Raw genomic sequence first — 72,089 nt, forward strand, 5'->3', positions numbered from 1 at the left:
ACGCAGCTCGGATCCCACGTAGCTGAAGCTGTGGTATAGACCAGCAGCTGCAGCTCCAATTCGACCACTAGCCTGGGAACCTCCATATGCCACAGGTGCAGCCCTAAAAAAGCCAAAAAGGCAAAAAAAAAAAAAAAAAAAAAAAAAAAAGGCAGATTTCTTTAAGAAAACTCCAGCCCAGTTCTTCCTCTTCCCTATTCACCCAATACAAAGAAGAGGTAGACAATTTTGTTGCCTCACTCTCTGCTGAGCTCTGTACCTTAGCTAGAGTGTTTCTCCACATGGTATTCTAGGCACCTACCATCATTGGATCAGAGCAAGTACTTAGGTTAGCATATATTTACATGGTATTCTAGGCACCTACCATCATTGGATCAGAGCAAGTACTTAGGTTAGCATATATTTACATGGTATTCTAGGCACCTACCATCATTGGATCAGAGCAAGTACTTAGGTTAGCATATATTCTTGACTTAATATGGTGTGTCTATTAAAAAAAATTCTTGGACCATTTAGAAAAAAGGTAAAGAAACACTAAGTAGCAGTAGCAACAGGAGAAATCAACCTGTAGCTTGCAAAGCAGGAGACCACTGCAAAGATACCTCATACTTTCTTCTCTTTGGAGAAACCTGACAAATGAAAAAAGACAGGAGAGGGCAAAAGTCAATAGTCCAATGCACTGCAGACTCTAAAATGATATATACTAGCAACACAAAAGGAATTTTCTCCTTTTTTGGTGAGAGGGTATTGAAGCTAAAGCTATGCTTATATGCTGCTTGCCCATTGGCCCATATGTCCTATGCCTATGGCCACAAGAACTGGCAGTCCTGGGTGTAATTCTCACTGCCCCAGTCCTTCCTCAAGGGACCCAACAGTTGAAAGGGTACTCCAGTCCCTCTCATCTGCTGTAAATATGTATTTTATGCCAATATAATTTTTGGTTTGGGGCATTTATATTTGCTATTTCCTTTGCCTGAAATCTTTCTCCCTATGATCTTTACAGGTTTCAGATTGAATGCCACAGAAAAGGGAATCATGAGCTCCATGTAACACAAGAGGTCTTAACTTGCTGTGCTTACTGATAAATTGCTCGTGGGCTAGCCCAATGCCTGATACATTCTAAACCCTCAAATATTAAAAAAATATGACACATGGATGGTACTTTTCTTTTTAGGCCTCACCCATGGCATATGGAAGTCCCCAGGCTAGGACTGCTAATTGGAGCTCTAGCAGCCTACATCACAGCTCATGGCAATGCCAGATCCCTAACCCCTGAGCTAGGCCAGGGATTGAAGTGCATTCTCATGGATACTGGTCAGATTCATTTCCGCTGTGACACAACAGGAACTCCTGGCCGGTATTTTTAGATTTCAAAGTCTTTTTAACATGTGCAAAATTATCCAAAAGCCTTAGGAGACTAATACTTTATTGTTCCTATTTTTCAATTCAGGAAATGAAAGCTTGGATTAGAAGACAACTTGTTCAAAGTCAGCAGGCAGGGGCAAAAGATTTCTGATTCCATGCCTTTTACTCTTCCTACATTAAAGAAGTAGATATTAGGGGTTTTGTTTAGGTATACTCTATGGATATAGATTGATAAGAATTTGGAAATTGTACTACCCATACCCATGTTTTGGTCCTTGCTCTCAAATTTGATAGTCTCATTCCTCCATGAGTCCCAAGAACCTGAAATATTAAACACTTGTAGTTTCCAAAATGTATTTTATATCTCCAATGCTTTCATACTTTTACATATATTATTACACCTTCCTTCCAAAATGTCCTTCCTTCCTTTGCCTGCCATTTAAAGTTCTATCTCATGATACCATTCTCTAAATAGATTTTACTGAGCCCAATTACTACCTGTCTCTCATTTATCCCTGTCTTCTGTGTCCAGTACCCACTCCTACTATTGGATTTTCATGTTTTATTTTTTTTCTCATGTATTTGACTGATCTTCTCACTAGACAGAATGCATGCTTTAGATATCTGTGAACACACAGTACCTAGATTGATTTTTGGGAGCATGGCAAAAGCCAAAAATGTGATTATGTTGTATGGAAGAATTTTTTTTTTAAGTATATAGAGAACCAGGATCATTCTCAACAATTGAGGAAAGAAATCTAACACATCCCCACTGAGTAACAGAGAAAAGACCTGGATGCTGTAAAATAGAAAAATACGTAAGATATAAAGTAGTAATTAACCTCTTCATATGTGTGCCCAATAGCAATCTTCCACAAGGGTCAGGCAATTTACAGTGAAGATGGAGTTTAGGACATAAAAGGAAAAGAGATTGATCTCATGAAAACTCGGTTTCACAAACACCTTTGGGTATTTCCAATCAACACAGATTGTTAACATATGCATTTTTAATTTTTAAATTCCTTTTCTTCTAAAAATGGAAGTGCCTTTTAAAAGTACCTGAAGAAAGTAGACGAAAATGCTCCCACCTCATAAGCAAATTTATAATCAGTCTTATTTATTATAATTATGGCTTGAATATATGTGTGTGTGTGTGTGTGTGTGTGTGTGTGTTTGTGTGTGTGTATACTGGAACTATATATCAAAACTAGAGAGAGATGTGCAAAACTCAATGGCAGAGAAAATATTCTGAGTTCATCTGAATTTGTATCACAGAGAAAAGGGAAAAGAGACAGACATAAAATCATATTTGGTTGAGTGATATATCAAGCAACCCTGGGTCAAAACACTAAACAATACTTACAACTCATACAAACAACCTGATTCTGTAAATTTCTTTCTAAATTGAAGAGCAGATTCCTGCAGGCTTTGAAAAGGAATTCTTTTCTAAATTACCGGGTAATTTTCTCCACTCCAATTGAGCTATATAATCAGACATGGTCAAAACATTGTACTCGGAAGCATAATAGAAAATGAATTCAACAAAACCATGGCTTCATGGATCCACAGCTGCAGAAAGGGGTCAGAAATGAAATGGCAAATGTATGAGCTGGACTTTAACTGGGTTTAGTTGAGAAAAATTCATTGTGGTTCTGTATTCACAGAGCTTTCAAATTATTGTCAGTAATTGAAAATACATTGTAAACTGTATATTTTTACCATATTAGATCCTTAGAAATCTTAACCCAGAGTGAAATGTGCTTCATATGCTCCTATTTCTTACCTCTAATAATAATTAGAGCAAAGTGACACCCATCAAACCGAGCAAATTAGTACAACCAAAGTGTCCTTCATAGTAAAAAAAAAAAAACATTTTGCTTTTTACTCATGTTTAGAACAGAACTAACAGTTCCCTCTGGATATATTTTGCTTGATCTTAGCTGTCTTAAAATTTTAAGTACATAACCCATTTCCCCACCCTTCAAAAATTTACAACTGATTTTTAGAAAAAAAATGTATGTTTCAATGCAAATCAAGTGTATAAACAATTTTTGTTGTTGTTAAAAATGTGCGTTTGTTCCCAACCCTGCTGGCTATGAGACTGGGTAGCTCTTCTTTTTTTAGCCTCCAGAAATGGGAGAGAACTCCAAATTAAGCCCCTGTACAGTCTCTTGGCCTGATATCCATATATTCTTGGCCTTGGATAAGGACAGAAAAGCCAAATTCTTGACTAAGTAAAAAAAAACCTGACTTACTAAAAGAAAGGCCTCTACTCCAACCCCTTTCTAATAGAGTAATGAGTCTAGTATTACAGGGATCCAGCTGTTAGCAAGGCCTCAGGTTGCTGGAATACAACTGGTAAGTGACATTACATTGGCAACTTTTATTCATTAATTCATTTGGTATATATATTTTGAGCAACACCTATGTGCCAGGCAGTATTGTAAGCACTGGCAATACAAAGATGAACAAAACAGAAGTCCTCTGCATTCAGGACACTTGTATTTATTATCTGGAAAGCAAAGAATAAAGAAATAAGTAAGAGTTCCTGTTGGAAGACTGTCCATTTTTAAATTTTTTTCTCTAGAAAATTTATTAGAGTTCGGCATCCTAGGATGAAATAGAGAAGAATTTCCTGGGAAGGTAAATACTGAGCTAACAATTGAATGATAAAACAGAACTGTCTGTATAAAGAGCAAGGAATGGAGGTGGGAAGGGTTGGTGAGGACTCTTTCAGATAGATCAGTATATAAACCAGATGTTTTTCCAACCAGGAAATTCTTATACATCAAATGCCAGAACATGTATGTATTTCACAGCTATTTGTACATTGGATTTCCTTCAATTTCTTGATTATGTGTGTTGTCTTACCTCTAGAACCATGCATAGAGCATTTTGTTGGCTTTTTCTTGCTATTACATTTTCCCACTGACTCAACTCTTATGTGTGTGTGTGTGTGTGTGTGTGTGTGTGTGTGTGTGTGTGTGGTGAGGGTGAATCTCTATTGTTCTCTTTAGGTTTAAGTTCAAACGTCATGGACTCTGGAAGATTTCTATGACCCTTGATTATAAGCATAGATGAACTTCTTTTCTTATGTTAACCTCATTTATATATTTAGACTGTAGATAAATATGTATCATTATTCCAAGTAAGTAAGAAGCATTAGTACTCTCACATTCATTGAAGCACTATTCACAATTGTCAAGATATAGAAACAACTTAAGTATACAACAACAGACAAACTTGTAAAGAAAATATGGTATAAATATGCATATGGAATATTACCCAGCCTTAAAAAAGAAGATAATGAAATAAGGGCATCTGCATCAACATGGATGGACATAGAAATTATCATATTTAGTGAAGTTAGACAGACCGTGATACACAATGTCATAAGCTGTCACTTATATGTGGAATCCAAAAAGAGGATACAATGAACATCTTTGCAGAACAGAAACAGACTCACAGACTTTGAAAAACTTACGGTTACCTAAGGAGACAGGTTGGTGAGGGGGAGGGATGGGTTGGAGGTTTGGGATGGAATGTAAGATTGGGTTGTGATGATTGTTGTACAATTAAAATATAATAAAATTCATTGAAAAATTTAAAAAAGGAGATAGCTCTGCACTATGCAGCAATATGAATGAACCTTGAGGACATTAAGCTAAGTGACATAAACCAGTCACAGCAAGACAGATACTGCATGATTCCACTTACATGAAGTATCCAAAATAATCAAATTCATAGAATCAAAGAGTGGAATAGTGGTTGTGAGCGTCTACAAGTAATGGGGAATGGGGAGTTATTATTCAATGAACATAAAGTTTCAGTGAAGCAAGATGAATACATTCTAGAGATCTACTATATAGAATTGTACCTATAATCAATGATACTGTATTGTATCATTTAAAAATTTGTTTAGAGGGTAGACTGCATGTCAATTGTTCTTACCACAATGAAATACCATTTAAAAACACAAGATGTAAGGAGAAGATGATTAGTTCCAGTAAAAGCAGAAGATCAACCAGGAGCAGAGTTAAACAAGCACCTGTACTCACACAAAATAACCCTATGGACAATGGTTCACAATGTGTTACTGAGGAGCTTTAGGAAAATACATGACAGATCTCTGTTCTCTATTTCCTGGAATTTGACAACTCTGGACAACCCTATTAGTGATTAGAAAGGGTGAACACTGCCAGAAAATGGAGCTACAATTTGACCTCTGGCCCAGGAACTTCTATATTCCAAAGGTCCAGCCATTTAAAAAAATGAAGAAAAGAGAAAAAAAGAAACAAACAAAAAAAAGAGGGAGGAAGAAAGGAAGGAAGGAAGAAAGTGGTGATCATTATAATGAGAAAATGAGTGATTGTGTCCAGGCAACATAGTGATGGTTTGCTCAGGGAAGAAGTTCTATTAAAGGGGATGTACACAGGGAAAGCGATTACCAGTATCCTGTGTGAAATGGGGTTACTTTACTGGACTGGCTCCCTGTTCTCTGACATGGGTCATCAGGCAAGTATGTTTAAAAAAAAAGTGGTTTGATGGAAAACTTTCTGTCTTTCCACCCTGATCACCATAGGTACAAATTCTGAATTATGTTGTTTCTAAGATCTTTACACAGAAATTTTACTTGGTCTTTTTAACAAACCTATGAACTATGAACTATGTATTATCATGCCCAAATCCAGACAAGGGACCTAAAGCAGAGAGGGTTGAGAACTTGCCCAAAGTCATAAAGCTGATTAATGGTAAAGGTGGGATAGAACTCAGGTAGACTGGCACTAAAACTGCTGCCGAGCAATCTTGTTCTGGATCTCATATAAATCATCTCAACTTTTCTGAACCTCAGAGTTCCTATTTGTTAAGAGGGGAGAGCCATATCTTCATATGAGTTATGACAATTAAAAAAAAAAGATTATCAAAACTATAATAGTGCCTGACACGTAGTTAAGAGATGTAACATTTTGGATTTAAGCAGGCAAAGTATGTGCTTGTTTTGTCTTAAATATTGTCTTAGAAAGATCAATGTTAGAATAGATGGATAGGCAAATTTCACAGGTGGAAAGCAATTGGAAGATGATATAGTAACCTAAGCAAGAAATAATGCACATCTGAACCTGGGGCGCAAGAGGGATCTCAAAATTTAACTAGCACTATTGACTTATCACATTGATTAGAATATGAGGGGTTTTTTTGGTTTGTTTGCTTGTTCATTTTTATTGTTCTCTCTGTTTTTTACTTTTGCTACTTCATTCCTTATTATGAACTTGAGGATAACGTGAATTTAATATTTCTTTGCATAAAAACAATGTTTCATTTCTTATTTCTTAAAACATTTTAATCTAAGAAATGAAGTACATGTTCACAAATCAGACTCATCTTCAGGTGAATGGTGCATATATGCACACACACACACATACACTCATACACACAAATCCAATTTGGACTTGTGAATTATTACTTGAAAGGTGTAGGTTTCACATGAGAAATTTCATCATCTGAAATTGCTTTGTCGTTGAGGATAATAAGAATTAAATTCAGCTACTGAAAGGAACAAAGACAAATATTGAAAGATGGGAGACTTTTCTAATCCACTGCAGAACTGTAGAGTCTTCTGTGAGATTAGACTGAGGCACCATTTGCAGAAATCACTAACTGTTTCAGTTTATTAAAAGATTAAGAGTAAATCTATTTGGGTAATATGTGGTTTGCAAGACAAGAAATTTCTTAAAAATCAATGCTTTTGCTTTTCCATTTCCTCTCAACTCACCAAGAGGTAATCAACATGGGAGTAACTCTGATCACACTAAGAGAACATTCTGATCTTCATTAGTGCAGGGTCGATGCAGGAAACTTTATTTCACATCAAAATCTAGAGACATTCCCCTAGAATTAAAACCCTCTTCTCTTTTAACACATGGAGCCTCAGGGTTTCATAATCCCCATAATTAATACACTACTGTGCACACAACTTTCAAAATAGGGCTCTGGAAATTGCAAATAGTGGCTGCAAGTTTGAAAATCGATAAATAGTTCTCTTCATTTTATTTTTCATTTTTTTTCCTCTTCCTTTTGTGGGACTAAGGAGGGGTATAAGTGTGGGTTGATGGTAGGAAATGTGAAAAAATATTACATTTATTTAATCTTTAATTTTTAATATTATCTTCTTTGCATGCAACATTGTATGAATGAAATGAAATGTATATTGTTTCCCAGTGATTGTATTCATTTGGTTATTAATGCACTGACAAATTCACTCTTTTGTTTGCTCAGTCAGTCAACAAAACGTGTCTTGAGCTTATGAGCTGGTTATCGTGCTGGACACAAAATGCCAAACCAATACAGGGTCTCTTTCCTCCAGGAACTCAAATTCTTAAAGAAAAGCAGGCATAGAAACACAAAAATGTAATAATAACTGAATGAGAAGTGTCATGATTAAAGTAAATACACAGAACTGTGATAGCAATGAGGAGGGACTCTTGGTCTGTCTTGGGCTAAGTTTCGTTGAACAAGGCTTAGGACAGTAATGACCTGTTTTGAATTGGTTATGGTCAAAATATAAAGCGGCAATCCAGTGATTGGCTAACTTTCATCTTTTATATAAGAGGTAGGAAGAACTAGAACTAGAACTAGAACTTTCATTATGTTCCTAGAGTTTATAGACTTTCATTTCAAGAAATACCAAGTCAGATAATTAAAAAAACAGGGATTTTTTTTTTTTTTTTTTTTGTGATTGCAGGGTATCCTTGTTCAGTCTCATTTTGATGTGATTTCATAGTGAGCTTATCTCTCTCTTGTTCCATCATGGTTACATAGTAGACTGCTTGAGTATTGTTCATATTCTATGGAAGTTCTTTATGTTCAGTCGGGAATACTGCTGACCTGTCAACTCCTAGCTGTCAGCAACCAGCAGCCAGCTATCAGGACCATTCTTCAAAATTCATTTTCTCAATATATTACATGTCATTGAATTATTCCTCTATACAAAGACATTTACATTGTTCTCATCTTTCTGGTTCTTTATTATATGCAATGCTACAGTGAAATCCACGTACGGAATTTCTCATTTATATATATATATATTAGAACTATTAGATCCTAACAAATTCCTATTCAACATGTCAGACCCAATATTCAATATTTAAACTCCCTCTATCTAGGTCTGCGAGAAAGTCTATTTAATTTTATATTTCTCTAAAAAGATCAATATTTGTAGTCTTTTTGCTTTCGAATAAAACACTATATATACATATATTTATGCAATTACATTTATATATTAACATGTTCATATAAATACACATATATAATACAAATATACATATATAATATGCATGTGTTTGTGTATATATGTAAATGTCTATGATCATTGCTTTCATTACTATTCTGTTGAGTACACACATTTATTTGTTAAATTTCTTTCTTTTTCTTTTTTTTTTTTTTGCTTTTTTAGGGCTGCAGTTGCGGCATATGGAAGTTCCCAGGCTACGGGTCTAATTGGAGCTACAGCTGCTGGCCTACGCCACAGCCATAGCAATGCCAGATCCGAGCCACATCTGCAACCTACACCACAGCTCACGACCACATGGATCCTTAACCCACTGAGCAAGCCCAGGGATCAAACCTGCAAACTCATGGTGCCTAGTCGGATTTGTTTCCAATGTGCCATGACGGGAGCTCCTATATGTTAAATTTTTCAGTGGAGGTTTTTTTTTTTTTTTTTGTGAATTATTACTTATTCTTTCATCTAAATTTCCTCTGATCATTTTTTCCATTCTAATTTTTAAACAGTAATTCTTATATGTTATGGAACCAAATCAATTGCTGGCAGTTAATAACTCCATTTAGTGTTTTATTTATCTATAAAGCTAATTTATATTATTTTTCAGATATTTTTTGATGAAGGCACTTGGATTAAAACAAAGTCACAAGATCTAGAAAAAAAGTGTAAATTTTTTAAAAAAAAGAGTGCTAAGGAAAAGCATGACATAATTTAGATAGATAACAGACCGACAAATATTCTATTCAGTCCTGAGGTTTAATTTCAATTTCTGTTTTGTACTTCTATGAAGCTTACCAGATAAAATTTACTCTGTGACTTTATAATGAACTTTGTCCATGATTCTATGCATATTCTGTAATGTTTCCCACTGGTTTATCTACCATAATGGAAATCATCTCTAGATTTAAAAATACTGTATTTCACATCTTCAGAAAAGAAGGAAAAATACAGTTTTTATTTTTCAGTGATTTGGATGTGGAGTAGATGCTGAAGAAACATTTATCGAATACATGATAATTGTTGAAATGTTAATGTCCCTTATTTGAAATTCTTTTGACTACTATCTCCTTTTGAAATCACAGCACATTGGACAGAAGGAATTTTCCTATACATATCTGTTTCATTTAAAGGCAGCTGACCTTAGACTTCAGAGTCAGACCATTCTGGTCTTAAAATCTAACTCTAACACAATCAGCTGTATAACCTTGAAAAGCAAAAAAGGCTTTTTAATATTTAATTTCCTCATCTATAAAAATAGGAAGCTATTATGGGAAACTTTTAGTAAACACTCTTTACATGGCAGTGCAAAAAGGCCTTAAGTAGAGTAAATAGCTTATCTTAGGAAATAGGTGCAACAGTTATCAGTGACTATTGTGATTGAGCAAGGCTGACTTTATGTATTTTGCTTCAAAGTATTTTTCCTGGTCTTTACTACAAGAGGCTGTAAATCAGGAAAACTGGATGGAGGGAGAAACTTATACGATGGTTTATAAACATTACCTTTGGAAACTACTGTTTAAATAGTTTAAAAAAATAATCTGCTTTGAGAAATTATATTTTAAGAAATACTAATCTGCTTTCTGATTAATGCATTTTTCAGTGTGGTAGATGCCCCTTTCCCCTTTATTCCTTATTAACAAAATTCTAGTATTATTCAGACATCCTGTGCCTTCCTCTTATCCCAGATAAGGTGAACTAACCTCATCTTTAATTCAGAATTTATCTAATCCTTCTAAACTGATCATGGAAAAGTCCCTTCTCTGTGATAAGTAGGGCTGATAAAATGGCCCAGTGTTGACCAATGAGATTAAGACGAGGCCTAGATTTGGGCTTTTGGTAAAGGATTTCATTTCTCTTAAAAACAGACATAGGACAGAGGAGATTGCTCTTCCATTCTGGTCACTGAAATGCTGGATTTGATTTCAGAAACCAAGTGGTTACTATAAACAGAGCTAACCAGAGAAGAAAGTCCCAGTATCAAGGACAGAAAATCATGGGTTCCTAAAAACATATAAGGTAATGCACCTTTCAGCCAGGCTCCCTTTCTTTAAAGTCATTACAATGTGAGCTAACAACTTTGCATTGTTGATGTCTATTGCATTGGTGTTTTCTGATAATTGCAATCAAAGTCACCTTAACTGCTTAAAAAACAGATATTCTATAACAATACATGCTTTCATTTACTCATTCAGCCAATGGTTAATCATTGAAAGTCAACTGTCTCAGGAACTAGGGATTCAAATAGAGATAAGACATACAAGGTCATTGTTCTCATGCATGATGTAAGACTGAGTCTAATTATTTTTTAATGGCTGCACTTGCAGCATATGGAAATTCCTGGGACTAGGGGTTCAATCTGAGCTGCAGCTGCTGGCCTATACCACAGCCACAGGATCCAAGTAGCATCTGTGACCTGTGCCTCAGCTTGAGGCAATGCCGGATGCTTATCCTACTGAGCAAAGCCGGAAATCAAACCTAAATCCTCATGGATACTAGTTGGATTCTTAACCCACTGAGCCACAACAGGAATTCCAGTCTAATGTTTCTAAGAGTTGCTCCTATTAAACTTAAGAAAAGATTTACTCATGAGCTGAGATGATGATGTGTTAGAAGGAGGATGCATTTTATTCCACCTATCAGAAGAACATGGTTCTACCAATAATCACAATAACTATTTCTTCTGAGAATAGAGAATCACAGAAATTCTAGCAGAACAAGATCGGGTCCCAAATATGACACGGAATTGTGGACATTACAAAGTGGGCATTCTGGAAGCTCCCATCATGGCTCAGCAGTTAATGAAACCGACTAACATCCATGAGGATGCAGGTTCAATACCTGGTCTCACTCAGTGGGTTAAGGATCTGGCATTGCCATGAGTTGTGGTATAGGTCTCAGATGTGGCTCGGATCCCACATTGCTGTGGCTGTAGCATAGACTAGCAGCTACAGCTCCAATTCGACCCCTAGCCTGGGAACCTCCATATGCTGCAGGTGCGGCCCTGGAAAAAAAAAAAAAAAAAAAAAAAAAAAAAAAAAAAAAAAGTGGGCATTCTGCACTCACTCTACAGTTTATTTTTTTCTTTCTTCTTTTTAGTTGCTGCACCCACGGATATGGAAGTTCCAACGCCAGGGATTGAATCCAAGCCTCAGCTGTGACCTTATGCCACAGCTGTGGCAATGCTGAATCCTTTAATCCACTGCACCAGGCTGGGGAGCAAGCCCACGCCTCTGCAATAACCCAAGATGAGCTGCTTCAGTCAGGTTGTTAACCCACTGTGCCACAGCAGAAACTCCTCACTCTACAATTTTTAGGCCAATTTTTAAAGCCATGTAAATGCACATTATTGTCAGTTCATAGGAAGCTAGCAGTAATTAGATTTGATATTTTTATTTTAGTAATATGAGTTACTTTAGTAATAGGGGTTCTATTTATTAGAACCTCATAGGACTAAACAATTTTTCTCATAAATGAGACATAGAAATGTTGGTGAGAAGGAATATATCTGAAAAGGAGGAAATTTGAAAGCATTGGTGTAACATGGAGGGAAGGAAAATAAATATTTCCTATCTTTTAAGTGCTTATTATATGCCAGGCAATTACCTTAGTCTCAAAATAATTATGCACTTTTTATCCCCATTTTGGTTATGAGAAAACTGAGATACAAGAAAAAGAAATGACAGCCTGTCCAGCTGGGAACTTAAATTCAAATATGTCAAGCTCCAACCCCTCTATTTTGAGGCTGACTCAAAATTCCCTTTGTTTGGACTGTGCAATAATATTGTTTCATGGGCTGAATTGGAGCTTTGGTTTTCACTGGCTGTGGGGGAAAAATAAGAAAAATGATTGCGTATATAAGCGAAGTCTCAATGGGAAGGATCAGGTCCAAATCACAAACTAAAATATCTACAAAGGGCAGGAAGGCATGTGGAATGCATATTTGTGAAGCACACAAAACAGTGAAGTGGGGACCTAGGCTAACTGGAGAACACATGTGCCAGACAATTACTGCCATGGAAAAATCAAAGTTCACTGTTACCAGCTGTCAACTTTTTCAAGGGAAGCCAGAAGTATAGGTTTTTATATGCGATCAGTGGGTAAGTAATTCATGTTTACAAGACTATACAGGCAAAAATGTTTCTATTGATCTGTGATAGACCCATTTAAGAATATGCATACATAGACAATAATTTTTGACAAGTATAATTACTACCTACAGAAAATTCTTAGTGAAGCAATTTATAAAACATTTAAACAATATTTCCAAAAACTTAACTGACTGCCATATTGCAGTGTGAAAATTATTTTTGACCTAATTACTGTCACTACTTATAATTAAATTGAATATCATGTATCTTGTTAAAGTGAGTCAAGGCTTAAACTCTTTCCAAATTCAGAATTTTCCATGAGGAGTTCCTGTCGTGGCTCAGTGGTTAACGAATCCGACTAGGAACCATGAGGTTGCGGGTTCGATCCCTGGCCTTGCTCAGTGGGTTAAGGACCTGGTGTTGCTGTGAGCTGTGGTGAAGGTTGCAGATGTGGCTCAGATCTGGCATTGCTGTGGCTCTGGTGTAGGCCAGCGGCTATAGCTCCGATTGGACCCCTAGCCTGGGAACCTCCATATGCCACAGGTGTGTCCCTAAAAAAGACAAAAAAAAAAAAAAAGAATTTTCCATTATCCCCACTCAGAGAAGTTTATGAAGTAATACTGCATATTTATTAGAAATATAAAAAAGAATTCCTAGCTTTGCTCATGATTGATAGCAGAAGTTAATATTGTGGTTTTTGATGAGCATAATTACTTAAAATTTTCACATTTTATTTGGAAATATTTTAAGATAATTTCACACTTACAGAAATGTTGCAAAAATGATTATTGAGATCTGTATCCTTTTTTCCAGTTTCTCTTTGCCTTCCTCCATCACCTTCTCTCACCTTCTCCCTCTCACTACACACATATTTTTTTTCTGAATTACTTGAAAATACATTACATATACAATGACCTTTTATCTCTAAGGAATTCAGAGGTATTTTCTAAAAGTAAGGACAATCTCTTACATAATAATACAATTATCAAAGTCAGGAATACTGATATAGCGTTATTGTCCAATCCACAAGCTTTATTCAGACTATGGCAACTGTCCAGCTATTGCCTTTATTGCAAAAGGAAAAGAATTGCCCTTGGTATAAGATTGAAGGTCACAAGATACATTCGTCATATCATTTATGTTCTCAACCTGAAACATCCGCTGCTCTGCCTTTGTTTTTGATGGTCTTGATTTTCTTTTAAAGTACAAATATTTATTTTAAGAATTTCTCTCACTCTGATTTCCTTTCATATATTCAAATTTCTCAATTTAGTTGAATGCATTAATATTTCACTCTCTGATTAAAGCTGTTGGGTCCTATTTAAGTAAACCTTTCTTACCTGAATATCATAAGGTGTTGTCCTGTTTTGTTTGCCAATTGTATTTATTTATTTACTTATTTGTTTTTTAATCTTTCAAATTTACATGAACAATTTATATGAAATTGTGTTTTGTGTTTGGTATATTGTAACAGTCATGATTCAACTATTCTCATATATGTATATGCATATCTGAATATGTATGTACAGATACACGTCATATAGAAGTGTGTACACATATTTAACATACATATATACATGAATTTTTATATAGACAATAAGTACACATGAAATTGACTTAACACTATTTATTAAAAAGAACATAGTCAAAAACTTAATGAAATATGAATTCCCTATATGGAATATGCCCATTTCATCTACATTTTCAAATTTAACAACACAAAATTGTTATTACATTATAAATTATTCATTAACTACAGATCTGTAGCAATGATTTCTATTCATGGCCTCCTTCCATTTTTAGATCCTTTGGTAAGTTTTACTACAGATTTGTCAATATTATTAGTCTGCCAAAAACTAACCAACAACAAATTCACTTTGGATCTTGTAAATCCTCTATACATTTTGCTTTCTGTTCCATATAATTTTGCTCTCACCTTACAAATACTCTGGTGTATTTTGTTTTGTTTTTTGCTTTTGGGGGCCACACCTGTAGCATAAGAAGGTTCCCAGGTTAGTGGTCAAATCAGAGCTACAGCTGCTGGTCTACACCAGAGCTCACAGCAATGCCAGATCCTTAACCCACTGAGCAAGGCCAGGGATCAAACCTGTGTCCTCATGGATACTAGTCAGGTTCGTTACAGCCGAGCCACAACAGGAACTCTCATACTTTGGAATTACTGTGCCATATCTTGTGCAATTTTTTTTTTTCTGATGCTTAGTTCATTAGTTTTGTTTTTTCTTTCCTTTTTATAACACACAGGGAAGGTTTTAATTTTTGCTACAGGTACTGCTTTCAATGAAACTTAATTTCTGATGTGTTGTTCTCTTTATTATTTAAGTCAAATATATACTATATTTATTTGCTGTTTTTACTCTAGATTATTAAACAGTAAATTTCTAATTTATCAACACAAAGCAAAAGTCAGTACTGTGAACTGTTTGGGAATTACTTTATGACAAAATACATGGTCAGTTTTTGGTAAATGATCTCTGAATGCTTCAGTGTAATGTTTTATATTATTTATAATATTTTGTCAAGTTTTTGTATTGATTTTTCAAGTGTTCTATTAAAATTATGTCCATTGGAATTTCCATTTATTGGCACTGCTACCCATTTCTGTTCAGATATTTTGAGGCCATAACTAAATGGAAAAAAGTAACTAAAATTGTGATGTTTAATTTATAGTTTATCATTTTCAAACAGTAGCTACCTTCATCTTGCTAACAGATTTTGCCTTGACTTCCATTTTTCTGATAATGATATAGATACACAAACTTTAATTTGATTAGTCTTGGTATATATTGTTCCCTTTTTTATGGTCATAAGCCTTATAATTGTTGCCTGCTTACCATTACCCAATAACATTAATTTTAGGATTTCCTAGAAACTTAGATTAATATGTCTTCCTCAAGTGAGGTTTTCTGTTTGTTTCCACTGGGTACCTAGAGGCATCTAAGGTCCCCTCAGCTTGGTATTGGTTCCAACCCTGTTCAAAGATTGTGGGTCTCAGGAACATCAAGAATATTAATTCTCAGGATGCATAAAAACATTATGCCCAAACAATAGGAAGAGTCTTATTGATCTGGCTTCCTCTCACTCTGAGAATACAGCCTTAAGACTCCAGATCCCAATGAGATCATTCTCCCATAAGCCTTACTCCTACTCAAGCCTTGAATCCCAGCCTCTGACTCTGGCTCTCATAGAACCAAGAAACAAGTGTTTGTGATGAATACTTTAGGTTATGCGGCACTCTGGTGCTTCAGTACTCTGTATGCCTTTCCGATTATAGGCTTTCTTCCCAAAACTGGACTAGAAATTCTGCAATATTTTTTCAGATGCTCAGGTTTTTGGTTTTTATTTTGTTTTCATTCAGTATTTGATAACCATTTTTTCTAGAGATAGTATTATTTTGACTTAGCCTTGCCTGACACTACCACCACCATACACTGGAGTCCTTCCAATATAGATTTTCTATTCCATGTCTTCTTGACTAACTCCTGTGGAAATAAATTATAATTTCACATAATTCTAGCTCATTAACTTCAATATCCTCTTACATTTACAGCCAAAAGAGTTTCCCTAGAGGAGATGTGAATGACACAAAGACTAGAACTATTGAATTACTATAGAAAAAACTCACAGACAAATTATAACTGAATGAGGGTTTGTTATTTCAATTTGGAAGAGGTTATTTACTCTTATTTCCTGACATCTAGACATATTCATACTATCACTAGGTTGGTGTCAATCAAATCCCATTTTATGAGATACAGGGCAATACTGTGACTTTCTATCCCCGATCACTAAACCTGGAAAATAACTCCAGAGTATCTGCTTTAATTTTTTTTTAAATGAATCAATATACAGCATGATGCCTGGCACATATGAGACTTTTAATATATGTTTATTAAATGAATCAAAATGTTAAATTGTACATGGCAAACATCAGGTAAAAATTAAATGGTCAGCTCGTTAAATTGTAGTTTGAAATTTATAATCCATTTAAGAAAATGGATACCTAAAAATATCATAAAAGAAAGATAACTGAGGAGTTGCTATCATGGCTCAGTGGTAACGAACCTGACTAGTATACATGAGGATGTGGATTCAACCCCTGGCCTTACTCAGTGGGTTAAGGATCTGTCGTTGCTGAGTTGTGGTGTAGGTTGCAGACATGGCTCAGATCTGGTGTTGCTGTGGCTGTGGCTGTTGCCGACAGCTACAGCTCTGATTTGACTTCTATCCTGGGAACTTCCATTTGCTGCAGGTGCAACCCTAAAAAGACCAAAAAAAAGAAAAAAGAAATTTAGCACAAATATATGTCCATATGTATGTTTATATATAATATATATGTGTGTATATATATTTCTCTCTTTAAATTTTTGGCAATGTTTTGTTTTGCTTTTACATGAGTTCTTAAACACATGAATTAACACTGAATGTGATTTCTGTAAAAGTGAAAATTGAATTCTCTCTAGGGAATATGTTTATCCCTCATATCAATCCCCAGCTTTTAAAGTGGAATGTTAACATTATTTTGGGGTGAACCAAGGTGTGTGTGTCTATGTGTAATACATTCCAAAATAATAGAAAGACAAATTGAGCAACACATCAATGCTTTAGGCATGGTTTTTAACAAAGAAGTGGTTGCTCTGCTGGATACTATCCATTGATCTTCCATTTCTGCTTTCTCTTCTCTCCACCACTCTGCCCTGGGAAGCAGAATAAAAGGACTACACCTGCAGAATCCCTGATACATTGCTCTAGTTTGTATTTGGATGAATGAAGCACTGGTGGGCATGAAAGGAAAGAGGACAGTGAACACGTATTTTGACCAGGCTGTGTCATTCACCCAGAGGTCACTGTTCTTCTCCAAGCAGTGTGCTATTCAAATCTCTGGTTCTAGAATCTTGGTACATACTCCTCCCAGTTATTCAGGCCTCACAGTAGTCACATCTCTGTTTTTCACTAAACTAGGGTTTCTGTCCTATTTTGGGGGGCGTTCCCCTGCTCTCCACCCATAAATTTATGAGTGGTTTTTTTTTAAACTTTCCTTCACTTACACTAGTTTGAGTGGTTCATTTGTTTTATGTGGCCACCCTAAATGATGCAGGGCAGTTAGTTATCAATTACCCAGAGCCCACTGTAATTGGCCAAAGTCATTTAGTTAGTCCTTAGAGAGTAGGCAAAAACAAGTATTTACTTTATACAAAAAAATTCATTCTCAACACAAGTATCTGTGGGCCACTGATTCCACACATGTAATATTAAAATAAAAACATTATCCCATCATGACACCATGAAAGGTGTCAGCAAACAAAGCTTCCACTCTTGGCTCTGCTCACTTGATAGCACCTTGGGTAAGTTTCTTAACCCTTCTGAGTCTCAGTGTAACATCCTCAAAGGGAGAATATTAATACGTATCTTTTCAGATTGATTTAATGTAACATAATAATATAAATCATAATACTTAGCACATGATACATCCTCATTTAATACTTTAGAAAATTCAAACTAATCCACAGTAACAGAAAACAGATAAGTAGTTTCCTGGGGAAGTGGGGGGAGAAGGATTTCCAAGGGCATTGAAGAAACTCTTGGAGGTGATAGATATATGCATAATTTTGATTGTGGTGATAGTTTCACAGATGTATATACATGCCAAAACTTATCAGATTGCATGTTTTAAATATGTGTAATTTATCATATGTCAATTACACTTCGCTAATACTTCTAAGATAGCAACTAAAAAGGGAAACAGAGAGGACCCTGTTGATAGAGGAGCAAGAACAATGTTCAGTAAGTAATAATAGAGACTGATGTAAGGGCTTTGCCTATACACAGGGAAAACAATGGTCAAGGAATGGAGGAAAAACATATATATCACAATTCTTTATCCATTCATCTATCGATAGTCACTTACACTATTTCTGTATCTTGGTTATTGAAAATAATGCTGCAATGAACAATGGGGGGATATATCTTTTCAAGCTAGTGTCTTCACTCTGTCATTTTAGGAAAGTTTTGGATGGCAAAGGTATTACAGTGCTCACCAATAAAAAGCCCATTCAGTCCAGACTGTGTCCAGGCTTGTTTGTTTTTAACTATTTCAAAGGCATTTAGTAAAGCAAAATTAATTTTAGAGGGTCGTCTTCAATTTCTAAAAACTGGTATAAATTGATATTATATATTAGTCACAAAAACCTAAATCAAATTTACTTATATACTAGAGAGACTTCATGGATTTATATATCTAAAATTTCTATGAGCTTCAGAAAGGCCAGCTCCTGCTCATTCAGTTATTAGGATTTGTCTTGTTCCATCTGTCAGTTCTGCTTTTCTCCACCATTGCTTGACTCAGAAGATATTCCTCTGAAGAACCAAGAATGTTTCCCACCTCCTAGGCATAGGCCTTTATCTTCCTACCTACTAAGTAGAAGAAAGCATCCCTTTCTGAACAGCATGCTTGGTAGTTCTAAGGTAGACTATCTTTGGCCAGGCTTAGGCAATCTTTTCTTTACTGAGCTACACCAGGATTACCTTTGGGCTATGATTAGGAAAATAAGAGAAAACTTAGTTTGCCTACATGTAAGAATAACCCCATAACCAAAGAAATGAAAGGGATGCTAAGCTGGCAATATAAACAAAAACAACAACAACAACAATGAACACACCAACAAAAGCATGCCTACCACAAAATATTTCTAGTAAAGAAACTATTGCCTTTGGAATGGATAAGCAATGATATCCTGCTGTATGGCATTGGGAACTATATCTAGTCACTTATGATGGAGCATGATAATGTGAGAAAAAAAAGAATGTATATATGTATGTGTGACTGGGTCACCTTGCTATACAGTAGAAAATTGACAGAAGAGTGTAAATCAGCTATAATGGGAAAAAAAAAAAAAACATGAAAATAAAAAAATAAAGGGAGTTCCTGATGTGGCTCAGTGGTTAACGAATCCGACTAGGAATCATGAAGTTATGGGTTTGATCCCTGGCCTTGCTCAGTGGGTTAAGGATCTGGTGTTGCTGTGAGCTGTGGTGTTGGTCACAGACGCAGCTTGGATCCCACGTTGCTGTGGCTCTGGTATAGGCCGGTGACTACAGCTCTGATTGGACCCCAAGCCTGGGAACCTCCATGTGCCATGGGAGAGGCCCTAGAAAAGGCAAAAAGACAAAAAGAAAGGTAAAAATAAAAATAAAGAATGCACTCACATAAATAAATATTTATCATTAAAAAAATAAATTTCTACAAAATGTTGGTCTATGAAGTAGTTTAATTCTACTCCTTTAATTTCATTTTGAGTAGTTTAATTACCACTATAAAGTATTGGGGTCAGATTCCTTGTTCATTCTTTTGAGCAAGGTATCAATTAAATTTGCAAATAATGTATGAAAATGATTAAGATATTCCTGAGCCATAAGATAGAGCAAACACAATTTATTCTCTTTACTGTCAAATCCAAGTTCTGTTCATGTTATTAAACCTGAGGTAGACCAATAGCACCATTATTTTAAAAGTCAGCAGCCTTGATACTTACAGTTTCAGCTCCAACATGCGGAGAGCTTAGCAGTCACAATGCCTATCCTTAAAATAAGAAAAAAGCTGAACAAACTGGAAATGATTGACTTTTCTTAGACTAACCACAGAAATAAAAATGCAGGGTAACTAGCACTCTGAATTCTGGAGAGACAAATGAATTCAGGAAATGGCAGTAGTTATCAGCTTACTTGGAACAAATGCCACTGGAGCCAGAAACTAATAGGACCACTTATCTGGTCAATTTGACTAATTTAGAGGCAGAGAGTGGACTTGGGTGAGACTGAGAAACTATTGGGGAAGGCAGGCTTAGGGAGCCCCAAATATTCCTGATATTTACCTCCGGGAACCATACCAGGTTCTCACAGTGAGGAATCAAGAAAGATCTCTTGTGATTCTGGCAAGAAGAAAGGAAGGGTAAAAACTGTAAAAATTCCTTGAGCATTCTCTATAACATGGGGATGCTCTACAGACAAAAGACTCTCACAGCCTTATCCCAACTGGGCAAAGGGTATTTCTACCATTACTGCCTACACTGGCCTTCCTGCTCAACAATGGTGGATAATATACAGAACTACTTGTGAAATTCACAACATAAAGTCACAAATCCATTAAAGGCTAAATTTTAATCATAAGATTATTGTAAATCTTTATAAAAATAATTGTAACACTTATAAGGAAAGTCAAAAGACATAGAATAACCTATAAAACACTGAATAAAAATAAAAAAGGAAGAGGAGGAGGAGAAGGAGAGAGAGGTGGAGGAATCACACAACCCTTTTTCAAGATTTACTATAAAACTACTGTAACATAGACAAAGTAGTTTTGATGAAATGCTATCAATGAAATAGAATAGAAACCTCAGAAACAGACCCTAATGCTATCAGAGAGTGATGAGACTGAGATACCTTCACCTGAAAACCTGAATTTAAAGAGCCGGTAACAAACAAAAATGAAATTTATTTCCAATTGATATGCTTACGATAGTAAATTCCCATTAACCTATGTACATTTAGGCATTACTTTCTTTTTTTTTTTTGTCTTTTTTTTTTTTTTTGCTTTTTAGGACTGCCCCCACAGCATATGGAGGTTCCCAGACTAGGGGTCCAACTGGAGCTACAGATGCCAGCCACAGTAACACAGGATTCAAGCTGTGTCTGTGACCTACACCATAGTTCACAACAATGCAAGATCCTTAACCCACCAAGCAAGGCCAGGGATCGAACCCACAACCTTATGGTTCCTAGTCAGATTTGTTTCCAACTGGGATATAGTTTCCAGTGCAGTACAGCAGGATCTCAATGCTTATCCACTCCAAAAGCAATAGTTTGCATCTATTAACCCCAGACTCCCAGTCTTTCCCACTCTCTCCCCCTCCCCCTTGGCAACCATAAGTCTGTTCTCCAAGTCCATGAGTTTCTTTTCTGTGGAAAGGTTCATTTGTGCTGTATATTAGATTCCAGATATAAGTGAAATCATTTGGTATTTGCCTTTCTCTTTCTGACTTACTTCACTCAGGATGAGAGTCTCTAGTTCCATTCGTGTTGCTGCATTTGTTCTTATTTATGGCTAAGTAGTATCCTATCATGTATATATACCACATCTTCTTAATCCATTTATCTGTTGATAGACATTTAGCTTGTTTCCATGTCTTGGCTATTGTGAACAGTGTTGCAATGAACATAAAGGTGGATGTGTCTTTTTCAAGGAAAGTTTTGTCCAGATATATATACCCAAGAGTGGGATTGCTGGGTCATATGGTAGTTCTGTATTTAATTTTCTGAGGTATTTCCATACTGTTTTCCATAGTTGTACCAATTGACATTCCCACCAACAGTATAGGAGGGTACCCTTTTCTCTAAGCCCTCTCCGCCATGATGATGGCTATTCCACAGGTGTGAGGTGGTACTTCATAGTAATTTTGATTTGCATTTCTCTAATAATCAGTGATGTTGAGCATTTTTTCATGTGCCTGTTGTCCATCTGTATATTTTCTTTGAAGAAATGTCTATTTAGGTCTTCTGCCCATTTTCAACTGGGTTGTTTGTTTTTTTGTTGTTGAGTTGTGTAAGTTGTCTGTATATTTTGGAGATTAAACTTTTCTCAGTTGAGTTATTTGCAAAAATTTTCTCCCATTCTGTGGGTTGTCTTTTCCTTTTTTAATTTTTTTTTCTTTTCTGTACAGAAGCCTTTGAGTTTAATTAGGTCCCATTGGTTTATCTGAGTCTTTATTGTCTTTATTCTAGGAGGTGGATCAAACAAGATGTTGCTGTGATTTATGTCAAAGAGTGTTCTGCCTATGTTCTTTCCTCTAGGAGTTTTATAGTATGTGGCCTTGTGCTTTTTACTGATCACTCTTCTCTCTCTAAAAGTCTTTGCCCAGCATTAAAAAGAGATGAGAAACCCTACCTTCAAGGCATTTCTAAGGATTACATGCAATATAAGAAGTAGCTATTTTCAGGATCTGGAACATATCAGGGATTCAATAAACATTTATTGAGAACAATAAATGTTCCGAGGGACATATCATTGATGTGTTTACTACATATGTATTAACTGACCGTACCAGGTTGGAAACCCCATGAGGACAGGAATACTTAACAATTTCCAACATTCTTTCAAATCGAATGGCATAGAAGTCAATACTTAAAATCTAAATGGCAGAGGCAGTAGTTACACAGAACAATCGTTCTACAAATATTAACCAAGCACTATGTGCCAGGAAATCTTTTAGATCCTGGAGGAATAAAAAATTATCTGCATCTTAAAAAGAGAAAGACAATTTCAAGGTTCAAAAACAATGTTGTAAGGGCTAAAAAGGTGGAAGATAGATGGCCTATTGGCTACACCAACTTAGTTTATGTTTTTAATAATAGAACTGCCAAGCTACAATTTAAAACATTATTTTTAAAAATTCTCTTATCACATAACAGTTTTTCAAGCAAACAGTTATGTAAATAATCTTTTTCAAATGGACTTCCATCTATTAGGTAGATAATCTATCTGACTATTACACTTAGTTCTCTCAGGTAAATGGATGGTATTTGTTCTTGCCTCATTTGCTTTCATCAATAGTTATTCAATGAAAATAAATAATTCACCTAAATTGTCACAGACTGAAATTCAGGATCTTGGCTCACTCCACACATGAATTTAAGTAATAACAGTATAATTACTCGCTAATTGTTCTGTGATTACATTTACTTTTAGCTGTCATAACTTTAAAAGATACCCTAATTGCAACTCAAACAATAGTGTTTCTCCATCATGGAATCTTCAGCCTAACTGCAGTGCAGGATAGAGGGATTTAATTCCTTTGAAACATGATCATCTCATTCTGGACATTAAAAAATTTTAAAGAGAAGCAGTTATTAGTGAGGAAAGCTCTGGTTATTTGCGCTTGTCCAAAAGGGATATTTCTCAGAAGACACAAGTTAATGTGTTAATGTAAAAAGACACTCTAAAATTACACATCTAATTGCAAGCTGTTTTGATCTTTTCTTTGTGTAAAGCCCAACTAGTGACTGAAATCTTTTTAGAGTAATGGTAATTGGGACAGCATGGATCACTGACAAGCACAACAAATATTGTTTATAACTGTCAATATGCTGATGCCTTCCTAATGAGACAACTTTTAGCCTGAGGGAGAAGGATTTAGTTAACCAAAAGGAGGAACAGAAACTGCCAAATATTTCCTTAGACTAGTTTACCTGACTCTCTCTATCTTCTTTATTTTAGGTAAGAGTTAGCAGATGCTTTACTCTGGTGGTTAGTGTGTTTATAAGCTATGACTGTGCTTTAGTCCTACACCCTGCCCAGCTAAGGAGAGATGTCTTGCTTGTCCCAGTCACACAGATAATCCTCAACTGGGAAAAGAGTACATTCGAAGATATCCTCGCCCCCTGGGTGGATGGAGCTTTGGGGCCTGAAATGAAATTTAACTCCCTGCAAATCATCATGTCTCACTCCTCCCCTTAGCCCCAGTTTCTTGGGGAGAAAACTGAGTTAACTAGTCTTTTTGGAAGATCTCAGCTTTTTTAAACAGAACATGGGTGGGAAACTGGTCTATTTTGAGACCAGTGTTAAAGTAGTGGTAACACCTTAGGCAAAGAGTCTGAGGTTATAGCTGATATTAGTAATGATGCTTGAGAAATCTGAGTGTAGGACTAAAATTTGGGACCATGTGATTATTTTGTTGCCTCTCTTTTCCAGGAGGTCCATCTTCCTCTAATAACAACTAGTTGTGTGTGAGTATGTGTGTGTGAGAGTGTGTCTGTGTTATGTGTATATATATGCATATATGTATACACAGATACACACACACACATATATATATACATACACATATATATGCCATATATATTGGTATACATTATTTATGCTATAATTTAGGATAGACGGTGACAAGGTAATGAGTTGCTTTAAGGTTATATGCAGGAACTTTGGAGTCAAGCGGCTCTAGGCTCATATAACTGTAGACAATTACCCTTTTGAAACTCAATTTCTGAAAATGTAGCATTTGGAGAACAGAAACACTAATGTATAGTGTTATTGTAAAGACTGAGATAATGCACATAAAATAGTGCATAAAATAGTGTCTGGCACATAGAATACACATTATTATACTACTATAATATAATTATAAAACTTGTGCCATTCTCTGAATGCCTAGTGTCAAGACTATTATTCTCTAAGTTCTGAATCTGATCTTTGATACATCTAAATCTTTGGCTAAAATGGGACTAGATTCACTGTATTGTATGTAAAGTGTGTGCCTGTGAGTGATTTATTTAAAATGGTAAACTTCTCTGACTCCAGGTATTTCCTTTTTCTACAAGTATTCACAGCATTCATAGCCCTGTATTTTTCTTTTCTTCTTTTCTTTTAGGGCCACAGGTGCAGCATATGGAAGTTCTTGGGCTAGGGGTTGAATTGGAGTTATAGCTGTCAGCCCAAACCACAGCCACAGCAATATCGGATCTAAGCCACATCTCATGGATACTAGTTGGGTTCGGTTCTGCAGAACCACATGGATACTAGTTGGGTTCGGTTCTGCAGAGCCACAATGGTAACTCTATGCATTCTTTAAATAATGATTTTTGTTTTTCTGTCTTATTGACAGATGTAGTTGTTTCCAAACTTTATTAACCAATAAGTATTACTATTATTGAACCTGTACCTTTGTAATTTGATTACTTTATGTAAATGAGCAATATATTCTGATGTTCCAGTTCTTATCTTTCCTAATTAACTGCTTGAATTAAGATAAAATGTATATATTTACAATTTACCTGTTATTTGTGGACAAATATATAGCAAATTCACATTCTATAAATTTATACATAGTCACTATCCAGTTCCATTACTCCAAAAAACTATTTCATGTCTCTCTGAATGTCATTCCCCACTCTTACCTCTCTCTTAAGCAACTGCATATGTACTTTCTATCTTTATAATTCTGCCTGTTTGAAAATTTCATATAAATAGAACCATATAGTTAAGTAGTGTTTTGTGTCTGATTTATTTTATTTATCATATTTTTGAAGGTTTATCCATGTTGTGTATACCTATATTTTTCCTTTGAATTTTCAAGTATATTACATTGTATAGATAAATTTTGATTTATTTATCCATTTATGTAAGACAGACATTTGAATTATTTCCAGCTTGAAGTTAATATAAATAATGTCGTATAAATGTTTGTTCCTCTACCTTTTTTCTGTGAAAAGATCTTTTGGAATCTAACAAATTTAGCTCCTGTTTTCAGAGAAATATTAATGTATACCTTGCCAGAAAAACATGGATTCAGTTTCAAGTTTCATAGGCTTCTAGAACCCTAGAAGTCACCTATGGTTCTCTGGATCCCAAATTAAAAGCCTATTCCTAAGAACAAATAGATAGTTATTTTAGGTTACAGAGAAATTTTCTTGTTTCTTTGTAGAAAGTTATAATTATACTGTGTTTTAGAGAAAACAGAGAAAATGGCTTCCAAAGAACTAAAGCAATTTATCAAGCTAACCATGATAAAGCACACATAAGCAGAGTGCCCTGGGGACAAGAAAGAGCTGTGAGCTATTGCGACATCTGGTACGTTGGCAATGTACAAATAGGCAAGCACCAGAAATCTATACCCCAGGATGTGCATAATGTGGTAAACAGTAAGATGTGTTAATATAATGACTTGACCTCAAGTCCTGAATCCTCAAAAGAGAAGGAGGCGACACACATCATTAACAATCAATGATCACTGTTGGAGTGCATGTCTACGAAGTCTGTGAACAGTTGCAAAGGAGATGGAGAAGTGTCAACTACAGTGTCTGCCCACGAGGAACCTGGAGTTCACTGGTGCTCATCAATTATACAGGAAAACTCTTCTTACTGAGCCTTCAAGAAAATAGTGTGTAAGTGCCAGTTTCAACATCACTGGAGTCATTTCAAATTTACTTCCTATAAGATTTACATAGCTGAGTTGCTTCTAAAAATATGACATAATTATATGGATATGGTGCCTAACACAGATCAGGCATTTAATTCATTATGACTGTTAGGACTTGTCCCATTCCATTATAATCCTGATGTAATAGCTGGGGAATCTAATGTATAAATAAATAACTGTAAATAATTGATTAATGTCATAGTGAAGGCATAAACAGCAGGCTTTCCAAGCAAAGGGGAAGCAGTTGTCATAATTCTGGCTGCGTGAAATCCCAAAAGAACAGCGAAGATGAACTCTGTTTTGGAAGATGAGCAGAAGTTGACAGAGTGGGTCAGGAGTAAAGATTAAACAGAGAGGAGTTCCTGTCGTGGCTCAGTGGAAATGAATCTGACAAGTATCAGTGAGGATGCAGCTTTGATCCTTGACCTCACTCAGTGGGTTAAGGATCCCACGTTGCCATGAGCTGTGATGTAGGTCACAGATGCAGCTCCAATCTGGGGTTGCTGTGGATGTAGTGCAGGCCAGCAGCTACAGCTCTGATTTGACCCCTAGGGTAGGAACCTCCATATGTCATGTGTGTGACCCTAAAAGGAAAAAAAAAAAAGATTAAACAGAGAATATTTACACAGAGGAAAAACACATAAAAAGACATGGACCTATGGAAATGTATGGAATATTCAAGGAGTAGGGAGTTTTCAAATGTAGCTAGAATGGAGCCAGCAAAATGAATAGAGTAGAGTTTAGGTATAGCACTCTGGGAAAGCAGACAAAGGGACAGCCCAGTGAGGCTGATCCCTGGTCATACCTAGGTTATTTTTCATCAGGGAGATGTTCCGGTGCCCTACATGTGCATGCTATTTCATGCTACAGAAAACTTTTCATTTAAAATTATCCCATTTGCTTCTCAACACTACCTGGAGTTGGAGGAGGCATAGAAACATCTGGACTCATTTTTAATCAGGAAACCTTTCCAGAGAGGTTAATTGATTTCCTACCTCACTTAGGCAGGTAGTTGTCTGATTTAAAGTTATTAGTACTGAAACCAAGCAGGGCCCAGGGGTGCTCCTGGGCACAAAAGCCTTTCTGTGTTCCCCATTTCTTGTTGTTAGGAAATGGGTTCCATCCAGCCTCCATGACCTTCCCTGAGTTCCTAAGGACAGGTTCAGACAGTTGCAGATCAGGGAAGGGAGGAGATGGGAAGACAAGGGAGGGACAGTCAAGCAACAATAGTACAGACTTAGGCAAGGATCCTGGTTCCCTCTCAAGGGATACACATAATAATACAGGCATCTTATACACCTAAGAGAAAAGTTATATATATTCCTTATGCTTCTTTTAGAAATGAATACTTTAAAACTGAATAGCTTAGAGTCCTTCTTTGTCCTTCTCCCTGACTTAATTGCACCCTAAACACAATCATCCATAAACTAAAGATTAGGTACCTGGAGCATAATTGCCAGTGGTTTAAAGATTATTAGCACATGATGTTTTTCAGGAACTTTCCTAGTTTGTTCTAATCTCTGATCAATATGTCCTTTTCACAAGTACTGTTATTTTGGCAATAACCCAGAAGACCCCCATCATGATCATCCTGAGATCTCCTGACTCCAGCTTTGATGACTAAGATTCCCCCAAAGAAAGAATAATGCATGTTTCTTCCAATCCTGATTCCTATCTGAAAACCTGTTTTTCTCTGTTTTACTATAAAACTCCTTGCAATTCTTTCCAATGGCAGGGGTGGGGGCGCAGTCTTTAGGGCATTAGCCTTCTGTGACCTTCCTTTGCCTGGCAAAGCAATAAAGCTATTTTTTTTTCTCCTTTACCCAAAATTCTGCCTCTGTGTTTCATTTTGGCACCGGCAGACAGAGGTCGAATTCCGGCAACAGTACTACTAACTGTTTTGTAATTGTGCTTTTCAATTGCCCTGAGTTTTTGAAGTCAGACTGAGTATTACTATGGAGAAAATGAAGATTGTGGAGCATCCAAAATTAATCTGATTAGTATCCATGAGGATGTGGGTTTGATCCCTGGCCTTGCTCAGTGGGTGGGGGGATCCGGTATTGCCTCAAGATGCAGCATAGGTTGCAGATGTGACTCAGATCCGGTGTTGCTGTGACTGTGGCACAGGCTGGCAGCTATAGCTCTAATTGTACCCCTAACCTGGGAACTTCCATATGCCACAGGTGCAGCCCTAAAATGAAAAAGAAAAAAAAGGATTTCCAACAATGATGAGGATGATGATTATATTAATTTTCAAGATTGCTTGTTTATTCTCTGGGTTATTTATTCTCAAATATATTAGACTCTATGTTGTATTAATCTCTATTCCAGGTTGAACAAACGACTTTGGTCTAAAATCAGAGTGAACCTCCTTCCAGCCATTTTACTAAACACTAAGAAAAAGAAGATGGGACATCTTGAGCCTTTATTTCAGAAGCTTGCTGGTGGTAGATGGCTCACAATGGCCATACTATTAAACAAGATTATCATGCAAATGAATATGCTTATTATACAACATTTTCCCAAATGTGAATTGTCAACAATCAAGGGAACACAGAAAATCAAAACTACCAGTTAAAATCTCTCTCTCTTTCTCTCTCCTTCACACACTCACACACACCCCACTCTAAAGAGCACTGAAAGATAGTATATACCCTTTTTGCTAGAAACTTGCTCTGCAGCATCTCCAGGTATACATCACAATGTAGTTGAGAAGCAAATACTATGGAAATGTTCAAAGTTGTAGCATTTTAGCTTCCTGTGAAAGCTGCCCCTGTCTCCCTTCACTCTTTCCCTACAACTACACATGTTCTGGTGCATTTGCCACACCCCAAAAGACAAAGCATAGTGACAGAGAACTTATGCTGCTTTCTTTCTTTTTTTTCTTCCATAGGATAGATACTGTTGAAACATTTATGCGGGAATAGGAAAATATAATAAAATGTTCTATAAACTAAAAAGTTTTTGCAAATTTAAGCACCCCCTTTTACTACTACTCTAAGTAATATTATCACTCAGAGAAGGAGGAATTCTAAATCCCTTGAGTGTACTTAGAATATTTTATGTCATCATCTGAAGACAGGTTATATGAAAAGTACATTCTGAGGCATTTGCCAACAATTGCATCTTCTTACAGTCATATAACCCTTCTTTTGGACCCAGCATTGTGCTAATGAAACTGAGCAGGACCCTGAGATCTCCTGACACCAGCTTCAATGACTGAGATTCCCTGAATGAAAAAAGAATGCATGTTTGCCCCAACTCTGATTCTTATACGAAACCCTGTTTTTCTCCTATTAGACTATAAAACTCCCTGCATTCTTCTCCAAGGGAGGGCACATTAGCCTGCTGTGGCCTCCTTTGCCTGGCAAAACAACAAAAGTTACTTTTCCTTCTTCACCCGAAACTCTGTCTCTGTTTTTCTATTCAGTACTGGTGGACATCGGCTGAGTTTTGGCAACACAAAGAGTGTTTAGAATACTAGATAAGAAAGAGCTTCCTATTATCATGGTTTTCATCATGGAAAAAATAAATGGGAAATTTCCTTAACAAGTGTTAGAGTCTACGGTAGGGTTATCATTGGCTATTAAGACCACAGCCCTGCCAGGTATGTAGGATCCCTTCATGTAAATGGAGAAAGTTTGAATGTTTAATAGTCAGTTGAAATTAGAGACCTCGAAATTATGAGCTGAAAAATAAAGTTTCTGGAGTGAATTAACTAACAAATGAAGTATTTTTTTTCCCTGGATTAAGTTAAATAACTGAGCAAAAGGTCCCCACAGATGGGATGTAAGGAGTACTAAAGAGGCTGCAAAGGGAGGTTTTTGTACCTGCTCATGGATTAGGAATTGTAATTCACTCAGTCATTCAACATATTATTCTTAAACTCCTCTACCGGTGGCTGGAGTTGGAGTGAAATTAAAATAGACATAGTCCATGCACAAATAAATACCGAATTAATGCAATTTTACAAGCTTCATGAAGACAATTTTAGAGTGTTAAGCAAGACTTTTAATCTTCAGTTTCTATTAAGTCATCAAAGGACAGGAGAGTGATGGTTGAATGTTCTTCAAGACTAGACTTTTTAACACCACAGATGACAAAGTGAAGTCATCGGAACTGGGCTTTGTTCAAGCCATCTTCACCTTAATTGATCTTTCAATATCAGCAGCAAAGAGATGAAGAGACACAGACAATTTTAGTAGAACTCTCAGAAGGAAATGCAGTTGACTGTAGAGGAGTGACAACTGAGAAGAAGGGATTTACTGTGCTTATACCAATATTGACAGAAGCAAAATGCATCCACACTTTTCTTGCACAAAGCCCAAGAGAAGAGAGTAGAATGTTGAAAGTAGAATTGAACTCAGCTTTCTTCCTCAGACTGGAAAAATACAAAAGTGCATCCTTGGATAACTGATATGTTTACAAGGTTTAGTTCAGTTTTAAATATAGACGAGAAAACTCTCAACAAAGTTAGCATTTTTTCCAATTTAACATTTAATTTAATATTTCTCACTTGGGTGATAAGTGAGTCATTCACAATGCTTCTGAAGACCAATGATCAGAATTCCAGTTGGTTGTGCAGTGGAAATTAATATGACTAATATTCATGAGGAATTGGGTTCTATCCCCGGCCTTGCTCAGTGGGTTGGGGAATCCAGCATTTGCCATGAGCTGTGGTGTAGGTCACAGACATGGCTCAGATCCAGCACTGCTGTGGCTGTGGCTGTGTCTGTGGCTGTGGCCAGCAGCTATAGCTTCTATTTGACCTCTCGCCTGGGAACTTCCATATGCCATGTGTGCAGCCCTTAAAAGCAAGAAAAAAAATCCAATGAGCAACTCCAATACATCAGGCACTTCAGGAGACATTTAGTAACAATAGAGAAAGGGGAGGAATCCCTGTCCTTACCTGGTATATTTAGTCAAGCTGAGAAGTCAAGCACTGACTGCATTGTGACAGTGGTGAGATACGATTTCAAGTACCACAGGATAAGGTAAGATAGAGGGAAAATGCATAGTCAATGAAAGTTTTTATCAGGAAAAAAAGAAAAGCTTGAAGGGTCTACAAAATTAAACATAGGGTAGAAATGTCATGCTGAAGGGCAAGAACAGAATCAAACATTATGATGTATTCCAAATCGAGGAGAAAAAGATCTTCCCTGATGGCCACAGAAAGCAGAACAATGATCATTAGTGGAAAGTTAAAATGTGGAAGATTCACATGAACGTAAAGAATTTTTTAACAATTAAAACCATCTGATAATGGAGCTGTCTGAATCTGGATGTAGATAACTAGCGAATGGAAGCATTCAAGCTCAAGCCAGAAGAAGAATTCTTAAAATAAGTTCTGGGTATGCAGATTCAAATAGTCAGGGGCCAGAGAGTGCACAGATATGAACCCAGACAGGTAGAATAAAAAATGGTGTACCAACTGGGGAGAACACACATTTTATAAAGCATTTACTTTTATATTGTATTCATTTCTGTGCTTATAAAGTGTTTATGCACAAGAAGAACAATTTTAAGGTGTTGGAAGTCTTTCATTTAGTGTACCAGCCCACCAGCAGCAGGTTGGTGACCCTTACTGGGCTTTGTGAAATGTGAAAAGGCAGCTAAAATAGAGGATCTGATTCGTTCAAGTGACCTGTCCATATCATTTTCAGACAGGACTAGATAGGCCTGTGCATGTTCCCATGACCTAGTTAATTATTTTATAAATGTTCACCTGATACAAATTAGGTCAGTCATAATATTCTGACGCCCACTGACCACTTTGCTGTAGAACTGGACATGGGCTCGGCCAATATTTCCCTTCCCTGGGCTAACTGGACATGGAAAAAAGAGACTGAGGTTATACTACTAGGAATTGTTAGGACCTGGGATGGACTGGGAATCTGGCATTAACAGATGAAACTATTGCATTTGGAGTGGATAAGCAATGAGATCCTGCTGTACAGGACAGGGAACTATATCTGGTTGGTTACTTATGATGGAACATGATGGAGGCTAATGTGAGAAAAAGAATGTATATATGTGTGTGACTATGCCACTTTGCTGTACAGTAGAAATTGACAGAACATTGTAAGCCCCAACTATAATGGAAAAAATAAAAATAATTATAAAAATAAACAAAAAAGAAAGAAATACTGTTATGTCCAGAAAGTAAGATATATAAAACTTCCCTGTAGACAAAAGCCAAGGCACAAAACTGAGAACTCTGAAAATGCCAAAATCTCTACCACAGTGCCCCACTGGGTGGCCCATCTCTCCTGACATGAATTGGTGGCTTTAGGAGATTATTCAGTATCTTCTTTGTGAAACTTCCCATTTCATATAAAGCCCCTACTTTTTCTATTTTACAAAGTCCTAATAAACACATCAATATTATTTTCATCAGAATGTACTTTTCCAAAATCAAACAAAACAAATTTTTTAAAATGGGCTTGTTTTCTTTTTCTTCTTCCTTGTTTTAATGAAGAACTCAAACCAAAAAGAAAAATAGAATGTCCACAATAACTAAATGACATACTGCAATTAGCTCATTTTATGAGAGGCATTCTATTAAGTGACATATTTTGCCCATTCTCATTCTAGTCTCTGTGAAGCCACTGGCTGCGCATGAGTCATCCACAAGGATGGCTCCTTAATACTTGGAGGACTAAAGTCTTTGCTTCTCTAAGGTCATCACCTGGATGAGTCAGAGCCTTGGCAGGATACCTAAGAGATATGGAAAATGTAATTAACAAAGAAATCCAGGACCTCTTGTTCTTATAATCCTTGTACCATGTGTTCAGTTGCCACTTAGTAATACCTGGGCAGATGTCGGAACACATGGCAAACTCTGGGGACGTGTGCCGTCGTGAAGAGAGCACACACTTCAAAAATAGAGAGACAAAGGTTCAGATCTTGACTTGACCATTCTCATTTGGGCCAATGATTTAGTTTCTTTGAACTTCAATATATAACTATTAAATGCTGTCATTAACTGAATGATACATAAAGCACCTGGTCCTTTAAATGAGATCATATATGGGAAGTGCCTTGCACACAGTAAAGATGTGATTAAAATGTTTCTTCCTCCTTCACTGGATGTCTCTAAGACTTCCTCTGGGACAGCATAAGAAAATTAGACGAAAAGGGGAAGAAGAAAGAGATGAAAGTGAGGGTTATATAAATTCATTTTATCATTAGTTCCAAGTTACCCAGCTAAAAGACAAAGCAAGGATTATTGCATTTCAGATGCATACATGTTCTCAGGTGTAATTATTACCCTTTAACTTTCTGTTTCCAAGATAATTTTCCATAGAGGTTTTAAGAATATGACAACTTTCCTGAAATACTTACATCACTCAAACTGGAGGTCCATCCTAAAGCCCCTTAAGAGTTGAAGAGGGGACAATCAAGTACCTGATACCAACCATCCACTTTAATAACACATAAGAAAATGGTGCACTAGAGGGAAAAGATTGAGAATAATACTTACAAATCATATTTATTGAGTACTTACTGTATGTCCATCACTTTCTGGCCAACTTCCATCAATATTTTTTTACCGTTTATTACATATATATATATATATATATATATATATATATATTTTTTTTTTTTTTTTACTGTACAGCATGGTGACCCAGTTACACACACATGTATACATTATTTTTTCTCACATTACATGTTCCATCATCAGCGACTAGACAGAGTTCCCGGTGCCACACAGCAGGATCCCATTGCTAATCCATCCTGAAGGCAAATTCTGCATCTATTTACCCCAAGCTCCCAGTCCCTCCCACTCCCTCCCCTTCCCCCTTGGCAACCACAAGTCTATTCTCCAATTCCATCATTTCTTTTCTGTGAAAAGGTTCCTTTGTGCCGTATATTAGATTCCAGATATAAGTGATATCATATGACATTTGTCTTTGTCTTTCTGACTTACTTCACTTGGGATGAGAGTCTCTAGTTCCATCCATGTTGCTGCAAATGGCATTATTTTGTTCTTTTTTATGGCTGAGTAGTATTCCACTGTGTATAAATACTACATCTTCCTAATCCGATCATCTGTTGATGGACATTTGGGTTGATTCCATGTCTTGGCTATTGTGAATAGTGCTGCAATGAACATGAAGGTGCATGTGTCTTTTTTAAGTAGAGTTTTGTCTGGATATATGCCCAAGAGTGGATTGCTGGGTCATATGGTAGTTCTATGCATAGTTTTCTAAGGTACCTCCATACAGTTCTCCACAGTGGTTGTACCAGCTTACATTCCAATCAACAGTGCAGGAGGGTTCCCTTTTCTCCACAGCCCCTCCAGCACTTGTTATTTGTGGATTTATGAATGATGGCCATTCTGCCTGGTGTGTGCTATCTCATTGTAGTTTTGATTTGCATTTCTCTAATAATCAGTGATGTTGAGCATTGTATCAAGTGCTTGTTGGTCATCTGTATATCTTCCCTGGAGAAATGTCTATTCAGGTCCTTTGCCCATTTTTCAGTTGGGTTATTGGTTTTTTTGCTGTTGAGTTGCATAACTTGTTTGTATATTTTAGAGATTAAGCCCTTGTCAGTTGCATCATTTGAAACTATTTTCTCCCATTCTGTAAGTTGTCTTTTTGTTTTCTTTTGGGTTTCCTTTGCTGTGCAAAAGCTTTTCAGTTTGATTAGGTCAAATGGGTTTATTTTTGCTCTAATTTCAGTTGCTTTGGGAGACTGACCTGAGAACATATTCAGGATGCTGATGTCAGAGAGTGTTTTGCCTATGTTCTCTTCTAGGAGTTTGATGGTGTCCTGTCTTATATTTAAGTCTTTCAGCCATTTTGAGTTTATTTTGGTGCATGGTGTGAGGGTGTGTTCTAGTTTCATTGATTTTCATGCAGCTGTCCAGGTTTCCCTGCAATACTTGCTGAAAAGACTGTCTTTGTCCAATTTTATCTTCTTGCCTCCTTTGTCAAAAATAATTGACCACAGGTGTCTGGGTTTATTTCTGGGTTTTCTATTCTGTTCCATCGGTCTGTCTATCTGTTTTGGTACCAATACCACACTGTTTTGATGACTGTGGCTTTGTAGTATTTCTTGAAGTCTGGGAGAGTTATACCTCCTGCTTGGTTTTTGTTCCTCAGAATTGCTTTGGCAATTCTGATTTTTTTGTGGTTCCATATAAATTTTTGGATTGTTTGTTCTAGTTCTGTGAAAAATTCATGGATAATTTGACAGGGATTGCATTGAATCTGTAGATTGCTTTAGTTTTTCCAACACAGGAGCAGGGAATATCCCTCCATTTCTTTACATTTCCTTTAATTTCCTTCACTAATATTTTATAATTCTCGGCATATAACTCCTTTACCTTTTTGATTAGGTGTATTCCCAGGTATTTGATTTTTTGGGGTGCAATTTTAAAAGATATTGTATTTCTGTATTTTTTTTCTAATATTTCATTGTTAGTATACAGAAATGTGACTGATTTCTGAATGATAATCTTATATCCTGCTACTCTTCTGAATTTGTTGATCAGTTCAAGCAGTTTTTGGGTTGAGTTCTTTGGGTTTTCTATATATAGTATCATGTCATCTGCATATAGTGACAGTTTTACTGCTTTTCTTCCTATTTGGATGCCTTTTATTTCTTTTGTTTGTCTGATTGCTGTGGCTAGGACTTCCAGTACTATGTTGAATAAAAGTGGTGAGAGTGTGCAGTCTTGTCTTGTTCCAGATTTTAGTGGGAAGGCTTTCAGCTTTTCTCCATTCAGTACTATATTTGCTATGGGTTTGTTATAAATGGCTTTGATTATGTTAAGGAATGTTCCCTCTATACCAACTTGGTAAGAGTTTTGATCATGAAGGGATGTTGAACTATGTCAAATGCTTTTTCTGCATCTATTGAGATGATTGTGTGGTTTTCAACTTTTCTTTTGTTAATGTGGTGTATGACATTGATTGATTTGCATATGTTGAACCATCCTTGTGCCCCTGGGACGAATCCCACCTGGTCGTGGTGTAGAATGTTTTTGATATGTTGTTGGATTCAGCTGGCTAAAATTCAACTTCCATCCATATCATGTTAAAAAAAGCTTTCTAATTAAAATATCTTGGGATTTCACCTTATATTTATTAGAAATGGCATGTAGGAGACATAGAAAGATTTTTAAAGGTCATCAGAAATTGTGATAGGCATAGGCAATAGGGAATTGAATAAATCAGTGTTCCTGATGTCAAGAAGGCCAAAATAAGGAGTAAAAACATGATCATATAATAATAATAATAGTAGTTGCTGCTTATTATTCAAATGTGTAACATAACCTATTTGGACTATTTTTCATATTTCCCTATGGCTGCTGAAGAATAAACTGAGAAGCAGAGAGTACATTATACATTGTTTTTGAATCCTACACACATAAGTAATACTATTTTAGATGTACCACTAGATATAAATACCATTTAGATACAAATATAGGTATATCACCACAACACTTGGCATAGGTATATCAGTAACGATTTAAATATCCTATGTTATACCTGTCTACTAGGCAGTTAGTTCTTCAACTTCTGACATTTTGTTGTTAGTTTCTTAACATATATTTGTTGACTTCCCAATAGAAGCTGAGGAGAATAACATAAATGAAACCCTGACAAAGTTTCTGAAGAGTTTATACAGGAATACTCATGGAACAATCTAACTACTTGAAATGGGGATAACTGAAAGGTGCAAAACAAGTATACACCAAATCCTAAATTATATATATTAAGGCATATTTCTCAAAAAAAGTTACCTTCACTTTGTAAGTTAATTATCCTTCTGAGTTTGGTTTCTTTATGGGTAAAGCTAGGTGATATGATTCTCTATTATTTCAAATGTTGAAAAATATTTTACAATTCATTATTTTATTTTGTAAATCCTTTGTAATTGCTCTGTTTGCCACAAAATTTGCATTTCACTGGTGTTTTTCACTAGAACTAAGGGGAATGGGTTATAGTCTTATTTAGTTTGGAGCACTAGCTCCAGAGAGCCTGGACAGCCCTGACCCATGTGAGGTTTTGTTTTGATTTGATTTGTTGACCACACCCATGGCATGTGGAAACAGGTGGAAGATCCTGGGCCAGGGATCAAACCCATGCCACAACAACTATGAGTCACTGCAGTGACAACGCAGGATCCTTAACCCACCATGCCACAAGGGAACTCCTCATGTGAGGTTTTGCTGGACACACTGAGAGTGGTGATGGTGGAAGAAGGCAAGGAACAGGATTTTAAAACAATCAGAAAGTACAGGCCAAATAACAATACTTAAAAATAATAATTCCTGGATAGCTCATTTTGCAATGTGAGGCAATGTGAGAATTAGTTATGCTGCCTACTAGAGACTGTTTCTTCTCTCAAAGAGGGAACTGCCTACTGTCAATTTTAAAGTTACCTGAGCTATTGGTTCAAATTCAGATTCAGAGAATTGAAGGCTATGAAGTTACAACATATGATATCCATGTGAGTAAAATGTTAAGGAGATAAGGCAATACCAAAGTTATTTATTTTGTTTAATTTACATTCCAATTCTTAGCACAAAACTTAGCACATTATAGATGAAGGAAGGAAGGAAGGAAGGAAGGAAGGAAGGAAGGAAGGAAGGAAGAAAAGAAAGAAGGGAGAGGGAGGGAGAAAGAAATGACCAGAGGGCAGAGGAAGGCTAGGGATGGGGAGAGGAGAAGTGAGGGCAAAAGAAGAATCTTCCACATACTAAGAAGCCATATTCTTTTCTTTTTTACGCTTCAAGTTTTCAGGTTCAAGTTTTCAAGGAGATGTGTGAGGGGTGTGTGGGTGTGGATGGGTGTATATATGGTAATGCGTTGGAGAGGATCTGGGAAGAGATTTCTCTGATTAGATATAAATTGTATATAATTATTAATAATTAATAATAAAAGAAAGGAGAAAGTGATTCTCTAACCCATCCCAGCACCCCTGTGTTTTAGTATTGTTTAATATGTACAGTGGGAAATAATTTGGAGCTTTACATTCAAGAACCCGTTCCAACACATCTGGGCCAAAAGTCAAGTTTCCATAGCACTCTCTACATCCTCTTTTGTAGAATCAATCATGCTATTGACTATTTGGATGATTTTAATGTTTATTACTATACTAGTAAATGAGCAAGGATCTACTAGATTACTTGGTAATAGTAGGTACTCACTATACAAATAAGCTTTATGTGTTCATGTGAAAGGCTAATGATTGAAGGATCATTACTCTATGTCAATGACTTGATATCAACTCTATTTTTTATATCACTCTCATGTAAACCATTCATTCACCAGAATTCTGAATTGCTTGCAGTTCAGAGTGAGCTGGAAGGATTGTCATGAGATCATGAGGGAACGTTTGTGGATTCAAATGTAGAAGCCAAGTAGTTCACCAAAGAAAGAAAAAACTTCATAAGGGAAAAATGATGGATGAGAGAAGGGATTAAAATATTCTCCAGGATATGAAAAATAAAACTGAAACACGTGATAAATAAATTAGGGGAAATCATACTTCTGAGACACTGCTTGAAAGCAACAGGTTTTTCAATGTTTCTTTTATCTCTGTGGGAGATACTTTTCATTTTTGTTTTTGTAATTGTGGTATATCTACCTTGTATTTTTCCCTCTACAGCCTTATTCCTTACATGATGCTATAATTGGCCTTTATATATATTTGGCTTGAATTCATACTTAGAACCACTTTGTGTTTTATGCCATCTTGCAGACCCTTCTGCTATCACATGGATATTGTATAATCTTCCTTGTAATTAGATTATAGTTAAATTTGCAACTTGTTATCTAGGTTCTGTGTAATCTTGGCAACCTTATCGCTGATAACTAATGTTGTGCATTGGAAAGTACAATGATGCCAAAATTCTGCAAACATTCTCATACTAGTAAGAGGTTCAAACTCACTACCAGTGTACACATAGAAACACACTTAATAGTCACAGGAGAAAAGTTAAACCACAGCTGAGGTTGAGCCCCTTCCAGGTGTTTCATCAGAGCACATTCCAGGATAGCTTCTTGTGATTCTCCTAAAAACTGGGCCTTTTTTTAATTTTGGCTTGAAGCACATATAAATAAACAGAAGGGAGAAAGGAAAAAAATCAAAAGCAATGCAATTATAAGGTCAATCTATATATTGTAATTGCTAGTTAAGAGAAATGTACTTTAATGGTGATGGAGAGAGGACTGTCCAATATTGGGACAAAATTTAATGACGGTATCAAAACAGACAGACAGACCAATGGAATAGAATAGAGAATCCGGAAATAAACCCTGACACCTATGGTCAATTAATCTTTGACAAGGGAGGCAGGAACATCAAATGGGAAAAGGAAAGTCTATTCAGCAAGCATTGCTGGGAAACCTGGACAGCTGCATGCAAAGCAATGGAACTAGAACACACCCTCACACCATGCACCAAAATAAACTCCAAATGGCTGAAAGACTTAAATATACGACAGGACACCATCAAACTCCTAGAAGAAAACATAGGCAAAACACTCTCTGACATCAACATCATGAATATTTTCTCAGGGCAGTCTCCCAAAGCAATAGAAATTAGAGCAAAAATAAACCCATGGGACCTCATCAAACTGAAAAGATTTTGCACAGCAAAGGAAACCAAAAAGAAAATAAAAAGACAACTTTCAGAATGGGAGAAAATAGTTTCAAATGATGCAACTGACAAGGGCTTAATCTCTACAAGCAACTTATACAACTCAACAGCAAAAAAGCCAATCAGTCAATGGAAAAATGGGCAAAAGACCTGAATAGACATTTCTCCAAGGAAGATATACAGATGGCCAGCAAACACATGAAAAAATGCTCAACATCGCTGATTATAAGAGAAATGCAAATCAAAACTACCATGAGATACCACCTCACACCAGTCAGAACGGCCATCATTAATAAATCCACAAATAACAAGTGCTGGAGGGGCTGTGGAGAAAAGGGAACCCTCCTGCACTGCTGGTGGGAATGGAAACTGGTACAGCCACTATGGAGAACAGTTTGGAGATACCTTAGAAATCTATACATAGAACTTCCATATGACCCTGCAATCCCACTCTTGGGCATCTATCCGGACAAAGCTCTACTTAAAAGAGACACATGCACCCGCATGTTCATTGCAGCCCTATTCACAATAGCCAGGACATGGAAACAATCCAAATGTCCATCGACAGAGGATTGGATTCGGAAGAGGTGGTATATATACACAATGGAATACTACTCGGCCATAAAAAAGGATGACATAATGCCATTTGCAGCAACATGGATGGAACTAGACAATCTCATCCTGAGTGAAATGAGCCAGAAAGACAAAGACAAATACCATATGATATCACTTAGAACTGGAATCTAATATCCAGCACAAATGAACATCTCCTCAGAAAAGAAAATCATGGACTTGGAGAAGAGACTTGTGGTTGCCTGATGGGAGGGGGAGGGAGTGGGAGGGATCGGGAGCTTGGGCTTATCAGACACAACCTAGAATAGATTTATAAGGAGATCCTGCTGAGTAGCATTGAGAACTTTGTCTAGATACTCATGTTGCAACAGAAGAAAGGGTGGGGGAAAAAACTGTAACTGCAATGTATACATCTAAGGATGACCTGACCCCCTTGCTGTACTGTGGGAAAAAAAAAAAAATTTAATGACACGTGCAGAATTCTATTCCTATAAATTGACTATCAACTTGATTTTATCTATTTAGTTTTTAGCCAAGCTTTCAGTTTATCATTCATTTATTCAATACAGCTTCATATGTCACATTTCTTACTTGGCATCTCTAAGTGTGTAGACAAAAGAAAACTTAATATGGACAAATACTCTTCCTGACTCTTAATCTCTCTAACCCATTCCAAACCTCTCTTGCCTCAATCTTTCCTATCAAAGAAAAACTGCTTATTAGTCATTCACCTGGCTAATAAAAGATTTTCCTTTGCATCTTTTATTTCTTTCATACCTCACATCCAAGATATCTACAAGTCCTGCCTGCACTTCTGTTACTTTCTCCTGATTCAAGACACAAGTCTTTCTTATTTGAACCTTAAACACCTCTTAGTCTCTTATATCCATTCTCATCACTACTTTATTTCATTCTTCATACAGAAGCCCAAATAAGCTTCTTTTAAAGAAAAAATCATTAATTCTCTTTTAATTAAACTTTCCTTTTTTTTTTTTTTGTCTTTTTGCTATTTCTTGGGCCGCTCCTGTGGCATATGGAGGTTCCCAGGCTAGGGGTCGAATTGGAGCTGTAGCCTATGCCAGAGCCACAGCAACGCGGGATCCGAGCCGCGTCTGCAACCTACACCACAGCTCTCGGCAACGCCGGATCGTTAACCCACTGATCAAGGGCAGGGACCGAACCTGCAATCTCATGGTTCCTAGTCGGATTCGTTAACCACTGCGCCACGGCGGGAACTCCTAATTAAACTTTCAATAATTTCCCTAACAAAGTAGGATAAAATTCAATTTTTTTCAGTTTGTATCTATGGCCTCTATCTACTTTTCCCCCTTAATATCATATTCCCTCCTTTTGCTATTACTCTTAAGTTATACTCACATAATTCTTTTTAACAAACATGCCAAGCTTATTTTTAACCTTGGATCTGTGCAACAGCTCTTCCCTTTTCTGGAATTCTATTTATTTAAAGTTGGTATGATTAAGTTCTTTTAAAGATTTATACTTAGATGTTGCCTTTTTAGGAAGATTCTCTTGGCTATTCTAATTAAAATAGCCCACTTGGCAATCTTTACCACTTTATTTACTTCATAGCATATTTTTATACTAGTGAACAAAGAAAAAAGAAACACATACTTGTTTATTGCCTGTGTACTCTTTCTAGATTATAAAATACATGGGAATAGAAACTTTGTCCTATTCATGCTAGATGTATATGATTTAGAATATTTCCTGTGTCCTAATAGGCTCTCATGAAATATATGTTGAATGAATAAGTATTCAAGATATCATTACATGTTGAGTCTTATGTTAGGTGTTGGGCATTCTATACTGAGAAAAACACATATAGTCTGTTTCTTCTTGGAGAAAAATAACAATTTATTTAAATATTAACACAAATAGGTAAGTACCATTGAGTAAGAAAGAAAAATATTGGCAGCACCCAACTACGGAAATCAGGAAGAGCTTCCTCAAGGAAGCTCTGGGATCTAATAGCTGGATATAAGTTAACTAGAAAAATATCTGAACGTGAGAGAAGGTTGATCATTGTCCTAGGCATGCAAGGGAAATAACAACATCAAAGAAACCAAAAATAAGACAAAACAAAACAAAAAATTCATGAAGCAGAGGGTATGATAGTCCAGTTGGGGAACTAAGTGAAGGGCTGTGGGGTTTGAACACAAAGGAGAATGGGGAGAGAGAAGTTCTAGATAAGAGCAAAGAGGTGGCTAAGGTACTGGGAGCTGGAGAAGAACTTGATACTTAACTTGAAAGCATTAGCAATATGGTGATTACTGGCCTCTGTCTTTACTACCGGTCTGGTTCTTGGGAAGCAAAGCACTTATATGAATACAAAAAGTGTGCAGAGGATATGATGGCCATAATTTTTTTATAGAGGTAGAAGTGAATTAATCGTACTTGGAATTTTCAAACAAGATTTGAGAGGCAAGATGATTCCCAAGCAAGACTTTGATGGACACACAGGAGTGTATTTGAAAGAACAGGAGGAAGGGGAGACACTCTGGGTAAAACAGTTAAAGATGATAGTTGGTTATTCTAGCCCAAGATTTGGTGTTATTTGGTGAAGAATTTGGATTTTACCATGGCCAATGTTTCTCAAATTCTTTAATTCAAATATTTCAAAGAGAAAATGACCTAGAATTCATATCCTCTGGGGTCTAGCAACAGGGCCCACTCCAAACATCAATAAGGTAATATATTTTACAAAATGTCCTGCTTCAGCTTAAAAACTGTGTGAATATTTTATTCCAACCATGGTTAATTGCTTTTATTATAAAAAGACACATTGTATCCAAATATTTGGAAAAATCAATCCTATACTGATCCTTTATCCTATATACTATTGATGCCCTTAGTGTTTGGACCCTCTAGCTAAAGAGACAGCTAACAAACAGTCTATCTTTGGGGTCTTTAAAATATGAATGGCTTGATCAGATTTGTGATTTAAAAAGATCACGCTAGCTGAGAATGTGGAGGCTGGATCAGAGAGGAGAAGTAAAGAATCGCTTGATAAATATTTGTTGAATTGCTCTCTCACCAAAGCCAAGTTTACGCAATCATAAGCAACTACATTTGCATGGCTTATCTAGGTTCATATGCTTCCTCTTGAGAAATAAACATAGCATTTTGACCTAAATCATCTGGGATCAGAGTCAGTGCTAATAAAATTCACTCACTTATTTCCCACTCAACAACTTCAGGCTATATAAAAAAAAATATTAGTCACCCTATCTTTGACCTAGTAAATAATAGGAGGCTATCACAGATAGTGTAAATGTTGTCCAATGAAGTCATTTCTTCAAGCATTCATTTGGGAATAGAGTTATGAAATTATTTTGAAGATGGGGAAATTTTTGCCAGTATGCAAGAATTTTCCCAGTATGTAAGATCTCACCTAAGCCAGAGACTAAGACTCTGATAGTATGAGGGGTAACTGTGGGAGGGAGACATCAGCTCAAAGAAGAAATGAATTTTCTCTCCACTGATCTTCTTCTCACTGATCAAAAAGCCCTTGTCACTTGCAGCTTGCCTTTTTTTTTTTTTTTAACCTGAACTTTTCTCCAAAGTGATTTCCCTTATAATCACTTAAAAAGCACTCAGTTGGCTCTGAAGTGAGTTGCCATTTTAGAAAGAATGCTTGATGCAAAGCATTTGGAATTGGAAGGGAATAATTTATCCCAGGTTGGGGAGAAGCAAAGGGAGGCCCAGTCTTTAGAGGAGAGAGGCCTGGGATTAGCTTAGGTGGTTATGGAAAGATTAGGAAGCATTTCTATTCTGCAGGAAATATTGTGGGTACTGTGGGCTAGCTGACAAAGCAGACAGTCGAAGGAGCTCTGTGTGGCTCCCCTGGGCATTTTATGAAATACTGAGAAAAAGAAAGAACTCAGGCAGGGATAGGTAAGGAGAGCAGACTTTCTTATAGCATCTTAGAGAGAATCTACCTCCTATTCTTTTTCTCTATTAGGGTGGCTACTTAACACTTTGAGTGTGTTTTCTTTATATACAATGTATATTATAGTCTTTACTGTTCAGGAATGTTATAAGATTATTCGAAAGAAAGTACCTAGTGTATAAGAACTTTTATGTGACCTAGACATTTTTAATGTTCCCCTAAGACTGATTAAGTTTTAGACAGGTTTCCTGACTATACACCCCTGACCTCTCTTTTCTTGGAACATTTACTTTAGAATAACTTGCAATAGTAAAATCTTTCTCTGTCCCTGTGAGATGTAAATCTTCTCGCTGCTCTTGCCAGCTTTACAACCCAGGAATGTCATTCTCAAGGAACTGGAAGACATTCCTTGAAATGTAATCATTAAGGAAGATAGTGTCCCTATCTTCTAGTCTCTATACACCTGACCCAGGAGGTATAGGACCTAGATGCTGAGAACTATAAAACTTTAATCAAAGAAATCAAAGAAGATGTAAAGAAATGGAAAGATATTCCATGTTCCTGGATTGGAAAAATCAATATTGTAAAAATGGCCATACTACCCAAAGCAATCTACAGATTCAATGCAATCCCTATCAAATTATCCATGATATTTTTCACAGAACTAGAACAAACAATCCAAAATTTTATATGGAACAACAAGAGACCCAGAATTGCCAAAGCAATTCTGAGAAACAAAAACCAAGCAGGAGGCATAACTCTCCCAGACTTCAAGGAATACTACAAAGCCACAGTCATCAAAACAGTGTGGTATTGGTACCAAAACAGACAGACAGACCAATGGAACAGAATAGAGAACCCAGAAATAAACCCTGACACCTATGGTCAATCTTTGACAAGGGAGGCAAGAACATCAAATGGGAAAGAGAAAGTCTATTCAGCAAGCATTGCTGGGAAACCTGGACAGCTGCATGCAAAGCAATGAAACTAGAACACACCCTCACACCATGCACCAAAATAAACTCCAAATGGCTGAAAGACTTAAATATACGACAGGACACCATCAAACTCCTAGAAGAGAACATAGGCAAAACACTCTCTGACATCAACATCATGAATATTTTCTCAGGTCAGTCTCCCAAAGCAATAGAAATTAGAGCAAAAATAAACCCATGGGATCTAATCAAACTGAAAAGATTTTGCACAGCAAAGGAAACCCAAAAGAAAATAAAAAGACAACTTTCAGAATGGGAGAAAATAGTTTCAAATGATGCAACTGACAAGGGCTTAATCTCTAGAATATACAAGCAACTTATACAACTCAACAGCAAAAAAGCCAATCAGTCAATGGAAAAATGGGCAAAAGACCTGAATAGACATTTCTCCAAGGAAGATATACAGATGGCCAGCAAACACATGAAAAAATGCTCAACATCGCTGATTATAAGAGAAATGCAAATCAAAACTACAATGAGATACCACCTCACACCAGTCAGAACGGTCATCATTAATAAATCCACAAATAACAAGTGCTGGAGGGGCTGTGGAGAAAAGGGAACCCTCCTGCACTGCTGGTGGGAATGGAAACTGGTACAGCCACTATGGAGAACAGTTTGGAGATACCTTAGAAATCTATACATAGAACTTCCATATGACCCTGCAATCCCACTCTTGGGCATCTATCCGGACAAAGCTCTACTTAAAAGAGACACATGCACCCGCATGTTCATTGCAGCCCTATTCACAATAGCCAGGACATGGAAACAACCTAAATGCCCATCAACAGATGATTGGATTCGGAAGAGGTGGTATATATACACAATGGAATACTACTCGGCCATAAAAAAGGATGACATCATGCCATTTGCAGCAACATGGATGGAACTAGAGAATCTCATACTGAGTGAAATGAGCCAGAAAGACAAAGACAAATACCATATGATATCACTTAGAACTGGAATCTAATATCCAGCACAAATGAACATCTCCTCAGAAAAGAAAATCATGGACTTGGAGAAGAGACTTGTGGTTGCCTGATGGGAGGGGGAGGGAGTGGGAGGGATAGGGAGCTTGGGCTTATCAGACACAACTTAGAATAGATTTACAAGGAGATCCTGCTGAGTAGCATTGAGAACTTTGTCTAGATACTCATGTTGCAACAGAAGAAAGGGTGGGGGAAAAATGTAATTGTAATGTATACATGTAAGAATAACTTGATCCCCTTGCTGTACAGTGAGAAAATTATATATATATATATATATATATATATATATATATATATATATAAGAAAAAAAATAAAATAAAGGGAAGAATAAATATTTTCCTTTTTCTTTTTCTTTTTTGTTTTGGCCATACTCATGGGCAGGCAGAAGTTTCCAGGCTAGGGATTAAACCAATCCCATGGCAGTAACCAGAGCTACAGTAGTGACAATGATGGATCCTTAACCCACTGAGACACCGGGGAACACCAAAAACAAACATTTTCTTAATAATTATGTGCATGGAAATATGATAAATACAGGTGAGGGGACTGACATTTTCTTCCTTGAGTCTCAAAGCAAACAATTTGGATATGACACTCCTTATTTCCAGTTAATATAAGATGTTCTGTGCAATAGATAAAGGTTGCAGAATAGGTAGAGGGCAAAGATACTTATTATACAGGCAGAGTTAAACATGAGTAGTTTCTTTGAAATTTAGTGCTATTAGAAGCTACATGGAATTCTCATACACACTCAGCAGAGGCTTGGGAAGAATACTGTTTCTCATTTTGGCAAGATATGATTTTAGACACTGGAAAATAAACTGCTACAGCCCTGAGTGGAAGCTCTTCTATACAACATCCTTCCCTTGACACATGGCATTCCCACTACCACTCTCTATAGGAAAGCAATTTACCATTTAACCTTCTAATAGCAAGACCTAAATCCACACTTTTATTTGCACAGCAGCAATACCTAGACAGACCCAAACCACTCCATAAGCCCTTAATACTTCAGGCTTTGAAACTGGGAGAAGAGAGAACATCCTTCCTTAAGAATCAGTTAAACTGATATTCCCAATTTTTCTGCCTCCAAAAGGCAGATGAATACCTTTCCTAGGAGGCAAATAGAAAAGTCTACCACCAAAATCACATGTGTATCACCTTTACTTTTAGAACTGATTAATTCATTTATTCTTTCATTAAGTGAACCAATATTTTTAAAAATTTTATAATGATTTTTATTTTTTCCGTTATAGCTGGCTTAGTGTTCTGTCAATTTTCTACTGTACAGCAAGGTGATCCAGTTACACATACATATATACATTCTTTTTTCTCACATTATTGTACTCCATCATAAATGACTAAAGTTCCCAGTGCTATACAGCAGGATCTCATGGCTTATCCACTCCAAATGCAATAGTTTGCATCTATTAACCCCAAATTCCCAATCCATCCCACTCCTTCCTCCTCCTCCTTTGCAGCCACAAGTCTGTTGTCTAAGTCCATGAGTTTCTTTTCTGTGGAAAGGTTCCTTTGTGTCATATGTTAGATTTCAGATGAGTGATATCGTGTGATAGTTGTCTTTCTCTTTCTGACTTACTTCATTCAGTATGAGAGTCTCTAGTTTCATCCATGTTGCTGCAAATGGCATTATTTTGTTCTATTTTATGGCTGAGTAGTATTCCATTGTGTATATATACTACATCTTCTTAATCCACTCATCTGTTGATGGACATTTAGGTTGTTTCCATGTCTTGGCTATTGTGAATAGTGCTGCAATGAACATACAGGTGTATGTGTCTTTTTCAAGGAAAGTTTTGTTCAGATATATGCCCAAGAGTGGGATTGCTGGGTCATATGGTAGTTCTATGCATAGTTTTCTAAGGTACCTCCATACTGTTTTCCACAGTGGTTGTACCAATTCACATTCCCACCGAAAGTGTAGTAGGGTTCCCTTTTCTCCACACCCCCTCTACCATTTGCTATTGGTGGACTTATTAATGATGGCCATTCTGACTGGTGTGAGGTAGTATAGATTAATTCTCTAATAATCAGTGATGTTGAACATTTTTTCATGCTTGATGGCCATCTACATATCTTTGGAGAAATGTCTATTCAGGTCTTTTGCCCATTTTTCCATTGGGTTGCTGGCTTTTTTGCCACTGAATTGTATTAAGTTGTTTGTATATTCTAGAGATTAAGCCCTTGTCGGTTGCATCATTTGAACTATTTTCTCCCATTCTGTAAGTTGTCTTTTCGTGTTTTTTTTTTTTTTTATGGTTTCCTTTGCTATACAAAAGCTTTTCAGTTTGATTAGGTCCCATTGCTTTATTTTTGCTTTTACTTCTGATGCTTTGGGAGACTGACCTGAGGAAACATTTGTAATGTCAATATCAGAGAATGTTTTGCCTATGTTCTGTTCTAGGAGTTTGATGGTGTCTTGTCTTACATTTAAGTCTTTAACCTATTTTGAGTGTATTTTTGTGCATGGTGTGAGGGTTTGTTCCAGTTTCGCTGATTTACATGCAGCTGTCCAGTTTTCCCAGCACCAATTGCTGAAAAGACTGTCTTTTTCCAATTTTACACTTTTGCCTCCTTGTCAAAGATGAATTGACTGTAGGTGTCTGGGTTTATTTCTGGGTTCTGCATTCTGTTCCATTGGTCTGTACGTCTGTTTTGGTACCAGTACTACACTGTCTTGATTACTGCAGTTTTGTAATATTGCCTGAAGTCTGGGAGAGTTATGTCTCCTGCTTGGTTTTTGTTTCTCAGGATTGCTTTGGCAAGTCTGGGTCTTTTGTGGTGCCATATAAGTTTTTGGATTGTTTGTTCTAGTTATGTGAAAAATGTCATTGGACCAATATTTGTGTTATGCAGCTACTGTAAAGTTGGCACTGTCCTTTGTTCCATGAAGATGACACAGGTTTTTTTTTGTTTTTGTTTTTTTTCCTATTTGGTTTTTTGGTCTTTTCTTTTCTTTTTTTTTTTTTTTTTCTTTTTAGGGCCGCACCCACAGCATAGGAACATGCTCAGGCTAGCGGTTGGAGCCATAACTGCCGGCATGCATCACAGCTTATAGCAACACCAGATCCCTGACCCCCTGAACAAGGCCAGGGATCAAACCCACATCCTCTTGGGTAATAGTTGGATTCGTTTCCACTGTGGCACAATGGGAACTCCTAACATGATGAAGTTTTTATCTTGATCTCATAGAGTTTGTAATCTAGTAAACAGTTATGGAGTGGAGACATATGGGAAGACACATGATATACAAACTAACCTGTAAATATAGAGAATTTACCCTGGCATTAAGTGCTGATATTTTTGGGAAACAGCAAGGTGGCTGGAGTAGCTACTGTAAATGAGAAACTGAGAGAGTTGTAGAAGATAATGTCACCATGTAAAGGGAGCCCAGATCCTTAGAAGAAAGTAGAAGGATTTAAATTTTACCCAAATAAGACAAGAATTTACTGGAAGGTTGTGCAAAGGAATTAGCTGATATGTTTTAGAAAGTTCACTGTTGCTTTGGGACTGAAAATAGACCACTTGCTGTTGAGGAAAACAAACAAACCAACCTACTGAACTCCATTCAGATGACATATAGTGTTATGAGAAATGGTCAGATAAGAAATAAACTTGGAAGATAAAGACAAAGCTGATACGACTTTATGGTGGATTGCGTACAAGGGGAATAGAAAGAGAAGAACCAAATATGACTTCAAGGCTTATGGCTGAGAAATAGAAATAATTAAGTTATTATGAACCAAGTTAAGAAAACTAGGGGAAGAACAGATTTGGAAGGATGAGAAGCCAGCTGTTCTGCTTTCAACAGGGGTAGGAAGTTGGATACAGTTTTTTGAAGTCAGTAAAGGCATTCCAAAAGGTAAACACAGAGATATCCACATACAGATAGTATTTAAAGTCATCATGCTGGGAGCTGGGAGCTGATAAGTTGAAATCATCAGCTGTCAGTAGGATGAGATAGGATGTTTCAGGTTTGAGGAAAGAGGAATGAGTATGAAATAAGAAATGGGAGAGAAAATGGACCAGGGACATAGAGTAGGATTGCCCAGCAGCACTGAAGCACAGCTTGAGTTAATCATGGTAGATTTAAAGGGAAACCATTCAGCATGGTTTTGTGTTCCTCCTCTCCTACTACACTGACATGAAGCTGCAAGAATGCAGATGAATTGAATGAATGTTGGGGCTTGGAAGAAGAGTATTCAAAAGGTGGAAAGAAGTAATGGGGTTGATAGTACAATTATGACTGGCCATAGTATCTAAGCTTGGGAAGATGTGAAGTGAGAATGTGAGTGGACAAGGGACATTTAAAGAGTAATAATGTCAAAGCAGGAAAAGCCTAGATGGGGTGAAGAATTACTGGAGTTGGTATATTTGAGCGAGTGAATTAGAATGGTCAGAAGTAGAGTTGCTTGAAATTTCTGTGAAGGAAAGGATGTATATTTTGGTCATATCAAAGTCAGAATTATGAGCATGAGTGCCCCCATGTAATGTTGAAGACTAAATTAATGGAGTTGTAGAAAAGCTGAGAGGCCAGAGTCTTGAAAGAATTACCTACAGGAATATTAAAATTATTAATAATTTTGAGTGCAGTTGAGTTTGAAAGAAATACAGTGAGCCAGGCATTAACATCTTCAATCAATGAAGAGGGAATCAATCAATGAAGGAGAATGATGTGTAACCTGCAGATGACTAAAGGATAAGAGTGCAGCTAGACATGGCCACATAATGTTTAAGTCTGGGGCGGGAGAGTCGCTATGAAGCAGCCATAGAGTTCACTGAGAACAACTCCATCTCTCTGTCCAATGGTGTAAGTGACGTGGAAGAGGTCATCAGGGAAGATCCTAAAAGGAAAGGGCAATGTGTGGACCAGAGGTGGAAGATACAGAGAACACTGCTGAAGAAATGCTGTGCATTTCCAAAGGCAAAATAAATAGCTTTCAGCTTAAAAAAATGGACTGCACGATGGTTTTGTCTGTTTCTAATAGAGGCAGAAACTGGAGCTCTAAGAACTATTTGATCAAAATCATAAACCTTGTACAATTTGAGACATAATTTACATACTACAATCACTGCCAAGCTAAAAACTTCTAAAACCTTTTTTTAATCTTTATTCAGAAACTATCTAATGCAGTTAGAGAAAGAGTCATTTAGGTGTGGGAATTACCTCCAACCATCTAATGCTCTCTTGCTTTTCAAATTTATTCTGCATAACATACTGGACACTAGTATGTGTCCAGTGATTCTTAAAATTATTTTTTCTGCATAGCTCATATCAAATATTTGATTACCTTTATGGATCTGCAACATGGTACATAATGAAAATGGACAAAAATGGAACTGGCTGGGTTCGAGTATAAACTCTAGCTCCTTTTTAGATGTGAGATTTAATCAACTGAGGTGATTACATTCAATTAGCCCAAGTCTAATCCCATGTTTATCACAGTGTACCAGCAATACCTATCTTGTGGTTATACAAAAATGTGTTGAGGGGAGTTAGGGAAGGAAGTTAAATTCAGTGTTTTTAAGTCTACATTAAAGAAAGAAATGATATAATCCATTATTAATGGGAAACATTCATTTTTCTCTATTCTCACAAAGACCAGTAGAGGAAGAAAAAGACAAACAATATGTCAATGTTTCTGGACCTTCTGTACCTACATTTGTGTCCTACACTGCTGATCTAGATGAATATTTTCTGTCCTTTTTCAAAGAACACAGTAATAAATGTTCAGATATCCAGAGGTAAGTCTAAGGATGAATAGGAGGTGGAGAGGTAATTTACAATGCAAAATAAAAAAGGACTTGAGGTGTGGGGGAAAGTTTGAAAATGGGAAATAGAAGTTGTTGAGGGAAAGAAAGAGGGAGAGAGAAAGCAGTATGGTGAGGAACATAATAGAGTTTTATAAATGGAATGTTATGAATGGAATTTTAGTTGTTTGCATCTCTAATGTAAAATGGCTCACATATGAGAAGCTTTTATTAAAGTCAGCTACAAACTCTTGCCTTATTAGCAGGAGATGGAACCAATTGTTGGGGGAAGGACTAAATCATCTTTTCAAAGCCATAACTTATTTAGAGAAAGAGTGCTTAAATTCAACCCATGCTTTTCCTACCACACCTTACTCCTCCTGCTCCACCACTGCTATAGTTCGAGATCTTGATCCTGGCTCTCCTCATTATACACATAGCCTTACCCTTAGGGAGTTAATAGCTTCTTTGCACTTCAGGAGTCAGCTTAAAGACATCACCCAAATAGCATTAGGATCCAAGGCTCTGATGTAAAATAATTTAATCTGATAATTTCCTACTGAAAAAAAGTACATAGATAAAAGTCTAAATTGAGAGTGGCTCAACTTGGATAAAGAGATCATGTTCCAGAGCAAAGGAAGGGGATGGGTGGTGACATTGTCACAAAAAACAGAGGTCTTGGAATAAATGATAAGTACTGACAAAGATGGGAAGAGTAGATAATTGCATGGATGACTCTAAGGAGTTAGACATTAAAGATGGTGAGCATGGAAGCAGTGAATTATGTTTTCTGAGCTTGTGAGCAGACCCCTGGAAAGTGTACACCCCATCTGTAGAAGGAATAGTGGGCAGATAGTTATGTAAAAACTAGGACTAGGCAGATATATTCCATGTGTAAGGATGGAGAATAATCATTGAGCCCACCAAGACTGAAAGCCAGAATCAGCTCCATGTACCCAGGACCAGGTAGATCTTATGAACACTACATTAAATAGCCAAAGGGAGAGGGAGCCCGGAAAGTGGATACCATTAGAATCAGGAAAACACTGACAAGCAGGGGTGTGATCTAGTTATATTTGATGCTGAAAAGTAAACATATCTGATACTTCTGGAACCCAAGTGTCAGGTACAAAATGAAAATCATTTCATAATCACATATAAATAATAAATTAATCATATCATAAACTAATCATATCATAGAATTTTCAGTATTTTATTTCAGTATGAGATGGGGCTATAATTAACAAAAGTAAGTACACTTTTATAACTTTATAGTAAAAGGACAGAATGCAATGTGAAATTGACTGAATTAGAGTCCTGATTTAGAGTTAGAACCTACCTCAAAGGGATATGGCAAGCATTGAATGAGACCATGTAAAATAGTTCATCCTAGCTCCAGGCACAAAGGAGAAACTCATTAAGTACTATTTTTATCAATAAAAACACTGTGCAAAATTTTCCAACCTCGTACAATTTCTCACTATACAACACAGAACCAAAACAACCAAAACTTAGGAAAAGAATAATCTTATTATATTTGGTCCTGTTAGTTGGAGATTGATCTGAATTTCTCTGGGGATAAACAAATCCCTCAGTTGGGCTTCTTCCCCCCTACTATGGGAGCTGCTTAAAAACATCTGGTGGTGTTGAGCCCAGCCACAGAATTGCCCTCACTGAACCACTTCTTGCTCTGATTAATAAACACATTATCTGTTTTTTAAAAAAAGCTCAACCTTTTGTATGAACAAAGTTTAAAGACCCACAACATATCAACTAATTACATTTTAACAGGAGGTCTTGGTTTTGTAATATTTCACAAGATAGACAGATGCTTCGCTACTGGCGACAGTTGTCTTCCGGGCAATTAGTCAGCAACCAACTGAAGACTTTCAACACTAGCATTTCTTTTTCAGCTTTCAGTATCCAGCATTTAAACACGTTATGAGTGTTAATTAATTTACACTTTCAGAAAAAAAAATGTCAACGGGTTTCTGAGAAGTAGAAGAAGATGTGCATAAGTGGCTGTTACATTGGTATTAGGCATTTGCATACTCCCTTACTCCTAGACATATTAACCCATACCCCAAATTGGAATCATAGGCATGAGAAGCATATTAAGAACCATTCACTTATTAATGTTATAAAGTTGGTGAAACCAAGGGTGTGTGTCATGTAACAACTACTAACACAGCTAGTAATACTAACATTACTGGCAATACTGTTTTTCATGACTCATGTAGATTATTTTTTACATGCAATATCTTTGGCTCATGCTTTCATTCTGCAATTGAGGCATTATTATCCCCATGTGGCAACTGAGAGATTTAAAACTCATAGAGTCCAAGTAACTTGCCTCAGGCACAGATTTATGAAAAGTGTAGCCATGATTTGAATCCCAGACTTCTAATTCCAATGTGATTTCTACTGTCTCCGCTCTGACTCACTTAATGAATTTGAATGAATGCTTTTTACTGGTGATAGTTGGAACTGTCAGCAACTCAACAGGAAACAGATGCTATGCTCAAATTAGGATAATTTGAGGAAAGTTTCTCTAAAAAGGAACTATAGATTGAAGTGTGGGTGGTAGGATAACCACAATGAATGTTGCAAAAACCCTGGGCTAGTAATAGATGAGCTGTTACTATCCCTGAACCTGAGGGACAAGGGCAGCAAGCATTTACTAAAACAGAGAGTTGTATTAAAAAGGCTACCTTGAAAAAGATCAATGGCCTTGAGTAGAGGACACAGCAAGTCCAAGAGGACCCTGCAAAAATGAAGTTGGGGGCCTTACAACACTCAGCTCGGTTTCCTTTCTCTTCCTAATCTCCTATCAGGCTACCTACTGTCCTAATCCAGCCCCAGAACCAGAGTCAGCAGAGCTCATTGATGTACTTCATACAGGTCTTTGCAACACAGAGCAGTCTCAATGCGAAGATAACAAGACATGAGAAGGTTGTTTATGTTGAGCTGATTTTGGCTAGAAGAGATGCTGCCTATTTCAAAAGTATGTTTTTTTTATAGCATCCCCGATCTTCAGTCTCAAAACTCATTTTCAAAGATAATTCTTGGTTAAATAATATGGCAGTTGTTAAACAAATATTATTTATTATATTCTACATACATTATATTATTGTATATTTATTTAACAACTGCCATATTATTTAACCAAGAATTATTAAGTCCTTTGAAACTTCAGAGCAACTATCTGTTACAACAGGAATACTGTTTTCTCTCCATTTATGATTCAATGTGGCACCTTCTTCTCTCTGCCAACAGCTACTTCCAAGAGTGAAAATAATGGTTTGTTGCCTAATAAAGGCCAGGAAGAACCCTTGAAGCTGTTAGATATCAGTACTAGAGTTGAAGTCAGGAATGTGTTTGTGAAAGAATCAGGCATGGCTGGAAGGGTCAGAAGCATGCAGCTGGACTGTAGCTTTTTTTTCAATACAATCCTCTTCTAAAATTAAAGAAAAAAAATTAGAAACCAACTATCTACATGTGATAATAATAGATTTCTCAGACATCTTCCTTATGTGTATTCTTATTTGTTACATCTCTCAATCACTGAAGTATAAGCTTCAAGAGAGTAATGACCTGTGTGTCTCTTTAGACATGATCTCTCTTTGTAGATTCCTCTAGGAATTCTCTAGATGAATCCACTTAGAAGCATGGATTCAATGTAAGCTCTCAACAAATACTTGTCAAATTGACCAACAAATGAAATTTAGTTATCACTTAAGCATCTGGGGAAAAACAAAGTATAGTTTGTTTGCAGAACTTCTTATATGTTTGTACCTATGAATGAAACCTAAAAAACATAAGAGAGTCTCAATTTTGGATTATAGCTTAATTAGGTTCACATTATAAGAACAGTGTCATTATTCCCATTTCACAGACAAATAATCATCTGAATCTTAGAGAATTTAAGTAGTTCTCGTGGGGTCATGTTGCCTTTTTTTTTCTTTTTTTCCTTTTTTTTTTTTTTTTTGGTCTTTTGTCTTTTTAGGGCCACACTTGCAGCACATGGAACTTCCCAGGGTTGGAGCTGAATTGGAGCTACAGCTGCCGGCCCACAACACAGCCACAGCAATGCAGGATCTGAGCCATGTCTGTGACCTACACCACAGCTCATGGCAACACCGGATCCTTAACCCACTGAGCAAGGCCAGGGATTGAACCCGAGTCCTCATGGATATTAGGTTCGTTAACCACTGAGCCACGATGGGAACTCCCATGTTGCTTATAAGTGACCATTACCCAGCTGAAATCCAAACTCAGTTCCACTGGCCAGAAAATAATATGCAATTTCTACTACAGTACTCTGGCCTTGTAGAGCAAAAGTTTTCCTGGTAAGATTGCTAACAGGTTGGGGTTTGAAAACTAAGCTATCATTCCACTGGAAGTGATGGTACTTTCAAAGGCAAGAGAAAAGTGTCCAGAGACAAAGGTAGGCAACTGGTATTTCATGATTCCGAGGTTGATCAATTTCACTCAATTTGAAATGACTCTTACCAACTTCAATTGTTCACTTCACTGTTTTCCTGTTATTCTACCCAAATTCTGTGTCCATACCTAAGTCAGAGTGCCTATCATATTTGTTGAGTCTTTTCTGTTGACTAGGAAGGAAGAATACTGCAGGCTAATAACAATTCCACGAAGCTCCTGATTGTAGAATGTGAGTCCAATACAAAGACTCCACTGTACATCCAAGGTCTCTGTCATCTTTCTTACATTCCAAGTACAAAGCAAAGATCAACTTCTTGACGATCTAATCAACTTTTCATGCAGACAGAATCATATTAGCATAAATTAATCTTTTTAAAATTTTCTGTTTTGAGGGGGAAAATCCTTTAAAATTGCGTAATCTGACATGCTTTCATAATAGGTCACATTTTTTTAGACTGAAGTTTGAAATAGTTCAAGCAATGAAGAAAACACAGTGGAAGTTCCACGCCAAAACCGTCACCACCACCATCACCATCACCACACCAAATGGTGCCTCCACTCACTGTCATCAGGTTCCAAACATGTTGCCCAGGACCTCAAAGGTCCATGCCAGTGAAAATGAGATTTAATATTAAAAGACTAAAGAGGGAGTTCCTGTGGTGGCACAGCAGAAACAAATCTGACTAGGAGCCATGAAGTTGCGGGTTCAAACCCTGGCCTTGCTCAGTGGGTTAAGGATCCAGAATTGCCGTGAGCTACGGTGTAGGTCAGAGATGCAGCTCAGATCTGGCATTGCTATGGCTGTGGTGCAGGCTGGCAGCTGTAGCTCTGATTAGACCCCTAGCCTGGGGACCTCCATACGCCAGAGGTGTGGCCCTAAAAAGACAAAAAAAGAAAAAAAGAAAGACTAAAGAGAAGATCAAAGTTGTTTCTTAAAAGTGGGCCAACAGCTTACCTAAATCAAAAGCCCCTTGCTGTACAGTTGGAAAAAAAAAAAAAAAAAAAAAAAGCACCTGAGAGCCCTATTAAATATGAATATTTCTGGGACCCACTCAGACTTGCTAAACCTCTAGGATTGAATACTAGAAACTAAATCTTGACCAGGTCTTCAGATGACTCTTACATATACTAATGTTTGAAATATAGCCATTCCTTGTATCCCAACTGTACTTTCTTGTGCAGTCTTATGCTCACAGGGAGCTCACTGCTTCCCAAACTACAAATTTCCATTCTTGTACAGCTCTTTCTATTAGGGACACTATTATTATTATTATATATTATTATTACATTTGTCTTAATTTCTGTTCCTCTTGTCTTAATTACAGGTTTGGCTCTACTTTTTATTTTTCATTTTTGTTTTTCTTTTCTTTTCCCTTCTTTTTTTTTTTTTTCTTTTTAGGGTCACACTTGCAGCATATGGAGGTTCCCAGGCTAGGGGTCGAATTGGAGTCACAGCTGCCAGCCTACGCCACACTCACAGCAATGCCAGATCCAAGCCACGTCTGGGACCTACACCACAGCTAAAAACAATGCCGGATCCCCAACCCACTGAGTGAGGCCAGGGATCAAAACTGCATCCTCATGGACACTAGTTGGATTTGTTTCTGCTGCACCATGATGGGTACTTCCCTTCTTTTAGTTTTCTATAATTTTTATTGAAGTATAGTTAGTTTGCAGTGTTGTGATAATTTCTATTATACAACAAAGTGACACAGTCATACATATATATATACTTTCTTTTTAAAATATTATTTTCCATTGTGTTCTATCCCGGGAGATCAGACATAGTTCCCATTGCTATACAGCAAGACCTGATTGTCTATCCATTCCAAAAGTAATAGTTTGCATCTACTTACTCCAACTCCCAGTCCATCCTACTCTCTCCTCTCTCCTGTTTGGCAAACACAAGTCTATTTTCCTGTGTAAGTCTGTTTCTGTTCTGTATATAGGTTCACTTGTGCCATATTTAGATTCCACATATAAGTAATATCATATAGTACTTGTTCTCTTTCTTAGTTTTTCAAACTAAGTTGAAATACATCCATGTTGCTGCCAATGGCATTAATTTGTTCTTTTTATGGCTGAGTAGTCTTCCATTGTATATACATACCACATCTTCTTAATCCATTCATCTGTCGATGGACATTTAGGTTGTTGGCATGTACTGCCTATTGTGAATAGTGCTGCTATGAACATAGAGCTGAATGTATCTTTATGAATTATAGTTTTTTCCAAATATATACCCAAGAGTGGGATTGCTGAATCATATGGTAATTCCATTTTTAGTTTTCTGAGGAACCTTCATACTGTTTTCCATAGTGATTGCACCAATTTACATTCCCAATTTACATAGGAGTGTTCCCTTTTCTCCATATCCTCTCCAGCATTTGTTATTTGCAGAAAATGTTTTGCCTATGTTCTCTTCTCGGACTTTCATAGTGTCATGTCTTATGTTTAAGTTTTTAAGCCATTCTGATTTTATTTTTTTCATGGTGTGAGGGTGTGTTCTAGTTTCATTGATTCAGATGCAGCTGTGGGACATCTTTTGTACCAGCTGATAATGTCTTTTCCATCGCTGCCACAAATTAGGTCATAACAAAATCATTTTTGACAGTTTTATATTGAGCATAGAACTCAGTGTTCTGAAATGCCTCTTTAAACTGTGCAAAGCTGGGAAAATCTAGAAGAAATGCTGCAAGTGGGAGATCTCACAAGCATGAGAGATCTCCACTGGCAGAAAATATAGGGCTGCATTATTTTATAGGAGAGACAAATGGAAGTAGAAATCCTATTTCTGTTTGGTTCCCCTTGCCAACAGAATCTCTTCCCTCTAGTCAGACTTCCCTCTAGTGTGACTAGTCTGACTTCCATACTAGTCAGTCCATTATGAACCAGTCTGTTCACACTGGTTTTCTGAAAAGTATAAAAACCATGGAATTCTAAAAAATGTAAGAAGGTCTTGTCATTTCCATTTCTATTTTCCCACTTGCCATTTAAAAGTTTCTTATCCATTGGATTATTGATGGCAAAGTTTCTGTGGTTCTGATTGTAATACTTTATTATCTGGTGTCAAATTATCATACAGCCTCCTTTTCTGCACACCACAACATGATGCTCTAGAATCTGCTAGAGTGAGTTTCTCCAACTTCTAGACCTATCAGTCTTTTTCTGACTCTATATCTTTGAAATGACTGTAACCTTTAGTGAAAAAACATCTACTTCCCTTCATTATCCAATAACCATACCTGTCTGTTATGGACTGAATGATTGTGTCCCCCCAAAATCCATACATTGAAACTCTAACCCCAAGTGAGATAGTATTGGGAAGTGGGGTCTTTGGGAGGTAATCAGACTATAAGTCTGGAGCCCTTGTGAACAGGATTAAAGCCCTCACAAAAAAGACACCAGAGAATTTTTTTTTTTTTTTTTACCTTTTCCACTATGTAAGGACACAGCAAGAAGGCTGTCTATGAACCAAGAATCAGGTCTCATTAAACACTGAATCTGCTGGCATCTTAATCTCGAACTTCTCAGACTCCACAGTGATGAGAAGTAGGTTTCTGTCATTTACAAGTCACCCAACCAATTAAATTCTGATATAGCAACCCAAATTGACTAAGGAAGCATCCCTCTCCACCTTCAAAATGTTTGTACTTTTCAAAGGTCAGCTCAAAAGTCTCTTCTTAGTGAAATCATTCCTACACATGAATGATGATTTTATGTTTGGTAAAATTTGTATTTTATAATAGACTAGACTCTTGCCAAGTATGGTAAAAAGTTCATCTTCCTAGATAATAATAGTTGTAGTTACAATTGCAATTCCCTCTTCTGAATATATTCCCTGTAGGAGAGCTTGTATAGTTGCAATGGTTAAGATGGTAGGATTCTGTATCTCACTTTCTGTGCTCACATACAGACTTCATCACTGATGGCTCTTCATGAGACTGAACAAGTTTCTTAATCATACTGTGCTTTGGTACCCCCTCTTCTACAGAGGAAGATAATCTACCTTGAATACTGGGTACTTTATGTATAATAAGCTTATACTTAATATGCTAATATTTATATACACTTATATTTAAGTGTTAAGTAAATAAATCACATGAGGTTTAACCTGCTTGTCATATGAGTAGTTCCTGGAACACCATAAGCACTTGATTAATTCTAATCATTTGAAACATTAATATTATTGTTAATAAATTTTAATATTATTTCAACTTTATTATTTTTTCATTACTCCACTTCACAGACAAGAAACTGAGACTTGAGGAAAAAAGCTGTCTTGATCTATATCTTAAAAATAGTAAAACAATGTTATAACAAATACTGTAATATACATGTAAATGTTCTTTACATATGTACATTCATCATCATGAATCCAACACTAAGTTTATTTTCCACCTGAGGATCTTGGATATTACTTCCAAGAACCTGTAATTACCATCTTTGTCTAACCCTGAAGAATGTCTCTGCCAACCAGCTCTGATTTCATCATGCATGCAAATGGTAAAATAGTTTAGGAATAAGTATAGCATTCTGTCATCTGGCACCTAATTTAGGGTATTAGTATATTAACAACACTAAATATTATCTATTCCTCTGTTACTCTTTATATTTTGTTGCACTGAATCATCAGGAATATTGTACTGTTAAAAGATGCCCTATAAATTGAATATGCTTTTCTTAAACTTATGACAGACCATGTTTTGATTAAATCATAATATGCCAAAAATATAAGTAAGAAATGTATATATTTTTAGGTAATTAACAGTTGGAATTAGGGATGAATAGCACTTCCTCCCCCTTACCAGTTGCCTGGTGATTATAACTGGTATTTTTGTCCAGGCCAATTTTTGTCATCAGTCTTTCTCACAGAAACTAACAACCACTTCATCTTTTCAGCTGCTGTAATTCATCCAATTTCATATAAGGACTATAAAAGATGAAGTTGAAATCAGAGAAGAAAAATACCACTTCCCAGAGTTTCGGGCCCTACTCGTATTGATCAAATGGGTTGTATTCAGATTGTTTTCACAGTAATTTATGCAGAGAGTTAAATAAAAGTCCTTTCTTTCTCTTAGTATAGGAATTCTCCAAAATTTGTTGTTTTTGCTGGTTCTCATATGCCTTTTTTTTCAATTATGACAATAACGAAAAAAGCTATTCCTCACTTTTACATCCTCAAAAGCAAGGACCATATGATTGGTCTGGAAGCTGCAGCATAGTTTGAAATTCTCCTTTTCCCAAGTCAGGCAAGATAGACCTTTGAATGAGTACTGGCATTATTATCATAAAAAACATTCACCCTCATTCAAGGGTTCACTTTATCTCAAAAGGAGAGAAGACCCCATTTCTAGGAACATGTATTCTTCCAAAAGCATTTGCTTTATGAGGCATGGTACAGAGCACTTAGTGCCTGTCATCATGAATCCTGACCTAACCTTCCTTATTAGGCAGTACTGTCCCTGTTTCATTGAGGGGAAAACTGAGTCTATGAGTGGTTAGGCTACTTCTCAATTTCAGACAGCTGGGACAAATCAGAGGTAGGAATGAATCCTGGCTGAGCCTACTTGACTCAAAAATTTAAGTTCTTTTATACTTTCTACTTATATTGAGATCTATGCCAAGGAGGACAAAGAGAAAACTGCAGACTTAACAGTGAAGTTAGAAGGAAGCCTGCAAGGGCCTAAACTAAGGGAGCAATAATAGAAACAGAAAACCTGAGATGGATGAAACAGGGACCTAAGAGCTGTTCACATTTATTTAACGCCTCCTTTGGACTATGGACTGTTTCACACACTGTTAGTCCATCACTAATTCATGAGATATGGATTGACTCCACATCTGAATCCTAAGTTATCAGAAGCATGATGATTTATAGACAGGAAACAGCAAATAGAAACAGGAAGAAAAGAAGATTTTTGTTTAACTTTTCCTCAGTTAACTAAGATATGGTTATAAACTATGTGTTCAATTACAGAGGCTGAGATCAGTGTAAGATTTTCAGGGTGTTCCAATAGGTTAAAAAACAACAGTAAAAAAATTACATAAAATGAATGTAAGTTAAAAATCAAAGGAATAAAAAACCCAATATAAACTGGTTTTTGTTGTTGATCTAATCTAAACTGTATTGATGTAAATTTTAAATTGACCCACAAATAAAACTAGGGACTGAAGCAAGTCTTTATTTTATTTTAAAATAAATAAATTATTTTATTTTGTATGACAGAGTAATGAGATCATGTGTTATACTTTCTCCACTCTTTTAAAAGTTTTTTAGCATAGTTATATTACTGTTAACATGAAAGAACAATTATCGTAACTTAAAAATCCCACGTGGTTGGCGTTCCCATAGTGGTGCAGCAGAAAGGAATGTGACTAGGAGCATTGAAGTTGTGAGTTCAATCCCTGGCTTTGCTCAGTGGGTTAAGGATCCCTTGTTGCCATGAGCTGTGGTGAAGATCACAGAAGTGGTTCAGATCCCATGTTGCTGTGTCTGTGGTGTAGGCATTGCCATGAGCTGTGGTGAAGATCGCAGATGTGGTTCAGATCCTGCGTTGCTGTGGCTGTGGCGTAGGCTGACAGCTGTAGCTCCAATTAGACCCCTAGCCTGAGAACCTCCTTATACAGCAGGTATGGCCCTAAAAAGCAAAAAAAAAAAAAAAAAAAAAAAAGAATAAAATCCCACATGGTTAAGCATGGTTAAGTGTTTCCTTGTTTTCCTAAAGCAAGTGATTCCCTTATTTTAGAAAAATGTTTCTGTGTATTATTGCGGTTTATAATTATTGTAGCTGAATTTATTCCTTAACCTTTAGCTCTGTAGCTGCTCTTGCTTCAAATCAAACTCCCTGGGGACAGGGTTCACTGCACATTACAGTTGAGAAACTCCCTGGGTTTCCTATGATAAGTTGCCCCACGAGCTAACTCAGTCTGTCCACAAGGTCCAGCTCATCGAGAAGCCTGTACAACCAGGCTCCAAAGATGGAAGTCAGGGCTGCAGTGTGCTAATCCCACTGACATTCCAGACAGTCAAAGAAACTCTCCCCTTTTCTTGCAAGAGGCTGAAATGCAGAATCCGTGTGTGAATGTGTCACATTCAATTGTTTTCAATAAGCTTAGTGTGCTTTCATCTTAACACTGTGGGAAAATGTGTTAATTTGTGAAACAAATTTAAAATTAAAGCTACAATTTTGGGGAAAATCTCACCTGCCCGAAAAAATTACGTAAACGCTATAAAAAACTATATTCTCCATCTACAGACAGCAACACTACGCAGTTGACAAGTCATGGGCTTTAGAGTTAGAGAAAGCTAGATTTGAAGCCCAACTGCATGAAATAGCAACTGGGTGTCTTAATGTCTTAATTAAATTTAGGGTGCTTCAGAAATGGGACTCTGGGATACATATTAAACTGTATGTTGTTAATTTGGGAAGTGATGACAGAGAACATCTTAGGGTGGGGAAATTACATAGGAGAAGGAAGGAAATTAAGGGAGCGTATAGAAATAGGCTACTAAAAGTGGTAACTGGGGCCCAACCTTATCAGAAGAAGACTGGGAAACAGTAGAGATGGTGTCTCCGATTTATCCTACCTAAAGAGAAAGAAAGCTGGGGTGTTAAAGACCTACTCCTGTTAGTCATTGCTGAAGAGGTGTTTGAGAGGAAATAAGTGTTAAGTAGTGCATGTGAATGCTATCTGGCACAAAGTTTGTGCCCTGCAGAGATTTTCTTTCTTCACTCAGAGTACAAGTTGTTGACTTTGTGCATTTTTTGTAGGATGGAACTGGGGAATATTCCCCCTTTCTCTTCTTTATTTTGCTCATCTTGGCCTAGTGAGTTCCTTAAAAGCTCTGAATAATCACATCAAAGGCAGTATTTCAAGATTTTCCTAAGCAGTACATAAATAACAAGTCTGTGTTTGTGTTAATGTCAATTGTTTAAGATGATCTAGGGAAGTAAAACTGAAATAATAGTATCAGAATGCTCCAACTTACTCCTAATATTCTAATCATAGTAATACTGGACAAATAGATTCCTTGCTTAGAGATGAACATTTCTATCAAAAACAAGCAGACGAGCAAGCAAAAAATGAGACCATTAACCTAGTACTAGTGTCAGCAGTTATGAATCCCCCCCTCTTCTAAGTTTGATGGCCGATTCATCACACTAAAAAATCAGGATCTTCAACACAGCACTCCCAAAAGTCAGCAGCAAGATGAAGGCTTGGGACCTACAGTAGATCGTAATTTCCAGTCAATGTTTAAATTACAACTAAGTCATTGTGGGATCTTAGAGTCTACAAACCTAGGATTTTCTGTCCTATTTTAAATCCAATAATATCAAAATTGGCCAATTCTTTATTCAAACAAAATTCTGACTGACTTGCAACTGCCTAAGGTCAGAAAACTCAAGCTGGCCCACTTTAGGCAGGGATTCATAACTCTGTGTTTAAAGTACCTGAAACAACCTACATAGTGACCTTCAGGCACATCTGAAGAACTCTGGAGTCCTAGAAATTTATTAAGTTAGCCCTAATGAGTGCAGGTGGCTGGACCTGCTTGGCTAAGGCCACAGGAAAAGCCAGGAGTGAGAGTGGGCATCCAGACTCCTGAATGACATTCTTTCCAGGGCTCAGGGTCCAGTGCACACAATTAGCCTACACAGCTCTCTGGTGAAGAAGGCCCCATAAATCTCCTTGGTGGACTTTCACAACACACATCACTCTTGCTTAGAATTGCTCCAGCAGGATTTAGAGGCAGGAAATGGCACATTCTCTATCATTACTATGAAGATGGATTATTACAAAAAGATAAGTGCTGTCTTAGATATGTAATTTCAGAGTATATAGCCTCCAAACAGAAATACTACAAAATTCAGACCACCAGAGTTCCCGTCGTGGCTCAGTGGTTAACGAATCTGACTAGGAACCATGAGGATGCGGGTTTGATCCCTGGCCTTGCTCAGTGGGTTAAGGATCTGGCATTGCTGTGAGCTGTGGGGTAGGTCACAGACGCGGCTCGGATCCTGCATTGCTATGGCTCTGGTAGGCCGGCAGCCACAGCTCCGATTCGACCCCTAGCCTGGGAACCTCCATATGCCGTAGGAGTGGCCCTAGAAATAGCAAAAAAAAAAAAAAAAAAAAAAAAAAAAAGACAAAATTCAGACCACCAAAGAGCACCCAGGAAAGGGGGAAGGAGAACACTGAGCAGTCTGCCCTCTTCACCTCCAGGTTCCACATCTGCAGATTTAAGTATTCAAGCAACCACGGATGGACTTTTTTTTGTTTTTTTTTTTAATCTAGGAAGGTCTAAAAAATGAAACTTGAATTTGCCATTCACTGGCAACTTTTTACGCAATATTTACATTGTATTGGGTATTATATGTAATGTAGAGATGATTTAAAGTACACGGGAGAATGAGTATAAGTTATGTTCAAGTACTACATTTTACATAAGAGATTTGAGCATCTGTGATTGTCAGAATTTATACAGGGTCCGAAAGCCAACCTCCCACATACTGAAGGACAAGAGTATATTGAAAAGAAAGAAATTGAGGCTAAATAGATAATGTGAAACATAGTAAAAGGAGAAAAGGACATTACTGTTTTACGGCAGCTATTTTTTTTTTTTTATTTTCTTTTCCCACTGTACAGCAAGGGGGTCAGGTTATCCTCACATGTATACATTACAATTACAGTTTTTCCCCCACCCTTTCTTCTGTTGCGACATGAGTATCTAGACATAGTTCTCAATGCTATTCAGCAGGATCTCCTTGTAAATCTATTCTAAGTTGTGTCTGATAAGCCCAAGCTCCCGATCCCTCCCACTCCCTCCCCCTCCCATCAGGCAACCACAAGTCTCTTCTCCAAGTTCATGATTTTCTTTTCTGAGGAAATGTTCATTTGTGCTGGATATTAGATTCCAGTTGTAAGTGATATCATATGGTATTTGTCTTTGTCTTTCTGGCTCATTTCACTCAGGATGAGATTCTCTAGTTCCATCCATGTTGCTGCAAATGGCATGATGTCATTCTTTTTTATGGCCGAGTAGTATTCCATTGTGTATATATACCACCTCTTCCGAATCCAATCATCTGTCGATGGACATTTGGGTTGTTTCCATGTCCTGGCTATTGTGAATAGTGCTGCAATGAACATGCGGGTGCATGTGTCTCTTTTAAGTAGAGTTTTGTCCGGATAGATGCCCAAGAGTGGGATTGCAGGGTCATATGGAAGTTCTATGTATAGATTTCTAAGGTATCTCCAAACTGTTCTCCATAGTGGCTGTACCAGTTTCCATTCCCACCAGCAGTGCAGGAGGGTTCCCTTTTCTCCACAGCCCCTCCAGCATTTGTTATTTGTGGATTTATGAATGATGGCCATTCTGACTGGTGTGAGGTGGTATCTCATGGTAGTTTTGATTTGCATTTCTCTTATAATCAGTGATGTTGAGCATTTTTTCATGTGTTTGTTGGCCATCTGTGTATCTCCTTTGGAGAAATGTCTATTCAGGTCTTTTGCCCATTTTTCCATTGACTGGCTTTTGTGCTGTTGAGTTGTATAAGTTGCTTGTATATTCTAGAGATTAAGCCCTTGTCAGTTGCATCATTTGAAACTATTTTCTCCCATTCTGTAAGTTGTCTTTTTGTTTTCTTTTGGGTTTCCTTTGCTGTGCAAAAGTTTGTCACTTTGATTAGGTCCCATGGGTTTATTTTTGCTCTAGTTTCTATTGCTTTGGGAGACTGACCTGAGAAAATATTCATGAGGTTGATGTCAGAGAGTGTTTTGCCTATGTTTTCTTCTAGGAGTTTGATGGTGTCCTGTCGTATATTTAAGTCTTTCAGCCATTTGGAGTTTATTTTGGTGCATGGTGTGAGGGTGTGTTCTAGTTTCATTGCTTTGCATGCAGCTGTCCAGGTTTCCCAGCAATGCTTGCTGAATAGACTTTCTTTTTCCCATTTGATGTTCTTGCCTCCCTTGTCAAAGATTAATTGACCATAGGTGTCAGGGTTTATTTCCGGATTCTCTATTCTGTTCCATTGGTCTGTCTGTCTGTTTTGGTACCAATACCACACTGTTTTGATGACTGTGGCTTTGTAGTATTTCTTGAAGTCTGGGAGGGTTATGTACGGCAGCTATTATTAATATCCAAGTTGTAATCATAAAAATCCAATATTTTAGAAAACTATATTATTAATTCTGATTATAACAACACTTACTGATTTTGTCTTTATACTCCTTAACCCTCAAAAAGTTGTATAAGATTTTTGGGGGTGTACTAAATTTACTGAAAGGGGATTGATTTACTAAGATGAAAGGACATCATATAGACAGAATGCAAACCACTTGCATTTATTTTTCTTTCTCCTGAATGGCAGCTTCACCTATATTTCAGTAAAGGCCTGATTAAAATACAGTGTTTTGTCAATAGGAGGCCAAGAACTTTTGTGTTAGCCAGAGGTGATCAAGATGAAAGCTCTTTTTTTTGTTGGTGGTGGGTTAATCCCTTTTGATTTCCCACCAGTTATATACAATTTAGTTTTCTGTAATTCTATAGAAAATATATTTTATTTTTCATGTTTTTAAACATGAAGATTTCCATCTCTCACCAATATTCAATACACTAATCTTGAAATCTGCTTAAACTTTTAATTTAATTTGTTTGATAGGGTTTGACACCATGTTTTTATAGACTTGCCTGCCATAGAGAAATATTGATATTGATTATTATGTATTTTTCAATTTCCTCATTAAATCAATTATATCCAACTCTTTGCTTGTTATTTCAATTAACTACTCTATTATTTAATGTTTGTTTTCCTAATAAATATTTATTGAGCCTTGACTATGTATCAGACACTGAAAATACAATGGTAACTAAGGCAAGCCAGGTACATTAATGGACTTTACATTTAATTGAAACAATTTGCTTTGTTTTGCTGGAAATATTGCTTTCTTTTCATTTTATCAGGAGACTATCTTGTGTCAACTGCCTTTCCAACTCCAATTTTTCAGGCTTCCATACAAACCTGGCATTAATATACCTATTTTAATGGTTGTGGAAACTGAGGGCTCAGAGAGGTGAAAAGATATCTACATAATAAAACTGCCAAATTAATGACTAAGTTCTATATGGAACTAAAGTCTTTTTGGCTGGCTAAAACATATGCTACCTATCATATTACCCTAATAATAGAGTTTTCCAAGGGCAGCAAATGATGGCTAGTTATTCACAAACTGAAATAGGTAACTGCTACTCAGCTTGGGAACAGAATACTTAAAAATTACTGCTATGGTTCAAAGTTACGACATGGCATTAATGAGACCATTCCTCCACTTTGTGTGTGTGTGTGTGTGTGTGCTTTTTAGGGCTGCACCTGCAACATTCAGAAGTTCCCAGGCTAGGGGTCTAATTGGACATACAGCCTACACCACAGCCACGGCCACAGCAACATGGGATCTGAGTCCTATCTGTGACGTACACCACAGCTCACAGCAATGCCAGATCCTTAACCCACTGAGCAAGGCCAGAGATTGAACCCTCATCCTCACGGATCCTAGTCAGGCTCCTTTACTCTGAGCTACAACGGGAATTCCCTCCACCTTTTTTTTTTTTTTTTGTCTTTTCTAGGGCTGCACCCGCAGCATATGGGGGTTCCCAGGCTAGGGCTCTAATCAGAGCTGTAGCCGCCAGTGTACACCAGAGCCACAGCAACGCCAGATCTGAGCCACGTCTGCCACCTACACCACAGCTCACGGCAATGCCAGATCCTTAACCCACTGAGCAAGGTCAGGGAAGGCACCTGCAACCTCATGGTTCCATGGATTCATTAACCACTGAGCCATGACAGGAACTCCCCCCTCCAACTTTTATTTAACATATTATAGCTTTAAAAAGTAAAACCAACTCTTTTGTGGTCACCTCTGGGATTGTATGTTCTTCCTCTCATCCAAATGTGAATGCAGCATCACCTCATCACCCCACATCACATTCGATTTAATTCATCCAGAGCTGGGTCCCTAGTCAAAGGGCTTTTTTAAAAAAATAAAACCAGAGAAATTGTTGGGTCAGTCACACTCATAAAATTAGAATTTGTCAATGGTCATATTTTCCAAAATGTGAATATGCAGAAAAAACAATAAAATGCATCTGCGGAGAAAAAAAAAATGTGGCTTAAAGTGAAAAACAGGGACTGATCTAGTAGCATTCAAGATCATCATTCCAATCATCCTGGATGTCTGGCTTGACTTTGTCTTTGGTTTTATGAACCTGTATGTATTTCTGTAGTTATGAATCATCTCATTTGGCTTATTACTTTCACTTGCATCTGGGAAATCAAATAATCCTCACTTCTACTAAAACTCTGTATCAACAAGCCCAAATATTATTCTTAGATGTGCCACATATCTGAGTATAATTATTCAAGTAACTTCATTCTCTGGATATCTCTTTCCCACCCTGCAAAATTCCTAGTGATGGCTACTTCATAGTGATATGAGAATCAAATTGGACATTGCATCTAAAATCCCTTGAGAACCATATATTACTTGCCTATACACATGTAAAGAATAATAAAAAGTTAAGGAGACAAGTGTATGGACATCTCAAATGGCTCTCAGTGGCATCATCTGTAAGACCCTTGGAAAGTACACACTAATTCCAACTAATATATACTTCAGTCATACTGAATTACTCATGATTCCTTTTGCCATTACATGCACTACTCTCTCTTCCTATAATATTATTTTCCCTCGATCCTACGTGGATGAATGGAACCTTTTCTCATCCTTTAAGATCAAATTGTTAGCCCTTTTGAAAAGCCTTCTTTCTGTGACTTGCTCTCTTACAGGAAGAATGAACAGGATCCTCCTTACACTGTTCTTTGGAAGTAACTCTTCTGTAGAAGTTACAGAACTGCTAATTACTGATTTATTTCCAATTTTGTCACCTTCATTAGAATCTTTGGAGTCAGAGGCCATATCTTCCTTATTTTAATGAATCATTCACTATCTTTAACTCATCTTTATATCGCCTGCAAAAAAAAGGCATTAAATACAGAGTCTAAGATGACAATTTCTCTCCTGAGTCCCCCTTTACATTTTTTCTCCGTCAAGAAATTCCCTATAAAGTGGTGATGCCGTCATATTTAATTTCCTCAAAGATTTTCTACTGCAGGAGCATTAATATCTTTTGAGAATTTACATCTTTTGTTTAACTTCAAAGAAAACGATATCCCTCCTCAGAGATGAATGGTAAAGGGTCAATAGAAAGCAAACATCTTTCCTATTTGTATTCAAGAGACCAATGTTTTCTTTGATTATATTTTAACAATTCTAAGTCAGTTTGCTTTGTGTGTCTCAGAAGATCAAGAGTGATTTGATCAGGAGTTCCCTTCCTGGCTCAGCGGTTAACAAACCCAACTAGGATCCATGAAGATGCCATTTGAGCCCTGGCCTCACTCAGTGAGTTAAGGATCCAGCATTGCTATGAACTGTGGGTGTAGGTCGCATACATGGCTTGGATCCCGCACGCTGTGGCTGTGGCAGAGGCCGCCAGCTATGGCTCTGATTCAACCCCTAGCCTGGGAACTTCCATATGTAGCAGGTATGGTCCTACAAAGCAAAAAAATAAAAAATTTAAAAAGAGAGGAGTTCCTGTCATGGCACATTAACGAACCCAACTAGCATTCATGAGGATGCTGCCATGAGCTGTGGTATAGGTCGCAGACGCAGCTCGGATCCTTCACTGCTGTGGCGTAGGCTGGCAACTACAGCTCTGACTGGACCCCTAGCCTGGGAACCTCCATATGCTGCGGTGCAGCCCTAAAAAGCCAAAAAAAGAAAAAGAGTGATTTGATCCATATTATCTCAAAAATTATTATCATTTATCAGAGAGATTAAATACGTTTGTAGTCATCTGAAATAATAGTGATCACACAATCAGACAGTTCACTCTGTTCACTTTTTCAATGAAATTGCTTTCCTATATGCAAACTCTATGCTAGATAATTTGGGAAATTCTATGCTAGATAATTTGAGATACTGGTAAGTAACTATTTATAT

This window comes from Sus scrofa, chromosome 6 (assembly GCF_000003025.6).
Source record: "Sus scrofa isolate TJ Tabasco breed Duroc chromosome 6, Sscrofa11.1, whole genome shotgun sequence".
In the NCBI taxonomy this organism is placed as follows: domain Eukaryota; kingdom Metazoa; phylum Chordata; class Mammalia; order Artiodactyla; family Suidae; genus Sus; species Sus scrofa.